The sequence below is a fragment of the Ambystoma mexicanum genome, chromosome 2p (genome assembly GCF_040938575.1).
Source record: "Ambystoma mexicanum isolate Mex_15411 chromosome 2p, UKY_AmexF1_1, whole genome shotgun sequence".
In the NCBI taxonomy this organism is placed as follows: Eukaryota; Metazoa; Chordata; class Amphibia; order Caudata; family Ambystomatidae; genus Ambystoma; species Ambystoma mexicanum.
The window spans coordinates 583878379-583950467 of NC_090923.1; positions in this window are offsets into that span (position 1 = coordinate 583878379).

A 72089-nucleotide genomic window follows, 5' to 3' on the forward strand; every position below is an offset into this window, starting at 1 on the left:
TAAGTGCTTTGTTAAGCGGACCAAATAAGAAGAGATGAAGAGCAGGCTGCAGCCGTAGTCTAGTTATCTTAAGAGCAAGGTGGAGACTACAGTGGTGGTGTTGTGCATGTGAATCATCATGATGTAAAATGTTGATCCTGACCACCAGGAAAGTGGCAGGGATGAAGTTCAAAGTCGCTGCACAAGAGTAATCCAGGTTTGCATGCGTTGGGTAATGGATTGAGCAGGTCTGTGGGAAAGTTAATAGGGCCTGGGTGAGTGGTGCTGGCATCTGAGACAGGGAAGAAGATCCTTTCTTTCTTGGAGGAGTTTAACATCAGTAAGTGTATAGCCATCCTGTAATGGATGGCAGAAACGCAGCTGGTGGTGTGACCTGTAATATGCAGGAAGAATGTAAAGGCGGAGAAGATCTTACTATCGTCATGGAAGAAAATATATTGGAAGCCAAAGGATGAGATGAGCTTACCTTGCAAGGAGGTGCCTTGGTTGAAGAGTCACATTGTTATGTGTTGTGTCCATGAAGCCAAGAAAATTAAGAGTTTGGAGGAGAAAGAGGTGATCCACAGCGTCAAAGTGACAGAGAGATTGAGTAAACTGAGGATGGGGGAGAGGTGGGCGTGATGAGCAGCAGTAAAGGAGTTGGAGACATGGATGGGAGCTGTTTTGGTGAAGTTATTCCTGTTTCATGTGAAATCCAGATAATAAGAGTCAGAAAGTTTCTATTTATGATAGTGGCTGATGATGTGATTAAATACCACTCTATCACTAAGATTTTGATTGGTGGGGCAGAAGATAGACAGGTTTTAGAAAGGATTGTTGGAGTCATCAGTAGGTTTCTCTTAAAATGGGTATACATGCATCCACGTTTAGCTGATTGTGAAGTTGCATATAGGTAGGGGGAGATTGAAGAGAGAGAAGAGATGAGAGCAGATGACAGATGAAAACTTTTTGATAATTTCAGATGCAAAGGGATCAACACCATCACAGGATGGGTTAGCAGAGTGTAGTGTGGGTATCTCGACAGGGGAAGTTGGAGTGAAGTGAGCTAGCCAATCGAAGGTAAGGGTTGAGGGCAGAGGTGGAAGGAAGGGACAGGGAGAGTAGATTGGACAAGCGGTTGCATATTTTGGTGATGTTGGATAAGTAGGAGGCAAAGTCATCAACAGAGAGAGAGTTGAAGTTTGGGTGAGGCAAGCATGACCTGAAGCATCATAGATAGTTTGTGATTGTGCAAGTGGAGATAGACAAATCGCTCAATGTAAAAGGAGGATTTGGAAGAGTCAAGAGTTGGAGAATAGGTGAGGAAGCTATATGCTACCCCATACGTGGAAACGCATGGTCTTCCTCAGCTGTTGGATGACTGGGGTGATCAATGGATGAGGGTGGAGCCGAGAGTGTGTGAAGGAGTGGAAAGGATAGTGGTTTTCAGAAAGGGTTTCTAGCACAGTGTTCAGCTCAGTAAAGGTGAGTTCTATAGAGCAAACAAAGAGGAGAGAGAGAGCTTTGATTGTGGCCCAGACATTTGTAAGGTAGAGAACGATGGAGTCAGAGAAACATTTTATGATGAGTACGTTTGGGGGTTACCATGATTGGAGAGGGTGGAGACAATGAAGTGGATGAGTAAGTGGCCAGAAGGTGGGGCCTCAACAGAGAGCACACAGTAATGAAAAGAGAGGCATAGGGAGATTAGGTCAAGCCTGTTGCTATGGGTGTTTATGGGGGGTGTTTATAAGTTGACCAAAGAGCAGTCAGAGGGATAGTGCAGTCTAGATGCTCTTGATGGGACTCAGACATGTTGTCTAGATTGAGGACATGACATAATATTGTCAGGGATGTCAACTGTGCCAGTATATGCCAGCATTGCTACTGTAAAAACACACCCAACTTAGCTTGGCCCAATAATGTTTTTAAAATGACTGTCAGAAGACATGCTGGCACTTCAAATATATATCAGTATTTCCACTGTAAGAACACATATATATTGGCTGTGCCCAACAATGGCAGTACTGCCAGTGTAAGAAGTCATAACCATGCTGGCTGTGGAAATATATACAAGTATTGCCATTCTATAGATGCACTCATGATGACTGTGCCCTATAATGCCACTATGGCCATTGTAAGAAGACACACTTATTCTGACATTGCCAATCGATGGCAGTATAACTGTAAAAACAGCCACACTAGTGTTGGCTCTGCCCAATGTTATTATTACTACTTATTAAACAACGTCCATGCTGGCTGTATATACTACTACCAGCACTGCTACTGTAAGAAATGACACTGGACCTCATTCCGCATTTTTAATTGTCAGTACTGTAATTACCACCCCTTTTACCACATCACTGTATTCCAAGTTTAGAGGGAAATTCAAGGAAAATCCACTCGGCTGGATGTCTTTCATTCATTTTATATTCAAAAGGGGCAGGATGTTCCACAAGTAGAATTACCACAATTGGTACATTCTCCAAATCTCCAATAGTGTTCTATAGGACTACATGAACGCATATTAACACTGCCACTCATAATCTGACAGATTTACAGCGAATATGGGTGGCCATAGTACAATTGTAACCATTTATTCCAGATCATCCATTTTGATTGGTTATCATTCTGTGAAATTGTTGGAGGTATTGGAGAGTGGTACCTGGAGGGTAATTTTAGTAAGTGGCATCAGTATGGTGCATGGCCACGGATTGCTCTGCTAAGAGGCCATCTTCAATTCTGCATCTTTTGAAAGAGTGGCATTGCTAAGAAAATGGGAGAATTGCAAGGTCTTCCTTTTTATAGTCCTCCTCCCTCCTTTTCTGTGCTCTGATTTTAGACAATGGCAAAAGAAAAAATGGAAAAGCTGGAGACTAGGAGCATATGATGTTGCAGAAGAGAGGAAATCCACTGACTGGGTGTGTCGTGTTGCTCTTTTCCAGTGGTGGTGCTAAGTAGGTGGCAGAGTGGGAGGCTGCACCCTGGGCCTCATCTATGTCTAGGGAATCATCCTGCTGCCCGCTGGGGCTGGGTTTGGGCGTACACATTAAAATGCTTTGTATGCATTGCAAGCCCTCTGCCTTGCATTGCAATTTGTAATAGGCATTGTACAAAGACTGTGGAAAGCGGTTTTGGGTCCCATTGTTTTTGCATGCTACATGGCATTCCAGGGTCTGCGCATTGTGCTACTAAGCCATGTTCTGCCACCTATCACCTGCTTGGACAAACACAGGCTGATATATTTCAGGCTATCTTCCTGAAGTGGAGGATATGAACAGAACTGAAGTGATGGCACATGGGCACTGTTTACAGAACAGTTTGCTAGAGTTGCTACCTCAGCATGTCACCCATTCAATGTTTTCCCTCCCTACACACACTCCGATGGCCTTACATATGTTGCCTCTTCAGCTTAAGCAAGAAAGCAGCAGCTAGAGGCTGCCTGTTTTCTAGTTGTTTTCATGATGAGCTCTACACTGTTGACTGGAAGGAGGGAGGAGAGAACACCAACACTGTGTAGAAACGAAAATTACAAAAAAAGAAAATCAAGTCTTGCCTGTGTGTGTTGTGAATGTAATGCACATGTGTGAATGAGTGTGCAAGAAACATTTAACGTGAGTGTGATGGAAAGACGTGCATGTGTGTTTCTAGGAGAGTTTGAAGCAATGCGTTTAATAGTGAGTCTGTGTGCATGCCTGTAAGTACATATGTGCATCTGTGTCTATGTGTGTGTTATTTAAATGTGCTGGTTAGTTTGACAGGGGAGGCATGCACCAACAGCATGACATGGGTGTTGCATTGGTATACTGGCGTATGTAGTGGCAATCATCATTTAAGTATTTATTATTGGCAATACCATCATATATTTTTGCACAGGAAGCATGAACAACTGTTTTACAGTGCAAGGGCAGAATGTATTGTTGACTCTGGCATTATGATGCTTTACAGTGGCATTGCTGGAAATCATTGTAGGCACCATCATGAAAGTCTTTTACAGAGGCAGCATTTTAGCTCATGCATTATGGACATGTGGTTTACAGTGGTAGTTCTGGAATACTTTCTGTGCAAGCTGGTAGTGATGGCATATGCAGTGGGCATCATCATAATAAAATGTTGCGCAATGTTCCTGTGCACAATTGATTATTTGGCATCCAGGTATTCTCTGAGGGCCAAGGCAAAGGGACCACATTATTGTTATGCTTCCTCTACTGCCCATTTAAGGGCTCAGACACCACATAGTGTATTGGCATCTACCGCCCTGGAAAGCCAAAACTGGTAGTATTTGGCCCACTGTGATATCCATGTAGAACTTACCAAGGCAGGATAAAGGGAAGACATGGTTACTGCTCTCATTGTGAAGGAACAGAGGACCGCAGAGTAGATGCTTCTCCTGCCGACTCCACTCACAGAACATAGTGAGTGCATTTGAGCACACCGTTGCTCTTTTGACATGTAAGACTTGGCAGACCAGTCATTTAGAGGCCTTGACTGCATTGAGAGAGAGAGTGGAAAAAAGCAAACGTTAATCACCCCCACCTGCAGATCCTTGCGACTAGGGTTAGTGAGGGCTCCACTATAAACATCCACGCAGGAAAAAATATGGTGCTGGTGTTTGAAGTAACAGAGCAGGAAGTGAAGGGGTGGAGCAGTTGGAAGTGCAATAGGAGCTGGAATTGTAGGATAAACCGAAGGAGCAGGGGCAGGTGCTTGTTCAGGAGAAGTTGGAGGAGCAGGACTAAACTAGAGAGGGAGAAGGAGTTGAAGAGCTTTGAGAAGGAAAAGAGACAGAGGAGACATGAGAAGCTGGAGGAGGGGGGAAGTAAAGAACTCACAGGAGAGAGAGAGAAGTTAAACGGAGGAGGAGGCAAGTGGAGATGAGGAGGAGACACAAATCATTAGAGAGAGGAACAGTGGGACATTCTATTAAACATAGGGTAAGTGCTAGACAGAGACTGAGGCAACATACGCCTGTTTGTTGTTGAGGAGAAGCGGAAAGAGGAATGAGCACCTGGCAGAATTTCGAGACAATTCAATCACAGCCAGCTTGAGGCCCGGATAAAAGGTCCAAAGTCAGGCCCATAGACTCGAGTGAGAAACGACTTAATGAGAGGAGCACGATGGAACTAGGAGGAAATAGGTTCAGGGCCCACACACAGGGAGGCGAGTCAATACCCCAGCACACACCTAAACACCCTCCTCACCTACCACACCACTTTTAGAAGCTGTGGAGTCAGCACCTAATGAACTTAGAACTGCTGCAAAAGTGCCTGCGACAACCTGGACATGCTATGTACCCGGGGAACAACTGGGACGGCTACGCAGCCACCAAAACAGCAATAATGAGACAACTTTGTACCGAAGATTGTGAGTAATTCTGGGAAGAAACGAGGGCAGAGACTATTTGAACCAGAGACATTTCCTTGTGGAAAGGGGCCATGAAAGATTCTAGGGAAAGACCCAGACATAGGGTATTTAAACTGGAGACTTTACAATACTTTCTGTAGCGAGAAGGACCTTGTTATATTGGGGTTTATGTTTTATATAGTTATTTATGATCATACGTCCTTATGTGCCTACAGGTGTGGAAGCAGATGTCATTAATGGCTGCCGACATGTAATCGTCCGACAGAATGTTTAGGGTCAAGGATGGGGTGCTAAGCAGAGAGGCAGTTATAGAGAGCAAGACGCAGAGTTGGGTGTTGGGGGTTGCTGGGGGCCCATTTACCTGTGTACTTCATGTGATTCTTACCTGCAATAAGGAGTTAATTGCTACTGCCTTGATGGAGTGTCCATGGAGGACCATGCCATGAAGGATGTGCCTGATGCATGGTGCCATTGCGGGATGACTAACGGGAGCTGTTGGCACTGGAAGCCTCCTGGGGTGCGCTGAATGCTGCACGCCAGAGGAGCAGTGTTGTTTGCACCAGAAGCTCTGCTGGGGAGCGCTGTCTGCTGCACAATCGTATGAGGGCTTGGTGAGCTGACATTGCCTGAATGGTAAGGAGGCCTTGGTGTACCGGAGAAGAATGGAACATAGGCATGCTGCAGGACATTGCTTTACTGGCCTCTTTGGGTCAGGCATGCTTGTGACATGCCTGCCCCATCATAATGCATAGCCATTATCAGATCAGGCACCACTGAGGAGCTGGTGAAGACTGCAGGACGTGCGACGGTCACCATCTTTGGGTCAGGCATGCTTGTGAGGTACCTTCCCCATCCTGCAGCAAGGCCATTGCTGGTTCAGGCATGAGTCTGGACTGACTGGATAATATTGTTTAACACTGTACAGTTGGCATGGTCGAGGCCAGGACAGAAAGCAGTGGCAACAAATATGCCAGTGAATAGTCTAATTAACTGTATATATTATGCATACCCACAAGCTGTACAAGTTATTAAGGTAATATAGCACACGTACCTCCACAGTTCCTCCCCAGTCCTGTAGGAAAGAGGATTTTCAGTACTACAGTACTAAGTATTGTGGCGTGATGGAGTAAGGAAGCTGACAAGGTATTCTCATTTTGGCTGCAGACTCTTATTAATAATTCCAAGAAACTAAAACTGTCTTTCCCTATCTTTAGAGGTGTTGGCCATGCCCCAAAAAATAAATATTTGGGCGCTCATCAGAATGTCTGTCAAAACCAAAAAGGTACAGTCCTCTGTCCAAGCCAACCACTCTATCCCTGCTACTAAGAACTAAACCTCTCAATGTTCCAGGTTTGTCTTAACAACAGCATTAGGAGAATGAATCCTTCTCCTGGTGAAACCATCCAATCTTGGTTGATTCAGTAGGAGTCTCTTCAAAAGGGTCTAGGAGCAGGAGAATGTCTGCCTGCTCCTGGTCTACTTAGGGAGATTTTCAAGACTGATCCTTGATGTTCTTTTGAAAAGGTTTTTCTAAAGTCCTTTTACTTCCTCCCAAGGATTAAGGAAAAACCTGGTTAATCAGGGGCAATTTCTCCGGAATAGCTCTTGGTCCTTTTTATCTCTTTCCAGCAATTTGGATTTCCTATCTTGACAAAGGAATTCACTCCCGAGGCACTCTTGACATTTAGGAATCTTGTCACCACTGTGATGAGGAAATGTACTCTTGATGTATTCTTTACTTTGAAGGTAGGCTTGCAATTTAGGGAGAACATCCATGTGAGTTCCCTTGCCTTCCTTTGCTATCAGCACCAGTGTGCCAATTTCAATTTTCAAGAAATGTGAGATTATTTGCCTTTTGGGTATCACTGTGATGAGGGAGATCACTCCCGAGTAATACTTGACTCTTGGCTCTCTGGGTATCACTGTGACAAGGGAGAATACGCCTGACACTTTTTTTAGAGTTAGTAGCTTTGGTGTGGCTAATGTGATGAGGGAGATTACTCCTGATGCACCAAGTTCCCCCCAAGCCCTAACAGGTCTACCACGGCCCTGTTACCTATTTTATGGAGAAACCATATTGCTGGTTCTTCCTTGGGTTTTGGACTTGGTCGTTCTTCCCAACAGCTACTTGTTCTCTGCTCTCCGCTCCCTGTCGTTACACACTGACTCTGCAGGGCCTTTGGTCCTTCGGTTCCGGTGTTCTTGGATGACCCAATGGCCAAACTCGCTGAGGTCACACCACTGAAGACCTTCTTCCAACTACTAGGCACGTCAGCTCTCCTGCCTTCTCTGGAGCACTCTGCTTCCAGCGTTCATGCCAGCTTCTTTCTTTATCTAATCCTTCTTCTCGCTTTATTCCTTGTAGCTGATTCCTACCCAGTGGACTGTCAAAGTCTTTCTTTAATTTCCATTGAGTAATCTTCATGTTTCCTCTGGGCCTCTTCTTCTCAGTACTGTCTTGCTTTATCAAAGGAGTAGTCTGCATAACTCCTCCGATCTTCTTCTACTCAGTACCTTTGAGAAATGCTTGCAAATGACCCTGCATTTTTCTTCTCTTGAAACTGTCAATCTTTAGGGGAGTACAGGAGGGAGTATTGTAATTTAAAACATTAGTACTCTCAGATTGCTCAACTATGTATTGTGGAGACTTTGAGGTCTCAAGGTCACCCGGATTAGGAAGTTCTGCCACAGAACTGGAGTCCTTACCCCCATGAGTGGAGTCCCTCCCTGTGAGGTCCCACTTTACACCACCTCTAAGAGGAATATCAGGTAGCGGCCTCGCCTTCCTAGCCTCAAAGGGAAGGGCTCGCACTAGGGGAGAAGTGACGAGATCCCATGAATCATCACAGTATTCATCATCCATGGCCCGCCATTCAGTGTGGATAGAAAACAGGTGCTTCTGATGCACAGCTTAGGTTTTGAGGGATGCAGGATTTTGAAAAGTCTTCCAGACCAGGTAGTGTTCCTGGTAGTGGGGAGGGTGAGGGACTAGCAATGTTTGAGATTTTGAGATGCTAAACACTGACAAAGTGATCCTACTCAAAATCGATCTGCACTTTGAAAAAAGTCCAATATTATCCTAAAGAGGTATTACTTTGGAATTCGAGAGCAGGACCTCAGTGAGTCCATTAAAGATTTCATTACAGGTTTATGAGAACTAGCCAATAAATGCAGTTTTGGCATGACTTACAATGAACGTATGAGAGACCAGTTCATGCATAAAGTATGTGAGAATAGGATAAGAGAGTACAATTGGACTTAGGGGGATTTCACACTGGATGAGGTGCTGGACTTGACCAAGAAAATGGAACAAATGAAGCCGTGTGTTAAGGAGTTGGACAATAAGTCGTACAGTGGTGTATCGCAAAGACCCAAAGAAAGTTGTGGGTAAGAAGACCAGTGATGGACAAAAACCTGAGTCATTGAAAAAAGGAGGATCCATGGAGGATCCATGAAGGGGCAAGACTTGTCTCTCAAGAGATGCTTTACAGCTGACAGAATGTGGGAAGAAAGGACATGTTGCCCAATGTTGTGAACATTTCTTGCTGGAAGCAGTCTGGGAGATTGTGGGACTCCCAAAGGAAGATGAACAAGAAGATGTTTTGGAGGCAGTATGTTGGTTGGTCAGCCAAGTGGGGTCCAAGCCAAGGAAAGGAATACAATCTCATGTGAATGTTGTGGTGAATGGCGTTGAAATGTACATGCTACTAGATGCTGGATCTGGCTATAATATCATTGAGAGCTGCGTGTGGGAGAAGAAATGTTTGCAGGTGCACCTGGATCCACCAGATGTTAAAGGAAATGCCTATGGGGAGCTCACATTGTGATTATAAGAGGGTTTGAGGTGCATCTGGAATATAAGGGGAAGAAGGCTATAGAAACAGTCTGTCTCACAGAAAGGGGGGAACCTTTTAGGTTGGCATGAACAGACTGAGATGGGCATTAGAGTTGATCTGAGTAATCCAGGACATGATGTTGGTGTAGGAGATAGGTTGAATCCTGAAAAGGAGATAAAAGGTGTGCTCGGAGAAGACCTGGGGTGTCTGAAGGATTATCACCATAAAATTCAGATAAGAAAAGGGGCGATGCCAGTTGTGGCACATGTCAGAATATTCCTATTTGTTTAAGAGAGGAGGTGAAACAGGAGATCTGGAAGTTGTTGGAGGATGGGGTGATTGAAGAAGTGGAAGCCTCAGAGTGGGTGTCTCTGGTGATGGTGGTGAGAAAAAGTAATGGACAGGTGAGGTTGTGCATTGATCTCAGGGGGCTCAACAAAACGGGGGTGGTAGATAGGTTTCCTCTTCCAAATATTGGAGACTTGGTGATGCTAGCAGCAGGGGCCAAGGTAATTAGTACATTGGACGTGGTCTTGGCTTACCACCAAGTTAGGTTTCCTCCGTACTCGAAGGACTACACCAGTTTTGTCACCCATGATGGCATCTTTAGATTTAGAAGAATGCTGTTTGGGCTGGTGTATGCAACTTCTTTCTTCGAGAGGCTGATGCAAAATCTCTTGAAAGACATTAAAGGTGTGGTGTATTTTCAGGATGATGTTTTGGTTATGGAAGAATGAAACAGAACATGATTACAGGTTACAGAGAGTATTAGAGTTACTGTTGCAAGTGGGTGTGACCCTTAGGAAGGAGAAGAATTGCTTCAAGGTAGGGCCTATTCATTATCTAGGTCATAACTGAGTGAACCTGGGTTGGAGCCGAGAGAGGAGTTAATCTCTGCCATAGTGGAGTCAGAGCCTTCTAAGGATGAGCAAGGGGTTCTGTCCTTCCTTGGGGTTGTGGGTTACTATTTGAGGTTTTGTGACATTTTGCAGACAGATGTCAGGCTATAAGAGACCTATGCATGAAGGGTAGTGAGTACACATGGTATTATGGATGCCAACAGGAATTTGAAGACATCAAGAAGGCGATTGCGAGGGTGCCAGAACTAGGCCAATGTGATGACAGATGTGAGTGATTATGGTTTAGGAGCTGTGCTTTCGCAGAGGCAAAGATGTGTTGAGAGGGTGATTGCTTTTGCTTCAGGAGTGATGCGAGGTGCAGAGACCAGGTGTTCTGTGATTGGAAAGGAAGCACTTAGTGTGGTGTGGGCAGTGAAAACGTTTAGGGTATTTCTATGGGGCAGGTCTTTCACAGTATATACAGATAACAAGCCCTGTGTAGAGTTTTTTTTTATGCGCAAAGTACTAGAAGGAGTTTTGAGGAGAATAATGAGATGGTTGAAATCTATGCAAGGATTTGACTTTGAACTTAAACATGTGCCAGGGAAGCAGAATGTTATTCGTGATTATTTGTCAAGAGGGAGCTGCTTGATTTATCAGAAGAAGGTGTGAGTGAACCAGATTGGGTTGAGGATCAAGTTTCTGTAGTTCGTGAATGTACAATTACAGAGCAAAAGTGGGTGGAGCCACAGAACATGATGTAGTGCTGTGTAAGGTTATTGTCTATGTTAGGACCGCACAGAGTAATTGGGGGTCACAGCAGGGTTTCGCAGCCTATCATAAGTTCAAAGATGAACTGAGTTTGGAAGATGAGTACTTATACAAAGCAGGGCATTTGTTGCTGCTGTGTGGCATGAGTGGAAAGTTTCTTGAGATGGGGCATAGTGGCTATTTGTGTATGACAAAAACTAAGTGGATGCTAAGGGGAGAATACTGGCGGCTGGGACACGGATGCTGAGATAGAGGAGTTGGTCAGGGGCTGTAGCATGTGTCATAGGTGCACAAAACTCGTAGGGATTTAGTCCAACCCTTGAGTCTGATTAAAGTACCCAGCATGCCATGGGAATTTATTGACATGGATATTCTGGGTCCAATTAGTGGTGAGAGGAATATATTATTGTGTTTATGGACCTGTTTTCCAAGTGGGTAGAGACTCAAGTTGTTGAGGAGGCAGATACTAGAGCAGTGTTTGAATTTTGGACAGCATGTTTCAAATCAAGGGATTTCCAAGGATACTACTCACTGACAATGGAGTAGTTTTAACATCGAGGGTAGGGGTGTTGCTAGGTCTGGAAAAGATCAGGGGCTAAGCTAATGTCGGGACTGGTGGGATTTGGGGCTAGCTATGGCTTTTTGGTTGTAGTCCCTGAGCTTTTATTCGGGGCTACAACCAAAAGACCCGGGGCTATAGCCCCCTCGATCCCCTCCTAGCAACGCCTCTGATCGAGGGTGATGGAAACGTTCTTGGAGGGCATTGGGGTGGTGCACCATAATACCTCATTGTACGACCCTGAGACAAAAGGTGCAGTGGAACTATTCAATCACACCCTGATTCATGCTATTAGAATGCCATCTGAAGTTGGAACGGGATGGGAAGAGTTGGTTAGCCAGAAAGGTAGTGCCTACTTCCTGGGGCTGCATGCTGCTACCCATCTTGTCAGATTTGAGGTGTTGAGGAAAAGGAAGCCTCACACAATTATCAACCCACCGTGCTTGGGCAGGTCAGGATTTGTGGGCAGGAATGATCAGCAGTTGAGGACAATAGTTGCCTGTAAGAATTTAGGTATGAAGGAAAGACATGATGTCCAGAAGCATGTGAGGAGGGGAGAACGGTCAGCGGGCGACAGAATGTTTGTAAGGAAGCCAGGACAGGTGCCGAAATGTGAGAGCAGATTCTGGCGACCACAGATTGTTAGGAGAGTTTTAGAGATGCTTTGGAATTGGAGGATGGTGAGTGTGGAACAAATTAAGGTTGGTTGAGGCTGGAAAGGGAAGTGAGTTATGGATGAACCGTTTGGGGGGCCCTTCCCTGCTTCACTGGTGGGGGAAGAATCCGGGCTGAATCAATTAAGGGAAACTTCCCGACTGTCCACCCCTGTAATTTGATTTTCCTCAAGTGTTGGTGAGGCTGGTGCACCTCTGTGGATCAGTGCATAATTGGAAGTGGAGACTTGGGTGTTTTTTGCGTGTGGTATCGGTGGGGAGGGGAGGTTTGATATATTGGGGTATATGTGTTATATAGTTAACTAGGAAATGTACCCATTTTCTGAACAGGTTCTGTAGAGAGACACAGTAACATTCTCATCAATTGTTGAAAATGAATGATCATGTAGGTTGCTGTTCCGCCTTACCCCGGAGTGGTGCCGTTCATTGCAGTGCATTGCATTGCAAATATCTGAGAAATCGAGCATCCTAGGGCTCATTTTCACTTTTGCTGAAATTCGGGAAAGGGGTGGTGTGTCCAAATGTCATGTAGACATTAATATACGGAGGGTCCTATTATGTATCTATGCAAAATTTGGTGCAGATTGGTGAAACAGTGTGGAATTGCACAAGGAACAATGCTTCGCTAAACCAGAAACCCGCAAATCCACACACAACTTCTGAATTTTACATATATAGAGATAATTATTACCATATGTCCTTATGTGCCTACAGCTGCGAAACCAGTAGTCATCAAGGGCTGCTGTGTTCCAACATGGAATCTGCCAGCAGAATGTTTTAGGGTCAAGTCAAGGAAGGGGTTCTAAGCAGAGAGTCAGTTACATAGGGCAAGGGGCAGAGTTGGGTGATGGAGCTGGCTGGGGGCCCCTTTACTTGTTTACTTTGTGTGATTCTTACCTGCAATAAAGGAGTTCATTTGGTCCTTGTCTGGACCCAATTTATATTAGATCTGATTTTGAGTTGATCTATTCTTCTATGGGTAGATTTTGGGATCCTGCTGAAATCTGATGACACTTTAATTCAGTCAACTCCTGTGTGCTCAGAGTGAAGCCTGATGGAAAATACCAATGCCCTTGACTTTCAAATACAGACTTGTTGTGCCCTAACTGGGCTCAAAGAGGCAGAGGCTTCATTAATAAACTGCTTATAGTGACAATAATGGGAGACAGAAATGGTAATCTTAATAAGGGGCTCTGCTGTTGAGTTAATGTTATGCTCTCAGCAAAGGATACTGTTCAGTTAATCCACATCACAAAATACTTGAAAAAACGCTTCAATAAGGATACTATCTTTCAATCATATATTTGTGTCCGTAGTGGTGTTTCCCAGTGACAGTGTGACACCAGTTATTCTTCTGTGAAAGTCACCATTTCAACCCAATATTTTAAAATATTTATTTGGGGAACACCACCTCTGAACCCTCCTACTTTGGTGGACGTTCCCGCTCTGCCCTATGTATCGGTAGTTAGAAACAGATGGATGATAAGGGCAGTGGAGGAAGCAGGCTCTTGTGTCAGGAGGAGGTATGGGAAGTGAATCCTGAGGGAGAACCTCGTTAATAAAGTATTCAAGGTCATTGGTGGTTGGTACATTTTTTACATAAGAGGTGCGTAAATATTTCCACTAAATAAGTGTGAGCATGCAAGGGTATTTGTATTTTTGCATTTGTTTTTATTTATAGAGCGCTTAACACCTTAGCACTTTACAGAGGTAAAAACAGTACAACAATAGGATCTGATAGTAAAATCAATTAAAAGAGCACCAGTATGCTAACTGATTTTACTGTCAGATCCTATTGTTTACAGTTTGACCTCTGTAAAGCGCTGTTTTAGTTGATACAGCAGTAATATTTTGCTTGTCAGTTTTGTTTTCCACTGCACTTTCAACTCTCAACCTCTGGTTTTTGGGCAGTGTGCTGACAGTTACCAGTGAAACAGTTATGCTCTTTGTAAAGGGAGGGATACAATGCTTCTCTTACCTTGTCAATGTGGCTATGCTATTGGTGTGAGTAAAGCAAAACCAAAGGTTTATGGCTTGAAGAGTTTTGAATAAATCTTAAACACGGGCACAGCTGTGGGCAACCCTCCAGACCATCGTTGTTCAGCCTGCCAAGCCATTGTAGAAGGGGAAAGACCATATGCAAATCAGGCCTGGTCTCACCCCATCACCTCTTTGTTTTGTTTTGCCACCAGAGTGGGACAGGTTTGTCCAGACGTGGGTCCTGTGCTTGCGAGGCCTAGCAACCCAAGCCTCGCCTCACTGAACCATCACCTCTTTGTTTTGTTATGCTATTGGTGTGCCATTTATTAGAATTGGTGTTTAGTGGTGGTTGAAACCTGCAAACAATGTATGCATTGCACTTAAGCCTCTCTCCCATTTGCTTCTAATGGTTAATCCCACCAGCAAAGAGACAGTGCTATCATAGTGGACTTTCATTGCTTCCTTGTGAGCCAAATATTTGAACACATTACAAAACATGCTTACAAGTTGAAGGGGCAACTTGTCCATGATCAGTGACAGGGCATCAACCCACCCATATTTGATGAGCCACCAAACCAGCCCAGTGAAAACGCAAAGCCCTCCCTCAGTTGCAAAAAGCAGCTAAGGGAGCGCCTGGGCTCAAGGAGCCATGCAAGGCCAGGGCATTTTGATTCCTCAGCCTTGCATGGCCCATTGGGGATGCAGGTGAAACCAGAGTCAAATGCCAAAAAACCCTCTAACTGGTATTTGTCAAAAAAGAGATAACACGGAGTGATTGTGGTATGCCAAATGCAAGGTAACCAGTTTATTGCAATAGACTGGGGAAAAAGCAAGATAAAAGCCAAGCTCTCACTCCAACATTCTCCAATGTTTGAACAGAAAACAGGAGTTTATATAGTACAAATGAGTCATTGTGATGTCACAGTTATGAAAACCTATCACTCCTGGAAATTGACTCCCTCTGCTAAGCTACATATGGAATCCTATATGTGTACACCAAAGGATTGGACAATCGTTATTTAAAATCCCACCCATGCACCTTCCACTAAAAAGTGCTACCTCATCATATCTGGAAATTAATTGATGGGCCCTAAATAGCTTTTGCAGTGAAAAACGAAACATGTGTTTATCGGTCAGAATGTGGTCACACTATCCATGAACTGGCTGCCTGATGACACATTTATGTAGATGAGAGAGCGAGAGAGACAAGTACATCACCTATTTTAAATAAATCGCATAGCCCATGTTACCTCCCATGCCATGAGTCGCTGAGGCTCAAGGCCTTCTTCGCAATCGGTGATCTCCATCCTGCTCTTGAGATATTTATGAATAATTATTTTGTGAGTCATCCTGCTTTCGCTTTTACCCTGCTAAGATTTTATCGCTGTACTTAGTTGTTTTTCCTTTAGTCGCTTCTTGCCCCGCTTCTTGTAATCCAGTTGTAAAGCTGCTAGACCGAGTGACAGTTACGGTAACTGAGTTTGATAGTATTTCTGCAGAAATTCCACACTAATACTGACAAACTTGGAAGGAGGCCATGTAGTGATGTACAATTCAGTACTATATCATACATAAAGATATGCTTCTAGGTGTGGAGGGTTACACAACACATGCTTACCAAGTGTTTTACATAGAAAGATGCCCATTAAAAATCAGTAAATAAGGACACTTGCTGGCCCTTTCTGGAGCCATTACAAAGTCCCTTAATATCATTAATGTTAGGTTTATTTTAAGTGTTTTATGTTGAGTCACCATGTAGTAGTGGCACAGCTCTTCAGTCGACAGGTATAGGTCCAGTTCACAAGGCCAAGGCATTGAGGAGTTATCAAGATGGGGTGGCCAAATCTTCAGCACCTTGAAATGGTTTATGCCACCAGCATGACATAAGTGGAGTGGACTAGGGATGGTTTAACCCTTTGCAGTTTCTCAGGAAGTCTTCAAGCTATAGGTGAAGGGACAGAATTCCATACTTCTGAGGAGAAATCCCTTGAGTCAGTTGCACTTGTTGAAAGGATGTATTAGTGATCCAAATTTAGGGAAATGTCACTATGCCATCCATTTTCTCATGTACAGGGGCCTCATTATGAGTTTGGTTGTATCTCAGCAGTACATCTGCTGATATAACACCAAACAGATTTACCGTTAATGCCACTTGGTACGGCAGAATTATGGCTGGATTACAAATGGCAGTATGGCGGTGTTTGTCCCCATTTACGGAGTCCATAGGACTCCTTGGGGATTTTGGTAATTCTGCCAAAGTTATGTTTTTTGGCAGCAAGTTGGTGGAATTACCTTCAGCATTTTTCTGAAGGTTTGTCCTCCACCGTACTTCCAAACCCATAGTTCGGTGGTCCCGTAATGCAGCAGTAATGCAGTCGTAACCATGATTCCACTGCAAACCCAACATTTTTGGCCACACCGCCAAATGCATAATGAGGCCCATGTGCAGTGTTTTCTGTTTGGTAGCCAGATCAAAGCCTTAGGCTGCGAGAGGGCACGGTGGCTGCGGCCAAAGGATGAAGACCCACAATGATGTGGGTGTTGCAAAAAAGCATATGCAAGTGAAGGCATTCCAAAAACAATTACTGGCTAAGCTAATAGTATTCGACTTTCTAAACTCAACACATTCTGTCTCACAGATCTCCTACGAGCCGAAAGGAAGAGCGACCGGGAAAGAGGCATGCATCCCACCAACCAACACAAGAGAGTAATTCAGCATTTCTGTCACCTCCCCAGTGACTTTCTACATGCATGGTGTGTTCCATGGCACATCACATCCACCTTTATTTATTAAATGTTCTTTTTTAAACTTTTTTTATTACTTCAAAATAAACAGAAGAATAACAGTCTAGCGTTATCACGTCCAATCATCATTTCAGCATGGGCTGAACAATGTTGCCCCACAATCAGGGTGTTTCAACACATCAATGAGAGGTTCAATGAAGGAACACAGAGGGACACATACCACCCAGTCACCCTCATAACATACCCCTTCATCCTCAACCATTTGAATTTAGTCACTGGATTCCAGCAGATGAGACAGTTGAAGGTTCCTGGCCAGTGGTCGTACTCAGGATTCTGTTTATTAAATAGTTCTAGTAGGGTGACCATGTATCCCTGGGTCGGGAAGAAACTGGCCCCAAGTTCCTGTATTCCTCCTCCATGTCATGACAATAGACAATATCCCCCATTAATGCTTGTACGAAAGGGGGAGCGCCTCTGCCCCACACCCCTGTGAAGGCACGGCCTGCACCAGCACGGGAGCTGGGAGCTTTTTACTTAAATAGAGTGTCAACAGCCCCTGGCTTTGGAGGGCTTACGTCTCCCACTTTGAAGACGATTAAGGAAGACGACAGAACTCTGCCTTAATATCTGAGTGCTAAGCCATAGCTGCGATGGGAAAGGGGTGCTACCAAGATCCTGCCAGATTTCTCACATGGGAGAGCAGGCTATTTACATTTAAGCATTCATTAAGATGGCAGCAGCAGGAGAAAACATGCAGTGGCAGAGGACAAAAGCCCACCAAGACTATATCAATAAACTGTCATCAAGCCACCCCTATCCGCCCACAAAATGTGGGCTGGCTCCACCACTGTGCCAGCTCAGGGAAGCTCGTGAAGGCTTCCCGTGCTGGCTGGCACCCTTGACCCTCTGGAAAGAAGCTGGCAGGCGAAGCCAGCCCTCCACAAAGGCCTACAACTAAGGCCTGTGTCTCCTTTCTGGCCACAACACCACGCTACCTCTGTATAAAATCAGTGCCATCCTGCAACTTGTAACATTCCCCAAGATGCAGTTTAAAAGGTAAGCCCTGTCGGGCCCTTTTCACTTACAACTGAGCGTTTACTTTACTCTAAAATGGCTGCCGCTAAAGAGAAGGCCTTGCCGACACAGAAATGCCTTCCACTGGTCCCTCCTCCGCTGACTGCAGATTGGCTGGCCTGCATGCCATGTGAGCACATTGATCTTGAAGGCTTCCCCTACTGACTGGTGCCCTTGTTCTTCTGGAAGGGAACCGGCAGGTGAAGCCGGCCCCCCACAAAGGCCTCCAACTAAGGCATGTGTCCCCTGTCTGGCCTTGTCCGGCAATGGCCAGTGTGCCGAGCTGCATCTGCAGCCCCAAACCATGCTCAATATCCCTGACCTCAATCTGTATTTGCTTTGTTGTCCAGAAACCAAAGAATCCAGGCTACCTCTGCTCCTCCAAATTAACAAGGGGGGTTCCTGGGAGTCCCTCTGCCAGACATTAGTCCTGGTTACGAGTGACTTACCCAGAGTCTTTAGCTCACTATCTTTCACAGAGAAGAAATATCCCAAACATATCAGTCTTTGTCCTGCCCTGGGGCAGTCCAGCACCGAAATGCTAGACAATTCTCTTCTGAACAAGAGTACCAACAGCATCCCCAGACACGTGTTTCGGTCTGGTTGGACCTCATCAGTAGGGAGGAGCTGTGCCTCTCTAAGAGTAGTGAGCAAGGGGTCCACATCTGGAATCCCCTAGTAACTTAGGGTGAGACCCAAAGTTACTTAAATATGCAAATTAACAAGGGGGGTCCTGGGAGTCCCTCTGCCAGTCATTAGTCCTGGTTACGAGAGACTTACCCAGAGTCTTTAGCTCACTATCTTTCAGAGAAGAAATATCCCCAACATATCAGTCTTTGTCCTGCCCTGGGGCAATCCAGCACCGAAAATCCTCCACGACCAACATAGGTAAGCGAATGCCTGACACTCAGGGTTGTTTACTCATAAAGCAGCCAGCTCCTGTTCTGTCTTCATGCTTCAGCACATGCTGCTTCCACCATGCACTTACCTGAGAGCCGGGGGACTGGCCCAAGAACAGCAATCCAGCCGTCTGTCCCTGCCCATGGCACCCTACCCTAAAGGCTACCACAACCCCCACACAGTCCAAGCATAGCACAGACTTATGTTGCATCAGCCCGCACAAGCCATCCAATCACCCATTCAATGCCAGCACTTTGCACACCTATCATTGCCATAGAACCCCTAACCCGCTCATAACACCTGCCCGTCACTATCAATCAAATGATATTTTCCTGTGATGGACGCATGCAGTCTTGGCATTCTGCATAGCCCCCTCACCTATGGGATCTCTCCCAACCAGCCACACTATCCACTCCCATAGCCTACCGAATCCCACCCCCTTTCTACCCAAGCTTAGTGGCACAACCTCATTGTGTACACCTGGCACAGCTGCAAGCTAAGAGACGATCAGTCCACATACTTGGTCTATCAGCATCTATACACCCCTAACGAATGCGGCACCCCACTTAATCATACTTTGAATTCACAGAGAGAAAGGACCTGAAAGCTCTCAATTCCTGGTGCCCCCACAAGACCAGCCCTTAGGTAAGGCCCTCCTCTCCACTACAGGCATGTGTGCACACCCTTTCAACAATTCAAGGTGGATTTTTATCTGCCTCCTGCCCTTTCCACCATCAGTTCCGGAACTGGCCTCGAAAAAGCAGGCTTGCCCTGCTTTTTCATGTTGCTCAGCAGACGCCACAGCCAATGACCTCCTAACTATTCTAGCATCTAGTGTATCGACATCCCTGCCTGCCATCCTCTCAGGACTGCCAATACACAGCCAACTCACATGGAACACAGCTCTGGAATATGTTTGGCCTCTCTTACCCATGCAAGGGAACTGACAGACTTCACAAGCTCCGAGCTAGAACAGCTCACCTGCTCACACTGTCGTCAATTTCTCTCTCCCCATCTTTGGTGAGTCCACATGTACTAGACTTAGGTCCTGCACTGCCCCCCGCCCACACCTCACACCTTACTGGATCCCACCAGTGAGGTCTTCCACACTCGTGCTCTCACTGTCCATAAGTCACCAGCTAACCAGGCATTAGCACTTAACTGTGCATTAATAAATGTACACTCTCTAGGAGCACACGCCATTGAGGTCCACGGTGTGATGCTGGAAATGCATCGGAGGGACAGGGCCTCTGTATCCTTGTCTTTTACTGCTTTTTATCGTGTGTTCTGTTGTGTTTTCCGCGCAGGACTTCATGTGGGACTCCTGGCTGTACAGCTCTCTCTCTTTTGGTTTGGTGAACAGACCCGTTGGAAACCCTTATGGCACACATGGGTAGGGGTACAACCCTGTGCCCCTAGTGTATGTTTTTGGGGACCTGTGTGTGACCCACAGAGCAGGGTATGGCTGGTGGCAGCCCCGTGCTGAAATGACTGGTGCCCTGAGCGTCCTCCATTTTGGGATGCCCAGGCCCTATCGTTGGAATCGATAGATTCCGGATGGAGACAAAATGTCCCCCATGGCCTCTTGCCTTCCATCACGTGTTACCTTGATCTTCCCGAAGTCCCGGGAAGCCCTGCCTCTGTCCCTTCCCCCTGACAGGCTGTTGGGTGGAAGTTCCATATATGGTAGTGTGGGGAAGTGTCGAACAGACTGGCTGGAGCCTTCCCAACGACCGTATGTTGTGGGTACGCCTGTGGGTGGAACCTGGGTGAATGGAGTGTGTGACGAATATACATTCTATGTTGTGGCTGTCTAGTATCTGGTGGTTGACACAATGGTTGAGACAGCCCTGCCCGAAACCGGTATGAATGCAGTATGGAGTGTTGAATGGCTCGGTATTTGTCCCAATAAGCATAACTTGTTGTGAGTGTCTGGAGAGAAGTGAATGGCCTAAATGCACCGTGTGCCTGATTGGCTGCCTGCCTGCATGAATGCCCTTAGTCATGATTGGATGATTGAGTGTGACCCAGCAGAATGAATGGGAGATCAACAGTATATCTGGGGACCTCTCACTGCTAGGAATCATGTTCAGAAGCTGAAGTCCACTACGACGAGTAACTGGAGTAACTGAAGCTTGATCCTGAAGCCCTGCTGGACGAGGAGAATTGCTGTTGCTCTCATTCACAATCTGAAAGCTGCTGTGCTTCAAGAACTGACCCAGAGAGGACCTAGTAAGGTGCCCTCTTCCCGAGCTACGAGGGACCATCGTGCACAGCTGATCTTTTCCTAAGCTCCCTGGTAGACAGACCTTCGACATGCGGCCAACCCGATATGGGGACTGCTGCGAGACTCCAAAGAGAAGCACCCGGACTGTGGTCCGCCACTGTCGACGAGCGCCATCGCCGACTGTAGCCACCATGCTCCCGTTGCCTAAGAACTTTATTGATCCAAGGACGCTCTTGTCCGCATCGTTGCTGCTGTATCCTGCTAGAGAAGGCCTGACCTTCGACGCGCTGAGGAGCATCCACCGGTGGGTTTCTCGCCACCCAAAGACCACAGAGACGGTGACGACTCAACGCCCTTGCTGGGCCACAGTTCTTCAACTCTTTGTGGTCCAGAACTATCGACACCGAGGTGCCCCACACGCCTCTTCCTGGCAGGACGCCCATCAACGAGCACCGCTAGGAACGACGCGGCCACTTCACCGTCGTAGCTCGACCTGTTCTCCGTCGGATGTTCGACGACCCGTGACTCCTCCCTGTAAGGGGAGACACTCAAGAAGGGCCGTCGATTCCCCGACGTGGAACTCTACAACGCCAAGGTACTTTGGGGTTGCAGAACTATTGGAAAGTCTAGTGTGAACAATATATGGACTGGGCTTGTATCTTTCTTCTACAGGTTGCCCAAGTGGGGGGATCTCCACACAGAACTGTGTCTAGGTAACGGTGCCAGTATTCTGCCTATTGCTCAACCATCTTGCTTTCCTTCCTCTCTCTACTGCTGGTTTCCTCTTTATTTTGATCTGTGTGTCATTCTGACCGTATGCACTTTAATGAGATCTAATAATGTTAGTGGTACCACTTTAGAATTTTACATATTTGCCATTGTTGATTTTCGGACTACAAAGTGAGTTATCGTGATTGTGTATATTACCTTGAATATTAATTATATAAAAACTGTGTTGTAACCGATACAGTGTGTGGACATTCCTTTGTGGGTGCTTGGAGACTACACTGTACTTAAGAACCAGCTCGCATCACCTCCTGAGAAGCTAGGCCTTGATTGCTTGTCCATTGCTACCATAATAGAGAATCTTGGCAGGGGTCTCTGTGCCTCCCCTCGACCATATAGTGGAAGTGTAGATCCCCCCTCCGGTGTTTACAGCTGGTGGCAGTGGTAGGATGCTTATGGTTTTAAGACTCAGTGTATAACCTTGCCACTTACGAAGGATATCTGCACTTTATTAAATTAAGGCTTAGTTGTGTACAAGAGTAGCAATGGATTCTATTGCGAATGATAAATTGACTTGGATGAGCTTAGAGGCTCTCCAGCGTGCTTGTGAGGCCAGAGAGTTAGACTTTGTGGATAAGTCTAGAGCTGAGCTGATAGCTGCCCCGGTGGACTACCAGATCGATTGTGAAACTCTTGAAGGGGGGATGCAACCAATGAGGACTCTACCCCAGGGGTTGTCTCCGAGTCTGATTCTGGAAATGATGCCACCATTCCTGCTGCCCCTGTTCCAAACCAGAACAGTTCCTTAGAGAGTTATTAAGGATGATGAATATCGCAAGTTGGAGATAGATGCTGAGCTTAAGAAAGAGGAGTTGGCACAGCAAGTGGAGCTCAAGAATAGGGATCTTGAACTCAAAGACAGAATGTCAGCGAATCCAGCTAGAGAAAGCTCGAGTGGAGACTTCAGCAAAACCAGTTGAGAGTGTCAAGTCCCCAGCAACCAAGTTCATGAAAGATTTGGTTTGTGTGTATGCGGAGGGTTCTGACATCCTCCAATGGATTGAAGCGTTTGAAATGGCTTGTGCAATTCACGATGTTGATAAGAGAGATTGGGCTAAGTGTTTGTTAAGCAGAGTGCCTGAAACTGGATATGACTGTATTCTGAAACTGAGTGTGGAAGAAAGGGGTCAGTATGAGTGCTTGAAGTCTGCCTTAATTGCCAAGTTTGGCAAAACGCCTACCCAATATCTTAAACGGTTCAGGGATTTTAAGAAATGAGAGAATGGGCCTCATTACGGCCCAGGCGGTCCGGAAATAACGGTGGCGGTAAACCCGCCGCCACCGTTGTTTCCGGACCACCTGAGTCCGACCCCTGCAGGCGGGAGGTGATGTTCCCGCCAGGTCCGACCTGGCGGGTTTAACACCTCCCGCATGCAGGCGGACAAGGAAACACCGGCAGCATTATGAGATGCTGCCGGTGTTTCCATGATCCCCATTTCCATTGAGTCCCATAGGACTCAATAGGAATGGGTATTTACACCATTCCGCCTCCGTGATTCCCAGAAAACCGGGGTTGTAATGCCCCGGTAATTCCGGGAATCACGGAGGCGGAATGGTAATACGAGTCCGGCGGTAACCAGGCGGTTTTACAGCCTCGGTTACCGCCGGACTCGTAATGAGGCCCATTGTCTCTTGAGTTGACTGGGTGAGTGCTGCGCACAAGAACATGATGGGGTGGATAGATGGTTACAAAGTGAAAACGTTTGTTGAATTGTCTCACCTCTTGTTTTTTTAGCATTTTTAAGAAGCCTGTTCACCAGAGCTGCGTCAGTATGTTGCTGACCAGAACATTTTGGACCCCTTTAAGCTGGCTAGGTTGGCTGACAAGTGTGTGTCACGCCGGCTGTCCCCTAAGGACTCCATTGGGAAGGACAAGGACAAAGAAAAGGGGGCCTCTCAGAAAGCTGAGGAGTCCCAAAAGCAGTCACAGTCGGGTAAACCAACACCTTCCTCTCCGAAGACCCAAAAACCTAGTGGGTATAAGTCTGTTGTGGTTGGGAGTAAGAGTAGTGGTCCGCCTGCTGCATAGCAGGGTCCCAGTGGCTCCAGTACCGTACCCCGCACTCCTGGCACTTGTGGGATTTTGGGGCTCTGGACCACTGAAGGGGTGACCCCAAGTGTAAGTGTAAGGGTAAGGCACTTGGAGTCCAGGCTGCCAGCCTGACCTACCCCTACTCCGTACCACTGTCCTCCCCTCCTCTACTGGGATCACCTTCGGTGTTCCCGTAGAGATTTCCTTAGTGTCCCTTGGGGCCTGGGACCAGTACGCAGAAGTACTGGGGACTATCCCACAAAACACTTGTAGGTTTTTGAGAAGTGTCCTCTTGAATGGCCAGCCTTCTACTGGTTTGAGAGACACTGGGGCAAGCATGACAGTGGTGGACAGGACCCTGCTCAAGCCAGAGGACTATGTAGGTGTTCCTCTGAGAACCACCAGGTTAGCTGGTGGGCCTCCCAAATTATCGCCTGTAGCCTTAGTCAACATTACGATTGGAGACAAGACAGCAACGCTTCCGGTCCTGGTTCAGGACAACGAGCTTGCGAACATTTTGATGGGAAACGATTTGGTCAAGTTGGGGATGATCACGGATGGTCTACTCATGGCTGCTGTGGCAGTCACCCGATCGCAGGTCACACAGGGTCCGGCTGCGAGCCCGGCACCCTCGCTGATGGGGAAACCCAAGGCACGAAGGAAACTGAAAAGTAAGAAGGCCGCCTCTGTGGAGGGAGCCCCTGCTCTTCCCGCTGTTCCGGCAGCACCCATTGGGATTCATGCTCCGGACGGGCTGGGTCCAGTGGTAAATCCTGTCTCTACTCCTGTGGGAGACGAGCCAGAAGACGTTCCTGTGGGAGAGGCTCTGAATCCCACTCTCTCGAGGGTCTGAGGACACAGGCCCTGTCCCAGGCACAAGGAGAAGTGCCTAGGACATTTCAGATTTATTGGGAGGGTGAACTCCTTGTTAGTGAGCCCACTAAGCCTGAACCTGGTACCCGCAAGAGGTTGGTGGTATTCCAGGTTTACAGGCCCTTTGTGCTGCAGTTGGTACATGAGGTGCCCTTGGTTGGTCATCTTGGTACCAAAAAGACAAAGCAGAGGCTCTCGGCCCATTTTTACTGGCCCCGGATGGGAGTAGAAGTGGAGTCCCACTGCAGGACCTGCCCAACTTGTCAGTTGTCTGACAAGACTGGAGGCAGAGTCATCGCCCCACTGCAACCATTGCCAGTGGTGGGCATGCCGTTTGAGAGGGCTGGCATCAACATCGTCAGTCCCCTTGACCCTCCCATGTCGGGTGGACATCGGTTCATCCTAGTCTTGGTAGATCATGCCACCAGGTACCCTAAGTCTATACCCCTTTGGACAGTTATGGCCAAGGTGGTTGCCAGGGGTCTCCTGGGCATTTTCACCCGTGTTGGATTCCCTAAGGAGGTTGTCTCTGATAAAGGATCCAACTTCATGTCGAGTTACATGATAACCATGTGAAAAGAATGCAGAGTAACTTACAAGTTCTCCACCTCTTACCACCCAGACCAACGGTTTGGTTGAGAGATTTAACAAAACTCTCAAGGGCATGTTAGGCGCTTTGGAAGAGCCCCTCAGGAAGAAGTGGGATCTCCTCCTGCCATGCCTGGTGTTTGCCTACAGAGAGGTACCTCAAGAGGATGTTGGTTTCAGCCCCTTTGAGTTACTCTTTGGACATCCCATCAGGGGGCCCCTCGCCTTGATCCGAGAAGGTTGGGAGGCCACCCCTCCAGGTCCCGCCAAACAAGTGGCGGACTATGTGTTAGGCCTCAGACGGAGGATAACACAGATAATGGGGCAGGCAACAGCGAATCTTAAGGCCAGCCAGGAATTGAATAAGTACTGGTATGACCTTAAACCATCGCAAGTGGATTGGACTCCGGGACAGGAGGTTCTGATGATGGAGCCAAGCAGCGGGCTTTGGCAGATAAATGGACTGGACCCTTCAGGATAATCTCCAAGATGGGCAAGGTCAATTATCTGGCTGACATGGGAGCCTCGGGGGTAGCCCCTAAGGTATTCCATGTTAACAGGCTCAAGCCTTTCCACCGGCGAGCTGAAGTCTCATGTCTCTTGCTAGCTTCAGGGAAAGAAGAGGATGAGAGTGAGCCCCTTCCTGATTAGCTACATAGCAACCCACAGGATGGCTCTGTGGAGGCAGTCCATTTCTCTCCCGATCTGAAACAGAGCAGCAGAGGGCCTGCAGGGCTTTGCTCCGGCAGTACGCCTCTCTGTTTTCACGGACACCAGGCCTTACACCGTGGTGTAGGCACGAGATTGACACTGGTGACAGTGTGCCTGTCAAAAGCAGGTGCTACCGTATGTCAGATACCGTCAAGAACGACATCCAGGCTGAGGTCACCAAGATGTTGGATCTGGTTGTTATTGAACCCTCAACCAGTCCCTGGTCCAGTCCCGTGGTCCTTGTCCCTAAGGCAAGTTCCCAGGCAGGTACCAAGGATTGGAGGTTCTGTGTGGACTACGGAGGAGTCAATGCCGTCACCAAAACTGACACGCACCCATTTCCCCGGGCTGATGAGCTCGTGGACACGATAGGTGCTGCCAAATTTGGGAGCACCTTTGACCTTACCTCAGGCTATTGGCAAATAGCTCTGACGGACCATGCCAAGGAAAAGACGGCGTTCTCAACACCAGAGGGACTCTACCAGTTTATAGTCATGCCTTTCGGGCTGAAGAACGCCCCTGTCACTTTCCAGAGATTAGTCAACCATGCGCTCAGTGGGCTGGAAGCCTTTTGTGTGGCTTAATTAGACGACATTGCCGTCTACAGTTCCACTTGGGAAGAGCATTTGACGCATCTGGATAAAGTGTTGCAGGCATTAAAAAGGGCCAACCTCACTATCAAGGCCACCAAGTGCCAGATAGCTCAGGGGAAGGTCACGTATCTTGGTCATGAGGTAGGAGGGGGTCAAATCCAACCTCTCCCCAGTAAAGTACAAGACGTACATGACTGGGAGACTCCCACTTCTCAAACCCAGGTGAAAGCCTTTTTGGGTCTCACAGGGTATTATCGCAATTTCATTGCACACTATGGAACCATAGCTGCACCCCTGACAGCTCTGACTTCACCCTAACAACCGAGTAAGGTTAATTGGACGGAAGACTGTCAGAGGGCCTTCCATGGCTTGAAAGGAAGTCTGTGTCGGGCACCCGTGTTGTGCGCGCCTGATTACAGCAAGCCCTTTATTGTTCAAACTGACGCCTGCGACACCGGAATTGGAGCTGTCTTGTCCCAGTTAGATGGCAAAGGAAGTGAACATCGGATCATATTCATCAGTAGACAACTTAAGGGTAGGGAACGTGGGTGGGCTACTGTTGAAAACAAGTGTTTTAGTATAGTTTGGAGCCTTAGGCATTTTAGACCCTACCTTACCGGGTCTACCTTCAAGGTCCAAATCGATCATAAGCCCCTTAAGTGGCTTATGCAGATGAAGAGTGAGAACCCGAAACTGCTGAGGTGGTCCATTAGTCTGCAAGGGCTAGACTTTACCATTGAGCACAGACCAGGGAAGAGTCACGATAACGCAGATGGCCTTTCCAGAAGGTATGTTGACCGCCTGAATGAGGGTACCTATCCCGTGGGATATTAGGCAACCCAACCTCAGTCTGGGGGGGGGCGACTGTGATGCTGGAAATGCATCAGAGGGACAGGGCCTCCGTATCCTTGTCCTTTACTGCTTTTTATCGTGTGTTTTCCGCGCAGGACTTCATGTGGGACTCCTGGCGGTGCAGATCTCTCTCTTTTGGTTTGGTGAAAAGACCCGTGGGATACCCTTATGGCACCCATGGGTAGGGGTACAACCCTGTGCCCCTAGTGTATGTTTTTGGGCACCTGTGTGTGACCCACAGAGCAGGGTATGGACTGGTGGCAGCCCCGTGCTGAAATGACTGGTGCCCTCAGCGTCCTCCATTTTGGGATGCCCAGGCCCTGTCGTTGGAATTGGTAGATTCTGGATGGAGACAAAATGGCCCCCATGGCCTCTTGCCTTCCATCACCTGTTACCTTATCTTCCCGAAGTCCCGGGAAGCCCTGCCTCTGTATCTTCCCCCTGACTGGCTGTTGGGTGGAAGTTCCATATATGGTATTGTGGGGAAGTGTCAACCAGACTGGCTGGAGCCTTCCCAACGACCGTATGTTGTGGGTACGCCTGTGGGTGGGACCTGGGTGAATAGAGTGTGTGACGAATATACATTCTATGTTGTGGCTGTCTAGTATCTGGTGGTTGACACAATGGTTGAGACAGCCCTGCCCGAAACCGGTATGAATGCAGTATGGAGTGTTGAATGGCTCGGTACTTGTCCCAATACGCATAACTTGTTGTGAGTGTCTGGAGAGAAGTGAATGGCCTAAATGCACCGTGTGCCTGATTGGCTGCCTGCCTGCATGAATGCCCTTAGTCGTGATTGGATGCTTGAGTGTGACCCAGCGGAATGAATGGGAGATCAACAGTATATCTGGGGACCTCTCACTGCTATTAATCGTGTTCAGAAGATGAAGTCCACTACGACCAGTAACTGGAGTTACTGAAGCTTGATCCTGAAGCCCTGCTGGACGAGAAGAATTGCTGTTGCTCTCCTTCACAATCTGAAAGCTGCTGTGCTTCAAGAACTGACCCAGAGAGGACCTGGTAAGGCGCCCACTTCCCGAGCTACGATGGACCATCGTGCACAGCTGATCTTTGCCTAAGTTTCCAGATAGACAGACCTTCGACAGGCTGCCGACCCGATACGGGGACTGCTGCGGAACTCCAAAGAGAAGCGCCCGGACTGTTGTCTGGCACTGTCGACAACCGCCATCGCCGACTGGAGCCGCTATGCTCCCGTTGCCTAAGAACTTCATTGATCCAAGGACGCTCTCGTCTGCATCGTCGCTGCTGTATCCTGCTAGAGAAGGCCTGACCGTCGACGCACCAAAGAGCATCCGCCGGTGGTTTTCCCGCCATCCAAAGACCACAGAGACACCGATGACTCGACGCCCTTGCTGGGCCACATTTCTTCAACTCTTTGCGGTCCAGAACTATCGACACCGAGGTGCCCCGCACGCCTCTTCCTGGCAAGACGTTTACGCTTCCCCGTCAACGAGCATCGCTAGGAGCTTCGTAGCTTGACCTGTTCTCCGTCGGACATTCGATGACCCGTGACTCCTGCCTGTAAGGGAGGACACTCAAGAAGGGCCGTCGATTCCCCAACGTGGAACGCTACAACGCTAAGGTACTTTGGGGTTGCAGAACTATTGGAAAGTCTAGTGTGAACAATATATGGACTGGGCTTATATCTTTCTTCTAAAGGTTGTCCAGGTGCGGGGATCTCCACACAGAACTCTGTGTAGGTAATGGGACCAGTATTCTGCCTATTGCTCAACCATCTTGCTTTCCTTCCTCTCTCTACTGCTGGTTTCCTCTTTATTTTGATCTGTGTGTCATTCTGACCGTATTTACTTTAATGAGATCTAATAGCGTTATTGGTACCACTTTAGAATTGTATATATTTGCCATTGTTGATTTTCGGAGTACAAAGTGAGTTATCGTGACCTTGAATATTAATTATATAAAAACTGTGTTGTAACCGATACAGTGTGTGGACATTCCTTTGTGGGTGCTTGGAGACTACACTGTACTTAAAAACCAGCTTGCATCACCTCCTGAAAAGCTAGGTCTTGATTGCTCGTCCATTGCTACCATAATAGAGAATCTCGGCAGGGGTCTCTGTGCCTCCCCTCTACCATATAGAGAGCGGAAGTTGAGACCCCCCTTCCAGTCTTTACACACGGCACTTTACTCGACTACCACCTTGACATGTTGGCTATTACAGAATCTTGGCTCCACAGTGCTTCAGGCCCTATGTTCTCCCTAGCCACCCCCCCCCCAACTACACTATCTTCAGAGCATTAATAAATCATCCTTTCAAATCAGACCCATTCTCATTTCAACCATCCCGGGTTCTGAAATATTGCTACTTAAACTCATCACTGACCCCCAAGTCCACCTTCAACTTGCTTCTCCTGTACCGGCAGCCTAACTCCCTTAGCCAACCAGACCTAGATATTCCTCTCCTGATTACCCCACTCATCAAACCTATGACCAAATTCATCTTTATGGGGGAATTTAATCTTGGATTCAATGACCTGGTCGACCTGAAAGCTGCTACTCTTATGCAATCACTAATGGACATAAACTTCTCCCAATTAATCTTCTCCCCTACTCATGCAAAAGGGTGCACATTTGACCGGATCATTTCTGCTAATGCCACCATCAACATCTCGTCAGTCATTACAGTACCGTGGTCTGATCATTCCCTCATAGAGTTTGGACTCTCTCTCGCCAAACCCGCCACCACAGCCACATCTCCCTTAAGGCTAGTTCTAGTCCGCAACACACGTAAGATGACATGAAATACTAAAGTCAACCCTCATCACTATGCTCACCACACACACTGTGCCGGGTACCATGAGCTCCCAATACCTAGCTAACTGCTACCATCAGAGCCTTCTCCTAATTATGTACTGGCCTGTCCTTTTTAAAGCTTAAATACCTAAACTACACCATCCTGCTAATATCTGGTTCTCAGAGGAACTGGTTATATTACGCAGGAACAAAAGAGCCCTTGACCATCTCTGTAGGAGACATGCCACACCACATAACCATGAAACCCTTTCCAAGCAAGCAGTTGTTACACAGAAAGCTAACTTGTATGATGCCAGAATCTCTGAAGCTGGATCTAACACCAAAGAACTCTTCGCCCTCTTAAAAGAGTTGGAAAACCCTACCCCCACAACAGTCCCGACACTGGCCGATAAGGCATGGTGTTCCACCATTCAAGCCGCCCTCTCTATTAAAACCAAATGTGTGAAATTCTCGACAAAAAAAGCTCTACTCACTGCCAACCCCCCTGCCTTCATAGAACTGGAGTGTCTACTTGCGGCACACTCGACACCCCCACGTTTTCCCTTTGCTACAGTCACTCAAGAGAAGGTTCTAGAAACCTTACTAGCCTTAAACCCTACAACTGCAAGGGCGACACTTGTCCAGCACTTATTGTCAGGCTCTGTGCACCCACACTGACTCCCATAAGCACTGAATTTGTAAACTCCTTCTTCACATTCAGCGAAGTCGCTACCAGCATAAAATCAGCCTTGGTTACCCTGCTTCTCAGGAAACCATCACTCTATCCATTGATCTGCACTATCGATCCATCACCGCGGTCCCCTTCATACTCAAAATTCTGGACCAGCTAGCCTATTAAGTACAAATGTACCTAGAAAAACACCACCTACCTGGAGCTAGACAATCTGGCTTCCACCCAAAACATAGCACTGCAACAGCACTACTTGACCTAAAAGTCCAAATGGACAACATCTGCGATTCAGGGAATCTCGCCATTCTTCTCCTTTTGGATCTCTCTGCAGCATTTGACCTTGTGGACCACAACACCCTTTGCCAGCACCTCACCTCTCACTTCCACTTCTCATCGGAGGTCACACCTGGATTAAATCCTTTCTCAGTGACCGCACCTCAAGGGTATTCATTGGTGAGGCAACTGCTGATCCCATCCTGGTACCCTTCAGCGTGCCCAAGGCTCCTGTCTCTTTCCCCCTCTCTACAACACCTCCAGTCCCTTTATACTATGTTGTACTTTTTAAACCGCACACTATATGTGCACTCTACAAACTACTTTTAGTCCTTGCTTCTGTCGCACAACCCAACTAAATCTTTATGGCAGATTGCATGTATTTTCACCTTGGTTAAGCATATAATTTCATTGCGGTTAGTTCAGCTCATTTTGTCAACAACCCTTAGATTTATGGGGTAGTATGGCTGTCTCATTTTGTAACATTTGTCACCCATACGGTAATGGGGCGGGACCGAGGCAGAAGGTAGTAATGATGTACACATCTTCGTTATCACACTAGTGTGTTTGCCACCACCTCGCCTAGCACCAATTAAGAGCATCCTTTACATGGCATCACACCTCATAGGGGTACTGTGAATATTTGGTCACATTATCCCATCCGCAATTGTATTATCCTGGCTCCCAAACCAAGCCTGTATTGCTTTGAACGCCCATATTTTAACAACAAGTCGGTGATGCTGCTGCTCTCACCAGTCCTAGCAGTAAGGCATATTCAGCAGACATTACACCACCACAAGCCAATCCATGGGCAGACTCAAATACAGGAAATGCAAAATAAAAAGTGGATCAGGAGGTGGTGGGCATTCCTGAACTAAACTCTCAGAAGTAGATCCCTCAACAACAGATTCTCTTCCCACCGTCCTATGCTTCAGAAAGGTGCTCAAGTCAAGACCCATCCCATACCTTGGATCGATCTTGTTGTTATGTTATCCATTTTTATAAAGTGCACGTATGCCGCAGGCCTCTTGGCGCTGGAGAGTACAACAAGGGAAAAGAAGGGAGCCTAAAAGAGGTTTTTAGGGCACAATGAAAAGCAGATGGTCTTTCTTGGCTTGAAGGGTGAATGGAATAGAATTCCATAGTTTAGCTGCCGCAATTGAAAAAGAGCGGCCGCCCATCCTCTCCAAGCGATAACGAGACACAGAAAGAAGGCAGGCATTTTGAAAGTGGAGAGGTCATGTCGACAGGTAGGGAGGACATTTTTCTTGCAACTTCTCCCCTTGGCGATAGAAAGCCTGATGAACAATACAGAGAGAATTAAACCAGACACATTGTTGGACCGGCAGCCAATGCAGTGAATGGAGGACTGGCGAGATGTGGGACCCATAGGCAGTATCCGTGGAAACACAAGCTGCTAAATTCTGAAGCAGCTGCAAATGGTGGAAGAGATAGAGAGGTTGAGCAAGAAATAAAGAGTTACAATAGTCCAGACAGCTCAGAAGGAGAGAAACCACCACGAGAGGACGCAGCTGGAAAGGACCAAAAAACAGAACTTTACAGAGGACCCTGAGTTGGAAGAAACCAATCTTGCAAATAGAACTGACCTCTGCTGAGGTAGATAGAGATGACAAGGACTTTGGCCAATTACTGCCCATCCAACTACCCACCGCCACCAGGCAACCGCTAAGCTGAGATGCTGTGTGCGGCTGAGCTGAATCAAGCCAGGCAGTGATTTGTGTGTCGTCAGCATAGGAGTATCACAGGAAGCCATGGGAGTGGATGAGCAGAACAAGAGGCTGAATATAGGCGTTGAAGAGAGAGGAAGACAAGGCGGAGCCCTGGAGGACCCCACAAGAAAGAGAGGTGGGAGCAGAAGAAAAAGAAGAGAGAGTTAGTGTCTGGCTACTGTCTGTCAATAAGGATGCAAACCAGGAGAGGACGGTTCAGCAGCACCAAGTGGTCCACTGTATCAAATGCAGGTGAGAGATCTAAAAGAATCAGCGCCCCTAACCCTCCCCCTCCCCATGATCTGCCAATTGGGACAGATCATCGAAAAACGAGACAAATACACTCTCCATGCCTAATTTAGAGTGCTCCAGGAAGGAAGTCAGTAGAGGAGAAATCCGTGATTCTAGTAATTTCATAAAGAAGGGGAGGAGTGAGATGGGGTGAAGCACAGAAAGATCTAGAGAATGCTTTTTCAAAAGAGGGAGGATAATGGACAGCTTCAACTGCACTGGGATGACACTTGAGGAGCAGGAGAGATTACCTGCATAATCCATACGGCAATGTGTGGCATGATTTCCTTGAGAGTCCCGAAGGGAATAGCATCTAGGGGAGACACAGATTTGAGATTCTTGGTGGCTACAAGGATGTCATCAGTGGAGAAGGATGGAAAAGCAGACCATCACTCAGCAGAGGCTGCAGTGGAAGCCGACTGGCCGGCCAGGTCAGCACACTTACCCAACAATCTGATCTTGTCACGTATGCTGCTGACCTTTTTAATCAAAAAGACAAAGTCAAACATCGCAAAACGCAAAACGGCTCGGTGTGAATAACGCTCACTGATGCATCAGTTCTAGATGACAGTGCCCGTACCAGAGAGGCACTTTCCACCTTCTGTCTATAGAAGGAGGATTAAGCTAAGCAAATCGCCTGATGGTAGATTGCAGTCCACACTCCGGTTCGGCGCCTCCCCTCACTATGAGCTGCCCTCTGTCTGCCACGTCCCCTATTCATCCTCCTTCCTCCTACCGACCTTATCAATGTACCCCTGATCCTGCCTGTCTGTTAACAGCTCTTATATTTCACTCATGAGGTTCTTTAAATGCACTGCCTTTCATGCATTCAGTTGAATTTGGAAGCTAGGTTGCCACTCAATAAACAACCACAACCAAGGCTTTCTGGGGCCTGGGTCCAAAATGCCTTCAGCTATACCTCGGCAAATACCGCCCCTCTCGAGCTTTTGACTCCTCTACCTCTAACTCCCTCAGGGTCAGTCGTTTTTTCAAAGAAACAAGCTGGGGGTAGATCTCTGTCTTCGGCTGGGATGTAACAAGCACATTGCAATCCATATCGATGTAACTAAATGGGAAATGAAGTAGATAATCAGACTTTGGTCGGGCGGTAGAGGATAAAATGCACTTTAGCAGTGTGTATTACGAGCCCCTTCCCTGATGCCTTCCATAGATCCAAACAGGATGCCGCCAATGCTTTCTTGCCCATGGCCTAGGTTTCTGCAACCTTTGGCTATCCATTTGTTTTGGATTATGGCTCGCCTGATCTTTCACCAGTGACTATGTGGCTAGGGTGTATGGGAGTTGTAGTCCAAAACATCTGTAGAGTCAAATGTTGCAACATCTGCCATTGCCCACTGAGAGGAAAGCATCATCCCTGTGAGGTGGAGCGATTGTGTTGCAATGCAGCTTTGTGATCATGGGCAAACACTATGGCCCTTATCCGCTAAAATCAGACATCTCTGAAAAGCACAAAGGTTGAGCTTTATAGAAAACCTGTGCATTAGAGTGCAAATGGGTCTATCTATCCTATTCACAAAGATAGCCTATGCCTTTACCGAGGGCAGGGTGTGACAAATTGACTTCTGCCCTGCAGGAGTACAAGGATGAGTAGAGGCTAAAACCCCCACTCAGCCCTCACACTTCTACAAACCAAGAGCCATGAAAACCATAAAGTTGAAACAAGCACAGTTAAGATAAATACCTCCTTTCCCTTTTGTGGTAACGTGGGACGAGGGAAGGATATATTATTTTATTAAGAGGGGTGTGAATGTGCTTCAGTAGCAACTCAAACAGCAAAGTATTACAGTCCAAAATATAGGAATGTCCAATAAAGTTTCTATAAAAATATATAAACTTTAATTAAACACACCTTGTACATAATAACTAACTAGAAAACACACTACACAAAACCCACACCTAAGGAAAGGACACAGAATAAGCAAAGATACAAGATGCAGCACTCTGGGTAATGAATCAGGGGAGAAAGGCAAGCAAAAGCAACAATTCTCTTGAAAAAGGAAATGTACTTGCGAGCAAAGTGCCCTAACCAGTAGCTAGGGCCCAGAAATGGACCAGAGGGCAGTTATCAGTCAATAGTACCTTGTGTGTAGTTCTTGATTGTTCAGCAGTGCTGGACCAGACTTCTTGGAGTTGTGTGAAGATCAGGAGAGAGCAAAAGGCAGCAACAGAGGGTCCTGTTCACTCAAATGTCCAGACAATTACTTGAAACACTCTCCAAGCAGTTCTATGCCATAAAACACTAGGATCTCGGCTGTCTTGGCTCTCAGGGTGCTCTGAGTTCCAGTCCATGGGCTCAGGAACAAGGTAAGCCTTTTCACATGCTCCCAAACATGAGGGAGGCTGTCCCACAACTGCAAGATCTTCCAACATGGTGAGGTCCTAGGTAAAGTACCACTGTGGCTTGCAGAGAGGCGGTCCTGATCCAGAATTAAGTCACTTCTTAGGTTCCACTCCAGGGACTCAGGGTAAAGATGATTCCTTGTTTTCAGGCTCCCAAACTGGGGGGAGGCTGGCACACAACTGCAGGGGTCCTCCAATACGGTGAGGTTCCGGGAACCGCTGTGGCTTGCAGAGAGGCAGATCATGTTCCAGCAGCAGATAACCCCACATGTCCCTGGGCTTCATTAGGGGACAGAGCTCGTCTCAGCCTTAGAGCTCTGACTTCACTTCACAACTGGAGGACTTTAGAATGGACTGCTCTCTCGGCAGTCTCCAGTGAAATCATCTCAAGTGATGATCCAAAGATGCTTCGGGGTGATTCCCAAGATGATTCAAAGACGTGGTGGGAGAGCCCTTCTTTTATAGGCAAAAGTCCCCAGGTGATTGGACTAAAGGTAGCCTGCTTTAGGGGTTATCCCTGCCCTTGAAATATGTGTACTTTGCCCCTTTGATGTCACACCCAAAGTGCTTTACTCCAGAGGAAGTGCAGGGAACACAAAAGAGAAAGAATGGCAGAGAGAATCAAGATTGGAAACCCTCACAAAACTATACAGATTCCTCTATGGCTATCCTAGCACTGCCCCATCCCCTTCTCAAAAGGATCAAAGGCCCTTTGAAATTCAGCACCCTGGTGTGAGGCAAGGTTTCAGTGAATGGGTGTGCCGCTGGGTTTCTGCTCTCAGGCCAGCGCCCGGTGGAGTTTCTGTCCCAGGTAGAAGGGTGCTACCTGCTCTTGCAAAACGAGAGGCCCCACAACGCCTACATTCCTGCCAGTAGGTCAGGGTGCAGCCTGTCTTGGGGAATGCACATAACTCTTCCATAGCTGAACTGGGCCCACAGGGCTGCCACATGTGCAATATCAATTTAATGTTGCTGTGATGATTCTGATAGATGCTGGCCACCATACCCTAACTCAGATATGGCTTATATTTATAATTTTATGTGCCACTAGGACAGGATCTCCAGAGTTGTGACCTCTGACCTATCACCTCTAAACCTGCCATGGGACACTGGTAGAGCAGGTGCTGCAAATCAGGTACTGATGCAGCCAGACACAAGTACGCACTTTGAACTGGCCAGGGAGTTTATGAAAGGGTAATCTGATCAGCAGATTTGTCATTCAGCGATGAAATTACACACATCATTCTATTATTTAAAGGAATGGTTTGGTCAAAATGTGTTATTGTCCCTATGAGTCGGCCATGTGTTTTTAAGCCTAAGTCGCTTGTTTTTTGAAAAATTTCCTATGGGCCTTACCCGAGTTTTCATCCATTAAACGCACGCGAAAACAGGCATCAGGGAGCTGCCATTTTGTGATAATCCTATCACTTGCCCATCGCCCTGGCTGACCTGCTTTTGCAGCACTAAATCATATCCCCCGCCCCTGAGCCTGACATTACCAAAACATTCATATTCCCCGCCTCTCTCCGTGACATTACTGTGCTGCGTAGGCAAACTCACCCAGTCGTCTTCTACAAGACTTCACACAGAACCCGGAAACCAACACAGATCAACTCACAACACAGCGCGCCACAATTCGGAATATGAAACTGTACTTTAAAATCAAACAGCAATATGGTACATTTTGTAGAGTTCATTTATTTAACATTAAATGTTTAGAGAATATTCAGCAATTGGCATATTAAATTGGAATGGATTTTTTTTTCTTTTATCTCGATCCGCAAATCCTCTAAGGTTTATCGTGAGTCACGCGCTGTTCCTTTATGGTACACAGGGTGTTGGTTTTCGTTAGAAGAAGCACTTTGGACGCACGGTGAACCGCAAGGCTGTTCCATCAACTAGGCACTAGGCCACCGTAAAGGTTGATATGTTGCTTCTAGCCGCTAATACTGCATAAGGGCATATGGGCACTTGGCGATCGTCCCATAAAATGGTCAACGTTGTGCAGTTGTTTACAAGAAGCTGCAGCTGGCGATTAAACAATCTGTCGGCCGGGGTCTGGAATACGTGGCAGTAGCAGTATGGTAGGATGTACCTGTTTAGAAAACATAAAAATTGAAATTAGTCTCACCAGCCGATCTTTATTACTAGAATTCATTTTATTTATTACGGCCGAGCTGAAACTATTTGCTTGCGAGGATAGTGCAATGGAGTATGTTCGGCTCTAAAAGCAATGCGAAAACTAACAAAATAAATCGAGGTAAGCACACAATGCAATGATTTTTTAGCGTCGAACCACTGAGAAACAACTGTTTGTCTACATGCGTGTTGAATGGGCTCATGCATGCCCATGTGCCCGGTAGAAAGACGATCCCACAAACGGTTTACTTGCTCTTCATTCATTCATTCATTCATTCATTCATTCATTCATTCTTCATTCCGGTATAAAAGCGGCTAAAGAGTTACTTACATTATATTTGCCATTTCCATTGTGTCTCTGACTAATGCAGTCCGTAAAACCCACTCTGTTCGTGCCAACGATTTTTCATATACTGAACTAACATGAAACTCGGTCTAGTTTCAGAATTTTCAGCCTTATCGTCTCTTACGTTATTGCACCCCTCCTTCAAATGAAGTCCTTTCGGCATGGTCCCTGTCTCTCAAGGTCAAAAAACAATAGGACCTTATACTGCCAGTGCGAGTCGCGGGCCTCTTCAGCCCGCGAGCAAAAAATCAAAGCCACTGACCTTCAATCTGCAGGGGCATACATTCTTACTTTACAACATCCCGTGTAAAGCCATCTATGAGAACTTGAAGTTTCTAATCCATCTATGTAGTGCGCCTCCATGTGCAAATGCAAACTGGCTTCTCTCCCATCTGCAACGCCTCGCTTGGCGCGTTCTAAGGCCCCCAATTTTGTCCTTGTTGTCCGCGAGCTTTGCAGCCCTAGAGAACCATAACTATGGAGACATTGATTTTTTGGGGGAAGGTCAGGGAAAGTATAAAGTACCCGAGGAGTTGAGTTGAAAGTGAGATTTATTGTTTGTTTGTTTTATTATTTGCAATACACAAGCCTCCCCTCGGTTAAATGTGCGCAGCATATACATGAGATTGTGAAACTTAGATACAGCAACAAAAATATATACATACACATATTCACAAGGTCAGCGATATGAGGTGAATAGAGAGAGAAGTCAAAGATGACACCCATGTTGTTCGCCACCCAGGATGGTGAAGGGAGGGGTTAGGGTTAGCATACTTCGTATGCACACTGTACAATAACATTATTTTCAAAAAGACAATCAGATTACAATCATTTAAACAGGGATTTGTACTTCTCAACGAGCTCTGCTTTAGGTGGACATGGCACAGTGGCAATGCTCGGTGGCAATGCATCAGTGCTGTGCACAGAAACACTCAAAATTCCATATCTGTGCTTCTCTAGTACAGTAACAATAAGGCCTTTAACAAAGTCGAACTCCATTTCCTCATATACTGGTTTCACCACCCATTTCTTACTTCTTTTTGCAAAGGCCGTAGTGTAGCGAGGCATCCCTATATTTTGCGTAATCCTAGATTGTTCACGGCACACATTCTCATTATGGGCCAAGACCGCTAGTAGAGTCCTATGTTTCATGCCCTATATGCCGAAATGCAATCGCTTTGGCCTGTACTTTAGGCACATATTGTGGAACACCTCCAAACCTCCTCTGTGACAGAATTCTGACAGTCCCCTCAAATCTCTTGATAGAGTTTTATCAAACAATCTTCTCAATGGCTTTGTGTGTAGGTGAAGATGGAATCAACCACTTTTTCTTCGGTGCCTCCTCTGTGGACAAAGGGCCATGTTCACATTGGTGGAAATGTTGGTTTTCTGTCCAGCGGTGAACGTTGCTACAGTGGTGCATCAGTGACCGCCATTTTTCAAGTAAGATTTCCACTGACCCTTCACAAGTTTTGGAGCTCCACCAAATATGGTTGCTGATAGGCTGGGACCACTGTGAAATACTTTCCAAACCTTTTTTTCCCCTGCAGCCGAGATTTTCTTATTGATTGATTTAGCAAGATGCCATATGTCAAATTGATGTTTAATATGTGGGAACTGCTCTCTCATTGTCTTGGCTATTGAAACGTGTCTGTCCATGGCTATGAGGTCGATGTGCATTCCCCTCGATTGTAGATATTCCAATGATTTTATAAATCCTAGTTTCTCCATGGCCACTGAGGATTTACATTTGGACACCTGCACGACCACCGAACTCACAATTTTCTTACTATCCATGTCCTGAAAGTGGTAGGTGCAGTACTTGGCAAAAAAGCCAGGGCTGTCGCACTGTCCATCGGCGGCTAGCCTGAATCGTTTGCCTTCGAATGTACTTAATAGAGACAATTGTTCAATTTTCCAAGCATCACTAATGGGCGGAAATAGATAATCATGTTGGAATTTGTAGTACTGCGTTTTAGAAATTAAATGGAGTCCCACAAACCGAAAGAAAGACTCTAATTTTAAAAAACTGGACCCACTAAAAAGTGAGGCAGCTGCACACAGGAGATTGCCTGCTGGCAGTTTCCCCAGCATCGGTTGTGCAGACCATGAGAACGTATGATTTAATCTACAGGCGGCATGTATTTTGATGTTACTGCCTTGTTTTTGACGAGTCACATGAATCAATGGCTTCCCACATACTTCCCTTCTAACTGAATGCCCACATTTCAGCATACTTATAATATCCATCAAACAACTGTCGAATACTATGTATTTGCCCTCTTTCATTAGACTGGCATCCGGCGTCAAAGTTGTTTCGGACTGTATCATGAGGACATATCACCACAATTGAAAGAAATATCGCTGATATCAAGTTCTGATGCGTCGGTGAATGCTGCTGCTGGTTCATTCTCTGTCATTTCAACATCTGTTACTTCAACATTGATGGGAGAACACAACAATGTCGACAGCTTTTTGGGTGGCATTTTTTTGGCGGGTGTAGATTGTGTGAATTGATCTGCGACTACTTCAGAGCTATCTTCAATACATTCAGTATCATCTTCTTGTGGCGGTGCGGTCGCACTGTAGCAATGGTCCAATAAAACTTTACTGGATTCTCGGGACACATTCAATTCATGTTCTGGCCATTGGACATAAGCATCTCGAGTCTCAATACGCCGCGTCTGAATGATTAGTTCCTCCATAATGTACATGGTCTGGCAAGCAACATCTCTCATTTGCTTCACTGTCTGTGTATGTATAGTTCGTACACTCACGGGTAACTAGAGGACAGATTACAAAAGGGATGTTCAGTTTAAACACAAGATAAAGTATAGTACAATTGACAGGAAAAAAACATAATATAGTCCCCAGCACAAAACAATTTCTAAAATTATGAACTGTTTGTAGCTAACCTTATTTTTGTTTCTTTTCTTTGCAACTTTCTTGACTCGAACTTCAACATCTGCACGCTGTTGCTCCGATTCGTTTCCGCATGTCTTCCCTTCCTCTTGCGCTACAACGACTATATTTTCATGGACTCCCTGAAACATAGTACTTTCACTACCATGTATCACAATATTGAAAACATAAAACACACGTGAGGATGAACATACAGGTACATCTCAATAGCTAAACACGAATTAAACATTGTGTGGAACAATCAAATGACAAGTATTTGAGCACTGATGATCTAGTTCGATGCAACTGTCAGTATCCATACCTCTGGCTCCGCATGGACTGCCATGAATGATTGTATTGGAGAGGAGGCATCAGCAACTCCCTGAAACACAGTTCTTGCATTAGTATGGTTTTCAATATTGTAAACTTAACACACACTTGGGGTCGACGGCACAGGTACATATAAAGAGATAACCACAAATGATGCATTGTCTAAAAGAATCAAGGAATATCTAAATATGATCAGATTTAATCAACTTATTTCTCCGATTTATTTAGATCTGCATCATCTAAATGGGATGTTGTGATTGTAGTGGAAGCTCTGCAGTCTCCCTGAAACACAGTACTTGCGTTAATAGGGAACAAAGTATAGCAAATGGATTAACGTTATATGATCACGCTCGATGGAGCTGTCAGTATCCATACCTCGTGCTGCCGAAGAATATCTAGGGATGTTGTAAATGTAGTGCGCACTTCCGAAAGCTGTTGCGCTGATTCGTATACACAAGATCCCGCTTCCACTTCCCCTGAAATTACTTGAATGTCAGGCTCTGCATCAAGTGCAGGGGTTGACGCTCCATCAACTGCCTGAAACATAGTACTTGCATTAGTAGGGATTACAATATTGAAAACATAACACACACTTGGGGTCGACATCACAGGTACATATCAATGGCTAACCACGAATGAAACATTGTGTAGAACAATCAAACGACAAGTATTCCAGCTCTGATGATCTAGTTCGATGGAGCTGTCAGTATCCATACCTCGTGCTGCTGAAGAACATCTAGGGATGTTGTCAATGTGGTGGACGCTTCTGCATCTCCCTGAAAGACAGTACTTGCATTAGTATGGATTACACTAATTATAACTGAAAACAAACTCCAGTGGACGATAACTAAGGTGTATATCAATTGGAAAGCACTAACCAAACATTCGGTAAAATAATTACACGATGCATAAAAACTATTACTTGACATGCATAAAAGAAGTCTGTAGCGGAATAGCCAAGTAAGATTACCTGATACGCGCTAGAAGTGGTTGATAACTGCGAGCACGTCACGGATGTAGAATGTTCTTGCTTCAGATTCAAGGGATAGTCAAGCAGTTGTAAAGGTAAATTATTGTTTGATAATGAAATGCCAATATTAAAAATTGCCATTATTCAAAAAGCTATACACTCATATCAATGTCGAAAGTATTACAAGGGACACAACACCTAAAATATCAATTAATCCATTCGGCTACCTACACACTACCGCAAGGCCTAAAGCTAAATCCGGACACTTGACTCACCAGTGGCGGAATGTGGACGAATAGAGTGGGAATAACGTTTGCAAACAATTTTCGTGTCGTTCTCCGTTTATTCTTCTTTGTTACCCAAGATGTGGCGTACACGTTCGAGGGAAAGTGCCAGCTGCAGATGCGGTAGCGATCACCCCTCTTGTCCTCAAAGACTTTATTTTCAAGCTTATGCAGTGGATATCCGCAATGTCTGACCAATTCTCTTATTCGATCAACAGTTTTCGGGAATACATGCATTGTAGTGCCTTCAGATTTAGCATGGGTCTTCGAAGGGCAACGGCTAATCGAACAGGCAGGCATTGTTGAAAATTCTGAAAAGTAAATTTCAACATTATTATACAATCTTGATGAATAAAAATGTGATACAAAAGTAAATGAACCATACAATGTTCAATGCAAGGTTTGTTTTGGTCGCCGGAATTATACCAGTTCATCATGTGTGGCTTAGTATTTGCATAAATTGCAGAAATGTATAAATGATGTGACTAAACTCTGAACATGTGACTCGTCCCTTGGATGTTCTGTCTTGCACGAGAAGGAAACATGCTTACCTTATAGACTGGACCCCCGAAGGATGCAATTCGATGACAATTGACACAGATGAAAATAAATAGATCTATTGATAGCATAACAATTGAAACACAAGTCAATAGCAATGAGACCAATGAACACAGCACTATTGAGTACTCTACACGCAAATAGATAGAAATTTAAAAATCAACGAAATATGACTAGGATACATGGCCTTAACTTCACCAACAAACAGTTGGATTCAGCAAGCCGAGCAGTATATTGCAGGAGAACAGGGAGATGGCCACAGGTAGCACACTGACGAGTTTGCTCGAAGCGGTCACAGAAGTTCACGGATAGCACGACGAGCAGATTAGCATAGATCTTAGTGGTTCTCAGGTAGCACGTTCAGGAGTTGACTTGCAAAGCACAAAGATGTTTTCATGAGACATATCAAGTGGTTTATAAAGTATTAAAAACAGGGGTGTGTTATGAATGAATGATGTGTGTATGTCGTGGTATTATGTGGTTTGCCGGGGGCTGGCCAGCGTGAGGGGGGGTCCTCGCCGGACACACGGGGTCTGAGGAGGCCATGTGAGCGATGGTCCCTCTGCGTGGGATACCTTTTGAAATGTTCATGGTGTTTGGCACCTTGGCCGTTATCGCCCCTGACAGCACACCATGGCAGCGCTCATCCCCGGGTGCGAACTGCCTTTGATAGGGGAGGGGGGTGGATGGATGGTCCGGTGGCCATGCAGAAAAGGCACAGGAAGACTGCTGAATGAAGACACACTTATGTGGATTGCAGAGGGGCGGCCAGCGTCAAGCGAGGCCTGCCTGGAGACACGGGGTCTGAGGAGGCCATGTGAGCGATGACCCCTGGGCGTGGGATACCTTTTGAAGTATACATGGTGTTTGGCACCTTGGCCGTTATCGCCCCTGACAGCACACCATGGCAGCGCTCATCCCTGGGTGCAAACTGCCTTTGATAGGGGAGGGGGGGTGGATGGATGGTCCGGTGTCCGTGCAGACAAGGCACAGGAAGACTGCTGAATGGAGACACACTTATGTGGATAGCAGGGGGGCAGCCAGCATCAGGCGAGGCCTGCCTGGAGACACGGGGTCTGAGGAGGCCATGTGAGCGATGACCCCTGGGCGTGGGATACCTTATGAAGTGTACATGGTGTTTGGCACCTTGGCCGTTATTGCCCCTGACAGCACACCATGGCAGCGCTCATCCCCGGGTGCAAACTGCATTTGATAGGGGAGGCGGGTGGATGGATGGTCCGGTGGCCGTGCAGACAAGGCACAGGAAGACTCTTGAATGGAGACACACTTGATTCATTTAAAAAATCGAAACAACCGTTGTTAAAATATATGTGGTGTTTTATTTTGTATCTTATTTTGATGGCACACAAATACAAAACTTTACACATTGTACAGGTCAGGTTGCAGCACAGCGAGGGAAAATCCCCTGTACTGACCGCTGTGACTGGGGAAAGTTTGTCTTATGGCACGAACGGCACAGGCGGGTATTCCTCTTCAAATGCTGTGTCCAAGCCTCCCGTGAAGCCACCATGTAAAGGAACGATAGGCCACCAGCCTGTACCACTTGTGAAAAAGAATGATACAAACTGTTTTTAAATGTCCAAGATAAGTTTATTAAACAATTCTTGTAACTAATGGCATTCTGCTCGGACAAATGCTATCTAGACACTGCACTCTATTGAACGACTTTCATGCGTTACAATGATATGCAGATGTAATTTTGGATATAGGAGACGACCATGAAATAGTAGTGGCATCACAAGCAGAGTATACCTAATCGTTACTCGGATTATGAGGACGAACAGTTGCGCAAAGTTCGTGCATAAGCACCATCATTATCCTCAACACGGACCGTGTGAGGCAGGCTGCCCTGAAGTCTAGCAGCTCGGTGATGCATAGCGGTCGTGGCTCGCCTTCCGAAATGTAGGCCACGCATCCTGAGTTTTCACAGCAGCAGCAGTTCTCCTCCTCGGTTGCCATTAGCTTGCACCGATTGCATGTGCACCAGGTGGAAACACCGTCCATGCGACTAGGTCCAGTGTCTTCATCCGTTTATTTGTCCTGCCAACTGCCGTCCGAAGCCCCATAGTTTTCACATGTTTCCCTTTCCAGTAGTTCCTCCTCGGTATTCTCGGGCTCGTACATGTAGGACATTATTGTAGCCATTGTGTGGTAAACAAACAAAAATAATTTATAGCGATGGTACAGGTGTTCACACGGGCTACAAGCGGCAAAGGTAGCTGACCAGAGCACAGAAACGAGTCACAGAATACTCAAAGAAATACAGTGAGAGGAATGGAATCGAAAATCTGCTGCTGTGTGTTGTGAAACGGTCTGTTTATACTTATTGAGGAAAGAGGCGTCTTCCCATTTCCATGGCGACACGTCATTAGCTGAAGCGCAGCAATTGTTGACACGAGACATGCTTTGGCGTTGTGAAATGGGCGGTACGCGTCAGGGGTGGGGGGATATGATTTAGTGCCGCAAAAGCAGGTCAGCCAGGGCTTTTGGTCAAGTGATAGGATTATCACAAAATGGCAGCTCCCTGATGCCTGTTTTTGCGTGCGTTTAATGGACGAAAACTCGGGTAAGGTCCATAGGAAACTTTTCAAAAATCAAGCGATTTAGGCTTAAAAACACATGGCCGACCCATAGGGACAATGCCATTTTTTGACCGAACCATTCCTTTAATAAAAAATCAATAAAGCCAGGGCTTTCACACTCTTGCCAGATGGGAATTCATTAAACAGAAACAAGGCAATTATGCATGACCCGGTCCCTACAAATATGTCATTGTCAGTTGAAGCAAATTTGGTGCTAAATTAGTTTGCTCCACTTTCTTGCACATGTGCACATTTTTATAATCTGGCCCTCGACTGGTGTCTGTAATGGGGCTCAAGATGCACTCTAGAGTAAAGTGGAATGTTTTTTTTATTTTTTATTTCATCTTCATACAGGGTCCCACCTCAATTTGCACCCTAAGCAGCTTCGATTCCAAACATTAACAGGCTGATTCATGGAATTAATGTGTGCTGAAAATTTCCGCGCAAGCGTGCGAAAGCGTGTGAATCGCAGCTTAAGTGCGAAAATCGCAGCGAAACCCGCGCACAGCGATGCATGGAAGTCCGTGCGCTAAAATCCTGCGTGGCACACGCGTGCGCACATGTCATCAAACAGCGTGTGCTACGCGCACAGCGAAAGCGCACTTAGCGCAGTGCACACAACAAAAGTAGGTGGAACACGGGGTTTAACACGCGGAATGGGGAACAACGCGTGAAAATGTGGGCGTTACGGGGGAAGTACAGGAGGCAAATGCGTGGAACGCCCACACGCGCGCCTAAAACACGTATTCATGTAATCGAACGGGGCTAACGCGTGCGCCAAAAAAGACGTGCTAATCCGGAAACACGTACGCCAGCAGGAAGCAGGCGTATGTGGACCCACGCAGCATAAAAGTGCGCGCAAACAACAAACAAGCTCAGATGCTACGATGAATATACCGTTCCTCGCAGCAGTGGTCGTGGGATACCGCAGGAAGAGGAGGAGGATAGTCAGGGCCAGAATTTTTCACACCCAGAACCAGCCTTTTTGGGATGCCTGATGACCAGGTGTATGGGAGGTACAGGTTTCCACCTCACATAATACTCGACCTGGTGAGTGAGTGGGAGGATGACCTCACATCACCCACCCTGTGCTCCCAAGCACTGAGCCACTTGGAAAAGGTGCTCAATGTACTGCAATTCTTGGCTACTGGGTCATTTCAGTGGACAAGTGCCATAGTGGGGGGGTGTCACAGACCACGCAGTCACGCTGCCTACACCAGGCCTTGGCCATCATGACTGCACGCCCCTCAGTCTGCAGGCACATATACCTGCCCAGAACACCTGCAGAAAGGCAGGCCGTTGTCCAGGATTTTTACGGGGTGGCATACTTCCCCAAAGTGCTAGGTGCTATTGATTGCACCCATGTGGCTCTATGTCCTCCCAGGGCATCAGAGCACATCTATAGAAACCGCAAGCACTGGCATTGCATCAACGTGCAGGTAGTATGTGATGCCAAGGGAATCATCACCTCAGTATATGCCAACTATCCAGGGTCCACCCATGACAGTTTCATATACAGAATGTCAACCCTAAACCGGGACCTAGAAGCTGGGTGGCATGGCTGGGCGGCATGGCGATACATGGCTGCTTGGTGAGTATAAATGCCACTGCACATGCATGCATGTCAGATACTGAGTAATGTCACAACCCCACTAATGATACCCATCATCACCTCCCCAGGGGACAGTGCCTACCCTCTGAGCACCCACATGATGACACCAATTCGGAACCCCACCTCACCACCTGAGGTAAGATACAACACAGCCCATATTGCAAACCGGGGCATAGTGGAGCGCACATTCGGAGTGCTCAAGTCACGCTTTCGCTCCCTTGACCGTTCTGGTGGACAGCTGCTATATGCTCCCCCAGTAGTGTGCAGGATCATAGTGGCAGCATGTGTCCTGCACAACGTTGTAACACGCCAGGGCCTGCCAGTGGACATGGTGGTGCCCCCACATCCCCAACCACATGCACGGCCACTGCGCATGGGAGGGGAAAGGTCACGTGGTGAGGCAGCCCGTACGCAGCTGGTGGCTAATTACTTCACCTAAAATCACACCCCTGTGGAGTGCACACAGCCCTGGCACATACCAGCTGACAATCAATGATGATGACATAAGGGACAGTCAACTGTCACAACCATACCAGCCTGAGATTGGTCACCTGGAAGTGTTACATTGTGTGCATCCCTACCTACCCAAAGACAACAAATGCTGTGTCATTAAAAGCCATACATTCATGCTGAATGAATGACTACCCCCTAGCAAAATACAACATGAAAATAGCGCCATGTCACCCAACCCCTACCCATCTCCACCACCCAACACACCATGGCATGTTATGCAATGTGAAAGCAAACAAAGCAATGCACAAGACCTGACACAAGTGTCACAAAGTGCACTGTCCCAAATGGAAACAGCCCACAGACAATATGCTCCCAGTAATCAATAACAAACAGCACACATGACCAAATACTTACCACCAACATAATACATCAACACAGCATGAAACATTGCAAAAACATGACAGTACAAAGTCAAAGTAGTGGCAGTCTTACAACCTGAATAAGCCAGCACATCGACCCCTTCCAACTGCAGAGTGTTGCTGCCACGCAGATGTGTCAGTGTACTGCATACAACACGAACTCCATCTGCAAAGGAGACGGCCTTGTGAAGACACGAAGAAGGTACCTGAAAATTTTGAGGAAGACATGGATGCACAAGCACATATCAATACACCATGCAGTGTTCAATACAACAGCAATACCCACTAGGGATGTCCACACAGTATTGACTACAGACTGCCCAATGTCACCGTGTAAGTCACTGTCACTTGGTCACACCCTTTGCAAGCCCATAGAAACGGGAAGCAGGAGGGGTGTGTGTGTCACGAACCCAAGCATCTAACCCAAACTCAGGACAAGCCTGAATGTACCCAGCCGGAATACACAGTGGATGCCCACGGGAGCCACACAAGGCAACACACTGTAAAAAAAAAAAGAAAAATTTAAAAAAATTAAAAATGGCCATGTGGGGGCCAGGAGGGGGAAGCCACCCAGGAGGTTCGAGGACAGGGTGCACACCAACACCCACCTGTGTGGATGTTGGGAAAAAAAAATACCTCGAGGAGCTCATGGCCTGCATGGCTATGCCATTGTGGGAGAACTGCTGTCGGTCTCTTCACCCTCTGCTGCTGCATCAGGAGGTGGTGGTGCAATGGGAGGCAGCCCACGCAAAGCCCTGGTATGGTCCTGCATGGCAGCAAGCATGCAAGTCTGGAAGGTCTGATTCTGGAGGATGATAGCGCGGAGATCCCCATGCAGCACCTCATGGGTTGCCTGCATTTCTGAACGCATGGCCTTGCGTGATTCCCGGATCACCTCACGGGTTGCCTGCTGCTCAGCTGAGAGCGAATGTGTTAGCTGCTCCAGCTGCTGTTCTGCCCTAACATTTCGGGAAGCCTCAAGTTCAAGCAGAGTCTCCCTGATGTTATGGAGTTCTACCCTCAGGGCTTCCCTGTGGCCCTGTGACTCTATTGATATGGCTTCGCACAGAGTCTCCAGTGCCGTCCGTCGGTCCCTGTTGGACGCCAACATGTCTTCCCTGTGTGATTGGCAAATGGAGTCTGTTGCCTGCTGTTGTTGCTCCATCTGCCTTTCAAGGGGATAATGGAAGTGGCCACCATCTCCATTGCCTGAGCCATCATTTCAACTGATGCTGCCTGTTGGGTTGCCATACCGTACATGGAGTTTTCCCATACAGTATTGCCTGGTGGCGCACGGCCACTGCGTCGGCAGGCACCACACCTGTTTGGGGCAAGGCGATCTGCACCTTGCTGCGCTGGCACTGCCTGAGGCTGCAGGGTTGCATTCCCCCTCTGATCTGCTGGCCCAGGAACAGGATCAGATGTTGTGGAGTGTGACCCTGCATCCGTAACTGCCAAAGGCGGACCTACCAACACTGACATCCCCATGGAGGGTTCTACCCCTGGTGCAAGTGGGTTGGACAGAACAGAATCCCTGACAGAAGCACTCACCTGCAACAGCACATAAGTCTCATCATCCAATTCAGCACCTGAATAGAGGTCTGGGGAGGTGCACCCAGAGGCACCCCTGGACAGTATGGTCTGCAGTAACAAAGGGTTTTCACCCACCACCACACCACGTCCTCCACTGGTGCTCGGTTGTGGCTGAGATCCCTCCTGGATCTGCACCATCTCCTCAACCTCACCAGCATCAAGTGCGTCATCACCTGCAAAAACATGAAATACAACAAATGCAAACAGTCATGAGCACCATAGCACACACATAGGCCTGACAAGAAAAAGATCCTGTACATGATTTACATATGTCCCACATGACTATAACCCTGGCATGCATGCACTGTCAATGAGTTGGAAGGGGAGGCAAAAAGCAGACAGTGAGGACACCAAGATGGAAAAGCAACACACTTGCTGCATGGTGGGTAGAACTGGCATCACACATTAACCTGTGAGTGGCATGTCCTGTTAAAGACTCCAATCAAGCATTCCCACTAGGTCAGTGCCTTGTCTGGGATTGCTCAAGGGAAGCCCTTATTTATATATTTTTATGACAAGTTATAATCTGGATGATGAACCATTGTATCACGCCCCTCTCTGAGAATCCCCCTGTCTCCACTGAGCTAAGAAGTAGGTTTGTTTTGCAAATTGAAAAGGTTTATTTGAAAAATTAAACAATAGATATATATCACACTTTTATAATAAATTAGTATTTGATATCACACTTAGACATATGACAGTGATCAACAATGGATGATGTTATACTAGCACACTGGTTTAATTACTTAGGAGTAGTATAGAGGATAAGGTAGCTGAGAATGCTTTATATGGTACAAGAAAATGCAAGGTGGAAAAGAAGCAACACAGGAATAAACTTAATATGATTTCAGCAAAAGGTAATAGAATCACTTTTCCCCTTTTGGGCAATTCACCCCCCCTCTATGCAATGTAAGGAGGTGGAAGTAACACACAGGGCCTCATTACGACCCTGGAGGAAATCGGAAAACGATGGCGGAAATGCAATACCGCCATCGAATAGCGCTCGGTGCGACTATGACCCGTCACCGCAAAGTACGAATCCATTAGCGACACCGTAGTGAACGCCAACGCTAACTGCACCAAGTACGCGCGCGCGCGCCATTCCAAACCGTAAATACCACCATGGCGCAAGGGTACGCGAATTCCGACCCTAGCGGACATGTACCTAACGCCATCAAGCATGGCGGAAAGTACCATTCCGCCATGGTGAGAAGTACGGCATCGCGAATCAACCGTAAACGGCCCCACTGAGTGCCTGTACACCGCTCCCTGCCCACAAAGTACAACTCCCCGTAGGTGCAATGACAATGCAACCAGTGAAATGTACAAGTCACCCATGCATGCCAACGAACAAAAGAATCACAAGAGGGGCCAATGGGAGCTGCAGGGCACAGATGGCACGAATACAGAAGCCATTCCAATGGACATGACCACAGTCCCCCCCCCCCGAAACGCACGCAAACACAGGCACCTGTGACCAGCAATATTCCGAAAAGCACAACATTCCACCAGTCCACCTGGCTGACCGGCATCTGTTACACAAAACCCAATCCCCCGCCCCTGAGCATGACAACATTCAAACAGTCATATTGGCAGCCTCCATCCCTGACCTCACTGGGCTCGTAGGCAAACGCGCCCAGCACAGTACCACGCAACTAAACTCCGAAGCTGGAACCCAATGCAGATCTCCTCACAATACATCGCTCCCCAAATAGGAATATGCCACATCACTCGCAAAGAAGAACGCTACACGGCCCATATCAGAATAGAAATTTAATGCACAACAAAATCACCAAGCCCATACAGCCATCAGGCCATGAACTCCAAAACACATATCACCATTGTGGGCTGCATCCGCAAGGAATGACCAGCTACTACTTGTGAGACGCCCTGTTCCATCATGGTACACAGAGCCACATTCACGTTCGAAAAGGCAACATGGAAGTGCACAGAACCGCAGGGCCGTCCCAATGGGGAGGCACTAGTCCAGCTGAAAGGCCGAAATGTTGCTCCGAGCCACTAGTACTGCGTAAGGGCATGTGGCCCATTGGCGATCGTCCCATAAGATCGTAATGCTGCTCCACTGATTAACACGAAGCAGCAGGTGTCGGGAGTAAAAGCCATCTGCAGGAGTGGCATACAGATGGCAGTGGCAAAAGGGGAGGAGATACCTGTCAACCAAAAGAAAAGAAAAAGAACAGAATGGCCATCAGAACTACATTCGAACAACTCACTTCAATGATCACACTAAATCCACAGCCATATGCATGCTAGCCCACTCCAAAGGATCATCACCACCCCAAAACCACTTGCGACTCATAACCATCTATATCGAGGTGTAAACACCATCACAAACGAGTGTACCTGTGCATGCGTCAGTCAAAACAGATTCCATCAGATGGGAATGTTAACGTGCATGGACACAAGTGTCTGAAGGCGCGTCGAGACAGGGAGGGCTCAACAAGGCCAGATAGACGATGGTCCCACTATGGCAGCCCTGCATCACATAGCGCAGGGGAGGCGGATAGATTCCAACAAGCCCTGTACATGGCAAACCCTGTATCAAATCACCTGCCCATGCATCCATTCATCATTCCCTCATCCCGGTATAAAAACGCCTGAATATTTACTCACATAACATTAGAAATTTCCATTGAGTCTGTGCGTCATGCAGCCTGCAAAATCCACAGTGCCCCAGCCCGTAATTCAAGTGTTGTGAAGTAACATGTATTTGGGAACGTCCGGCCTCATCGCCCACGTCGCTATTGCGCATCCCAAACTATTCATATCAATCATTGCTTCCTCGCCATGGCCCCTGTCTCAAGGACATTGAACAATAGAACGTTATATTTGCAGTCAGACCTGTGGGCATCTCCTCGCCGCTAGCTGAAAACCGAAAGCGCCGCCCTTCGAATTCCTCATTTGCAACATCACGTCGAAAAGGCATCTGTGGCCGTTTGAAATCACAAATTAATCCATCTAGTGCGGCTGTGTGTGAAAATGGCAACTGCCTTCACCCACTAATGGGACGCCCCGCCCGTCGTTGCAACTCGGTACAGTGATGCATGAGGGCCCACCGTTACTCGAGTACTACGTTCCACTGACCCATCACAAGTCTGTTCGCGACTGCAAAGATTGTATGTGAAACAATGGGACCATAGCCGATTGTACATATCAACAAATGTTACACGGCCATTGGGTACAAATACATGATTGCATTTGCAAGATGCCATTCCTCGATTTGCAGCGTTGTGTGCGGGACGTGCTCGCCCAAAGGGGAGAGCTGCTTGCACAGGTGGAATGAATCACCACAGGTGGAGGCCATACAGCCTGAAAACACATGAATTGCACACCCGGTCTCCTCCCACAACCACACCGAAATGCTACCGGCAGGACTCGCGATGTTGGCCCTGGGGGACCTGATAGCACTGCAAGTACTCCAACTCCAAGAAGAAGATGAACACCAACTACAACCGGCCGCACGGAGGAGACGCAGGAGGAGGAGGAGGCCAAGGCAGGGCCAGCAAGGGCCGCCAGCACAGCCACTACCACCACGCAGGCAGCTCGCAATCCCACGCCTCCGAGCACATCCGTTCAACCTCACTGATGAGCAGATCCACACCCTCTACCGTTTGGACCGGGACACCATAGCCGCCATTGTGGACATGACACAGGCTGACCTTGTCAGCATGATAGATAGCCCAACCGCCATCCCACCCCTACTGAAGGTGGTGTCTGTACTACACTTCCTGGCCACAGGCACCTACCAGCACACAGTCGGACAGTTGCATGGCATTTCTCATCCACTGTTCTCACGGACACTATTGCAAGTGCTCGATGCCCTCCTGCAGCACGCAGACGACTACATCTCTCTACCACGCTCGGAGCAGGAAATTACCAACACAAAAGTGGGATTCCATGCAGTTGCCGGCATACCGGGTTGCATTGGTGCCATCGACTGCACCCATGTGGAATTGGTCGTCCCACATGCCATGGAGGCCCAGTACCGCAACCGAAAACAATTCCATTCCCTGAATGTACAAATGGTGTGTGACTCCAACAGGATCATTACACATTGTTGTGCCAGATTCCCTGGATCAACCCATGATTCTATGGTCTTGAGGAACTCCACTATACCACGCTACATGGAGCGACACGCAGGGAACAGATCCTGGCTACTCGGTGAGTCTCATTTCATGCATGATGATGTGGGGTATGTGATGCGGCAATGACCTGGCAGGAAGGGGGGGGGGGTGTGCGTACGTAGCAATGGCATTCCACATCATACGTTTATCGTCCACATACAGGTGATGCTGGGTATCCACTGAAGAGATGGCTCCTCACACCAGTCCGGAACCCACGGGACCAGCATGAGGAGGACTACAACCATGCCCACTCACGTACCCGTGTAGTCATTGAACAGGCATTCGGCCTACTGAAGACTCGTTTCCGCTGCCTCAGCAGGTCTGGCGGGGCACTCCTGTACCGCCATGAGAAGGTTGCAAAGATGGTCATGGCATGTGTCATGCTCCACAACATGTGTGTACGTAGAAATGTGCCCATGCCCCCTGACGCAGAACTGCTAGCACCTGATGATGGTCATGATGAGGGTGGGGATGTGGCAGCACCTCATGGAGTCTGCGAGGCACCGGAGGGCCGTGACATTCGTCAGCATCTCATTGATGCATGCTTCTAGCACTCACGCCTGGTGGCTGATACATGGACACGGGACTCGTGGCACTGTGTGTGTCTGGTACATGCACAATATGGACTGTACGCCTATGATGGCCTAGTACACAAAGATCATTGTCCATACATCTCATTGGTTGATCGTGCACTGTTTATGGCATATGTGATATCATGTTGAACACCCTATCGACCCGCCACCCAAGTGAGCCCAACACACCCCCTCCACCCTCCTACCTCCCCCCCGAACACCAGTGTCCAAAGATGCTCATTGTCAGTGGGCTGTCGCTATTGCAAGCCCCCTCTGCGGGTATCAGGGGCACCCCTGCCTGTGGAGCGCAGGTTCCTCCCAGATCTACGTTGGGGGCTGCCCTGGACGGAACTTGCAACAGATGATGTCTCTGCCTGCTCACGTCCATGCATGTCCCTAAGGGTTTGTGAGAGCTCAGTGAGCACACGGCGCACTGCGGCAAGTTCGGCACATACGTCTTTGGACGTCGCATGCATTTCCCCCCTCAGGCTCTCGGTGCTTCTCTCCATTTGGACTCTCAGGCTCTCGGTGCTACTCTCCATTTGTGCCCTTAGTGTCTCTGTACTTCTCTCCATTTCTGCCCTAAGTGTCTCAGTTGATGTTTCTATGTCTGCCTTAGTGCCCCCACATTCATCGGCATGGTCCTTGAGGAGCGTGGCCAGTTGCTGCTGTTGCACGATTAACTGGTCGAGGGACTGTTGCCTCTGCTGGGCCATGGCCATTTGCGGGGGTGTCACAGAGGGGCTGTTGTCCTCATGTTGCCTTGCCACAGGGCTTGTGGGGGATGGCCAGTCGTCGTCTTGTGGGTGCCCCTGCGTGGTATCCTCATGTTGTACGGGATGGGACAGACAGGGGGATTGGGACAGGTCATGGATGGATCTGACTTCGACATCCCCGTCTTCTGTGTCGGAGCATGCTGCCATCAATGGGGTGTCACCTATGGTGCTGCTGCCACCAGAGGCAGTGCGTTCTGTGGCATCCGTTGGGGGGACCTGTGGTGGTGGTGTTGTGGGCATGCTGGCTGCTGGGGTGCCTGTTGATGTACCCTCCTCTGTGCTGCCACCTGATTTGTGCTGCTGCCGTGTCTTGATGCGTGCAGCTGAGGTGGAGGGTCTTTGGCCGTTGGTCTTGGCCCTCTTTGCAGGTGTGCTGGTAGGGGTGTCCTGATGCTCGTCGTTTGGATCGGACCCTGTGGTGGAGTAAAGGAGGGCGAGGGTTATTAATGGGTCTGAGGGTATTGGAATGGCATTGTATCACATGCATTGGGGTGGTACCTGAGTGTGATTTGGGTCGGGGCCTTGGAGGTGCTTTTATTTGTGTGTGGAGTGAGGGTGCAGTTGTTTGGCAGCCTGCAGTTAGGGTGTGCCTGCTGCACGTGTAGTGGTTGTTTTAGGTGTTTTTAATTATTTATGTATTTATTGTGAGTTTTAAAGTGCGCTATCAGGGCGATGTGTGTGGACGTTCTCCTGGACATGTGTTTCTGTTGCACTATGTGGACACATGGTACTTCACATGATTGGACATTGTGGATTTAGCATTGTTTTATCTGGCCCACCTACCTGAATCTTCGGATGTCTGCACTCCTTTCTCCATCCCTCTGACTCCCTCTATGCTCTCCATTCCGATGGTGGAGGCACAGATTTCTTCCCAGGGGGTCAACTTGATGGGTGATTCAGGACCTCCCCCGGTGGCTGTGGCAATGTTGCGGTTGGCAGAGAGTATGCTGCGGACGCGTATCCGCAGGTCGTCCCATCGCTTTCTGCATTGCTGTGGGTTGCGGGGTGCGGTCCCCACCGCACTTACCCGCTGTGCCACCAGAGCCCATATGGCCTTCTTGTTCGCAAGTGCCGTCCTGGTCATTTGCGTGGAGAAGACGATGGCAGCATTCTCCTGGAGGGTCTCTGTTAGCACGGTGAGTTCCTCACGGGAGAAGTGGACCTGCCGCTTGCGGTCGCATGCTTTCTTCGCTACTTTTCCCATTTTTCTTGGTTTCGCTAGGGTGGATGACGGGTTGGGGTGTGTCTCGGGGTAGTGTTTTTAGTGGTTGTGTGGTTTTTGTGGTTTTATAGGTGTACGGCGGGATGTTTCCCGTTCCGGGTCCATGTTTTTGCTTCCGTTTCCGTACATTTACGGTCACCGTACTTTCCGGTAGGCGCACACTGCGGTGTCCGCTGTGATGGGTGGCGGTATTGCACCTAGGGCGCCGTACGGCGGCGGTGTGGGCCGTTTTGGGGTCATTTCCGCCATCGCGGACTTTGCACTTCCGCCATGCCGTGGTGCTCGTGCCCGATGGGTCGGAATGGGCCGCACTTTGCTCCTTCGTGCAATGGCGGAAACGCTATTTACGCTGTGGCGGTCCGGTCAGTCACTTTCCGCCAGGGTCGTAATGAGGCCCACAGTCTTCAGTAATACAACCACAGTACAATACAAATTCAGTTCCCCCCAGCGAGCTTAGAGGAAAATAGGTATGATTTTAAACACAGGCAAAATCCTTTTAAATGTGGTGGCAATGAAGTGAAAAATATACTCAAATTGCTTTTAATTCCCTATAGGAGGTTCAGGGTGAGTGGGAGATACTTTAAATCAGTTCTGGCCAGCCCTATGAATGATTCAGGGATGGTTACCAGGTTGAAAACGGAATTCCGTAATGAAAGCAAAAGACAAATATTTTTACACGTGGCTGGAATGAAGCAAAATGTCAAATCGCGGCAATTTAGTCGCTTGCGTCGAGTAGCAAGTCGGTTTAGAGCTTGTTCCCATGAATCTAATCACAATGGGAGTCAACCATTGGATGTTTCTAACTATGAGGATATTGATAACAACTCGCTGTTGAATCTCTGTCTGTCCATACAAAAATCTATGACCCCTCTCCCAGGAGGTGGAAATCCTGCCACCAATGGTGGCCAGACAGTTGAAGTGCAGGTTTTGTGTGCGACAGATGCATTGGCAGCATCATTCGCTGAGCCTCAAGACCTGATACCAACTGGTGGCACTATCCCTAGCAGAGTTGAAGACCTACAATCGCCTCTCCCCGATATCCCATCATCTACCTCGGATAGGGACCGCCTTTCGGCCTCACCTAATCTGTATATCGACCTGGAAGGGTCAGCCGGGGCCGATGAGATCAGGGGAAACGATAACTCCCATTCCCAAGCAACATCAATTGCTGAACTCCAAACTTCGATGGGCACCATGCAATTTGCCCTAAAAATTCTACTCAAACTTTGTGGTAGAATTCATGTTAATACAGTCCTCCATCTGTGTCTACCCGACCCTCGAATCCTGCAAGACACCCCCCATCTGGAACTTGCGAGTCTCAAAGAAATCTCTACAACTGAGGCTCCTTCTATTAATGAAGAAAGGGCATCTGCTTTAATGGAAGGGGAGGTGGCTCCTATATCCAAGACGCAACGGAGACTGACCAGACGGTTAAAGAACCAAAAGGTTCCTCTGATTATAGCCTCGCCACTCCCAGCAACAGCACCCGTGCCAATAAAATCTAGGAAAGTACGGAAAAGAGCCCGCAGATCTAAGAAGTGCCTGAGTTTACAAGCAGGCAAACTAACTAGCTGGTTACTGCCTGATAAACCTAATGAGATCTCGTATGTCAGTAGCAATGATCAGGAGCCAGGATCACCAATCTATTCAGAGGAAGAATCCAATGTATATTCTACTCCACACAGGAAAGATAAATATCCACAGAAATCTTCATCAGCCGTGAAACAAAACGATAAACCTAACAATACTCTATTGAAAATATGCTACATTAAAAATTTGAATCAAAGGAATGCAAATAAATGGCTGAACAGATCTCAAGTGCTGGCCAAACTTCATCTATCCCACAACTGCGGGTTATACGGTCTGAAGATTTCTCCTTTGTGCAACCTTTGAAAGTACCCAACCCCAATGTAACTGCGCTTCACTATGAGCTACATGAAACGATTGAGCTAATTCGTGCTCATAAATCTAGTCTAGCACAGGTGGGATTGGGGGTTGATGTAAACAAAGAAGAAGAGGACCCATTAAAACCAAGCGTAGATAGTACCAGGAAGACCAGTCAGGCCATAATGCCTAACCTCCCTACTAACAAGAAGGTACAACTAAGTGATATTCAAAACACCTTGAAATGGCTGGCTGACTCACTCCCTATGCTCCTCCAAAAGCAATGAACTTGTTCTCTTTTGTCTTGGAATACACAAGGCTTCACTCATCTTCTTACCTCTCAGGGTTCTCTTCCGCTTATTGGTACTCAAGATTTTTTCCTACTCCAGGAGACTTGGCTCATGTCACCACTTCTCATGGGCGGTTATGCTATACACTACTGTCCAGCTAAAAAAAGGACCCAGGGGTCGCCCATTTGGTGGATTATTGATTGGAGTGAAGAATACCATCCCTAGTATCAGGCTATCCACAACCTATGAGGACTATATCTGTGCAATTGAAGCAGTACTAGGGATGGATGTCACAGCGATAGAAGTGCTCATAATCAATGTCTACAACCCCCCGGGTGCTAAGCATCGAGAACTAATACAAGAAGCAATCCACAATTTAATTGGCAAATGGAGAATGAACACCGGGTCTAACCACATTATTTTTGCCAGCGACTTGAATTGTCATATTATTGGGGCCCGGGGATCTGTTCACACTAATGGCCTACACCAAGACAGCAGGATGGAGACTGCATTAGAGGATACTGAGGGTGAATGCTGGCGTCTATTCTTCAAATGTTGGGACTTGGAGATAATGAATGGTCGAACCCAGAGTGATAGACCAGGAAAGAGTACTTGGCATCAGGGATTGTACCAGAGTACAATCGACTATATTTACACCAGTACCGAAGTGGCAACTAAGGTCCTCGATATGTCAGTAACCCAGAGCCCTTGGAGTGATCATAATCTGCTTATTTTGACCATAGATACTATTCTTTCCATTCCTCAGAATAACCATAGTGGTGAATTAATTGTAAACTATCCAGCAAACCGAATTATCTGGTCTGACAATAATATTATTAAGGCCTCTAGGGTTACTGACCAGTGGAACTTAGACTATGCAACAAAACTAGGTGCCATGTCGCCCGATGAAATTGAAAACTGGATAACCAGTTTCTCGGGGGAACATGCGATAAGCAGACGCCCATTGGCACTGAAGGAAATGTCCTCGAATCCCCCATTTGATAAGATAATTCGCAATGCAAAACGTAAACTTAGGGGAGATATAAGGAAACTCAGAACCACTAACCATTCTTTAAATCTAATTGCCCTCAATACTCGAAAATTAAAAAATAAATACCATACGTTGTTAAAACACTATAAAAAAAAATCGGAAATTGGGGAACTGGTGTAAAACAGTAAGTGTGCTTTGCTCCAGAAATTCCCATAATTTTTGGGCAATCCTAGGGGGAGCAAAGAGTAAAGGGAGAATCCCAATGCTGAACCCAATAGGTGCCCAGGAATGGGTTTCCTTTCTTGAAATGCGTAATGGAAGTGGCGCTGGGCTCAAAGAGTCATCTGGTTATATCTCCCTAATACCTTCCCCCTTTACAGTCACTATTAATGATCTAATAAGTAACATCAAGAACTTAAAAGCTTCTCGTGCCCCGGGACCCAATGGACTTTCCAACGCAGTCTTAAAGAGTAATCCCCTATTTTGGGCACACTAAATGAAGTTACTGTTCGAGAAAGTAATAGCTGACGGTAGAGTGCCGACCACATGGCAGAGGGCCATTCTGATACCAGTTTTTAAAAAGGATAACAGACTGGACCCTTCTAATTATCGACTCCTCTCAATGCTAGATAGCACTGGAAAATTATTTGCTTCGTTCCTACTAAAAAAGCTACAAGCATGGGTGGAAAAAACGGGGATCTTAGACCATTTTCAGAGCGGCTTTAGACCTGGTTACTCAACGTCACACAATTTGTTAGTCATGGATTCATTTAGGAACAAGGCATTACAGCCCAATAGTCCACCTTTATATGCTCTTTATGTCGACTTTAGGACAGCTTTCGACACAGTCAATAGAGATCTACTCTGGCACAAACTTAAAAGTTGGTCTTGTCCTCCAGCTCTCATTTACTATTTAGAGTTACTTCACACAAACACCTTGGTACAGCTACGCTTAGATAGTACAGGTAATTTAACACGCCCAGTTACACAGTTAAGGGGTGTTAAGCAGGGCTGCGTTACTGCTCCCCTGCTTTCCAACCTCTTTGTCTCAGACATACCTGAATACCTTCGGGGCATACGGAATTGTCCCCCAAAAGTGGGTAAGACCCAGTGTACTATCTTGGCCTACGCCGACGATGTTGTGATTTTTGATCACACATTCAGTGGACTTCAGAGATCAGCGGTTAGGCTGTGGCAATACGCAGAGGTGAATGAATTGACCATCAATCAGAATAAAACCGAAGTACTTCTATATACTGCAGGTAAAGTTGCACGCCCCACTATGTATGTTGGTAGGCTTGAAATTAATTACACAAACTCCTGTAAATATCTAGGAGTGGAGTTTGATAATAGAGGTAACTATACACTCTGTATCCAGGCAAGAAAGATAAAAGCAGCTCAACTTACAGCTTTAATATGTAGGTTCACCCAGGATCAGAGTGGCTATTCAATCTGGGGTGCAAGACAACTTTATGTGCAGTGTTTCATACCTATGGTCACCTATGGGATAGAATCATTGACTAACATGAATCTAGACTGGCTTCAGCTCTTGGAGGGGAAATTCTGGAGACGTATACTTGGTCTCCCCCAATGCATCCCGGTGGCAATATTACATTTAGAACTAGGGCTTCTTTCCCTTAAATCTGTTCTATTGCGTAAGAGAGCTGAGCTTTACATTAAGATTAAGAACAATCCAACTAACCCCTTATTGAAATGTGTAAAAGATCTTTTGGGAGGCTGTAAACAGTCTAAATTGGAGCAAGATATGTTGGCGCTGAGTGAGGCAAGCGGCTGGTCCCCGTGTTGGGGCCAAGATAACCAAAAGATGTTTTACTGTCTGCAGAAGTCCATCACACTTTGGGACTGGCAGGAGAATTATGTGCATTTGGCTACCCTGAAAAGTTATAGTTTTGTGACTTATGTCCTCTATACTTTCAAGAAGAGTCAATTATATCTCAATCTCTGCCCTTCCCCGGCGTTGAGACGTTTCATCTTGCTCCTGCGCATCAATTATCTACCCACATTAGTAAATAGACCTTGGGTTCATGTGTCTCGACAATCTATAAAAAATTGCAGAGTTTGTGGTATTTCATCCAACTCTGAAACAGCAAGGCATGTGTTAACACATTGCCCATCGATGAGTCACCATTATTCCAAGTATTTCAGAACTTATGTACACAAAATGGATCATCTGGGATCTCATGAGTTCTGGAATTATTGTATTAACACTCTAAACTCTAGGCTCCATATCGCACTATTTAACATCTGGTTAACTGCCGAAAAACAAATGAGTAGTTGTGATCAGTAAGAGGTATCATTCTTCGCTCTGATCTTAATGACCTGACCTAAGATCTGATTAATTTGAACACCCCCTTCAGGGAAATTTGCTTATTAAGTGTGTTACTAAGGTTTTCTTCTGTCAATATACATATTAAGTATATGTATTTATACGAGAAAGTCCAATGAATTGATTGACATTTGATGTACTGATGTATTAATTATTAAGCAAGTATTCTAAATTTCTTGTGCCTTCCTGTAAATTTGTGTTAAATGTGTAAAGTTTTAATTTCTTTAAAACTGTATCACATTACAATAAATAAATACATTAGAGCGTGTTAGTCAGCTTGGAATCTGAGCTTTAAAATAAAAGTTAAGTCACGCTTCTATCACAGAGATACGGACGATTTTGTGAAGGTAGTTTTTCAGAAATTAAATTTTAAAGTTTCAGAATGACAGATGACAGTTTTGCAGCTTTGAATCAAAAGAAGGGACACAATTTCTATGCTGCAGTTCTCAATAGGTTAAAATAGTTTGAATTAGATTATTTTAAACTAAGAGATTGGTTTTGCACAGTTCTGGCTGAGTACTCACACTATATTTTGGACAGGAATGCGACTTCGTCATGGATTGGGTCAGGATTGGCTGCGGTTCTCTCGCCACTGGGTACTGGTTCTCTGGTTCTGCTCACAGCGATCTGGGTCAGCTCTCAGCACTGCACAGCGATCTGGTCTCTCTGGATCTCTGGTCTCTGGAGATTGATGGATTTGAAGTCTGGAGTCTCCCGGCAAAGCGTCCCGCAAGAAAGTGGAAAGTGAATGTCCATGCCTGGCTTCCAGTGGCTCTTTTTATGTTTTTTGAAAATGGGTGTGGATGCTAACTTTCTTTGCCCAACCCACCCACAATTTGATAGGTCAAGGATTTCTCTTTGACCTGATTTGTGAAGGGTACAATAAGTCAGAGTGATGAGGTAGGTTTATGGTCAGAGGATCCAAATACCCATTTATCTATGTACCATTTTTCTAATATTATATGTCCAGTTAACATATTTTGTGTAGCACCAAACCATCCGATCCCAGTCTTTGGAAGATGGCGTGTCCACTTATGACAGAATTCTGCCCTTTTCATAAAGAACACAACCTCTAAACTTTTCCAGATTTTACACAAATGTGCACAAGGAATATGGGTATCAGATGATAAGGTGTCAGATTTTTAACATACATACATTTGGAGTAATAACCTATTTTCCGCTACTATCCCCAAGAACATACCACAGAGTCCTAACACCTCTTAAAATGTGCACAGAAAATTCACAAGAATAATGATATTAATTATATAATTTTGACAAGTCCGTACTATGAATTATCCATCTTTTTAAAATTATGCTCTGGCCCCGAAGGGGTGTGGTTTTCAAAAGCACATGGTGGAATTTCTGGTTTGTCCACTTCCCCCAACTCAGCTTGCTCACAGATGCAGTGCCCCACCCGTTTCCTTCCAAGAGGAAGCCATTTACGACCCCCCTAATTTAACATTTGCCTGGGCCAAGGAAGGCTCATTGTTTAGTTTCCTGCAGTCCCCAGGTGCTCCTCCCCTGATTCAATCCATGAGGTGTCATCTCCTTTTGGCAGGGGCAGCAGAATGCAGCCAGGCCTGGGAACACAGCTGCTGATCAAGTTTCAACTCCTGTCGGGGGTAGTTGTCAGGCAGAATTCACTGTCTTTAAGCCAGGCTTCAGCTAAATGTCACTTTGGTTCCCAGTTTTCTACATTCAAACCAAACTTGCAATTTTTACACATGCAGCTAGAACACTGATTCTAAGTTCAAAACTATGACATTTAACAGTTGCAAACTATGTGACACTCAAATGTAGGTCACTCATTTATTCTAAACATTTCGATTTTAGTGGCTTTAAACCCAAATTCACTTAAGCTGCTGGCATCCCCAGCTATTTTCAATACATACATTAGACAATTACTTCCTTCAAGTCATTTCAGAATATAGTTTTACATTGTATCCACCTCTTAGTAAGTCTTTCTTTGGCCTGGTTTGGTTCATTTGTTCAGTTTTACACAAGTGTCTGGTGGTTTTAAAACGCCGGCTTTCTGGTAATGGTGAGCACCAGTATTGCATCCATTTTTGACATTAATAACAACAGATTTTGAACACACCAGATTCCTTAGCACTGATGGGAGGCAGGTCAGGGGACCATTTTGCTGTGCGCAAAACTGCACGGTTCTCCAGGATTCTGGCGCAAATGTGGGCTTTTCCGCCCTCTTGGATTTCCTAAGCCCACAGCACAAATGTTGTAGCCTAATAACTTGAACGTGGGTCAAGACACCCAACAGTCCAATGCACATACATGACACATGCCAGCACACAGATGGCATGTAGCATAGCCATGGTACATTAGACAACTACACCGATATGTCAGTGAATGAGTACTGTCACCCATCCATGTGAGATGGACATGATGAGATGAAAAATGCTAAATAGTGTGGCAAAAGATGCATGTGCCACACACTGCAACACATCCAGTGTACAATATTACAGTGATTGTAGGCAGATGTACACATCAATGGTTGGTCACTTTAACTTGACAGCAAACAACTATCATGTTCCATATTCAAACAGGCCCCAAAAATTAATGTGAGCAGGCCAATACTCAACCAGCCTGAATAGTCTAATCATTCACATAACAAGGCAACAAATGTGGGCCAATGTGGGGTGTAATGAATGACAGATGCATGTCACATATGTGGCATTAGGGCTGAGAAATGCGTAGCAAAAATGGGAGAATTGAAACAATCAGCCAGAATCAACACTGAAAATATCTGAACAATGTTGTTGCAAGATGACAGGTCAAGGGCAACTGCAGTAATGTGGCGCTAATTGGCTACTGTGGGCAGAAGGGATACTGTCATACCCAAATCCAAGGCATGTGAATGTATTGGAGGAAGCACATGTGTGACCCATACCACTCTGGAGTACACACCCTCACCAGGCACTCAATCAGAACCCGTCCCCCAAACAACATACACATGGATGACACACACATGCATGGGCACTCACCGGACAATGCGTCGTAATTAGGTAGGTCTCCCACGCCTTGGATCTGTTCCTCTGTGACGAAGGTTCCAGCAACACACTCATGTTCAGTGAGTTGGTTGTCCTCTGGTGGAGACCCACCGCCAGTCACCAGAGTAGCGGCATGATTTGAGGCCAGCTTGTTCTTCGCTCTGCGTTTCAGGTCATTCCACCGCTTGTAGCAATCATCAGCTGTGTGCCTCACAAATCCAAGGGCACTAATGTAGTCCGTGATGGTCTGCCAGTGTGCCCTACGTTGACCAGGTGTGGTCTTGCACCCTGCAGTCACCACCATTTCGCGGCTATGTTCCGACACATAGGCCACAAGTGCATCAAGTTCGGCGTCATTAAAGCTAGGCTTCCTCGACGTGCCGGAGTGTGTAGCCGTGTCTGGGGTCTCAGCCTGTAGTGCCAGAGCACCCTTCTTCTTTTTCAAAGGTGGTGCAGATCCTGAGTGGCTTACGCTGGTGGACTGTGTACTAGGAGTGTGCGAAGGCACAATGACCATAGGCCTTGGTGCCTTGGTGCAGGCATTGGCTGCAGGGTGATGTTGGCAGGGGCAACGTCGGTCTAATGGACCTGGACCGACACTGTCCCAGCTGGGAGACTCAGAGCTGGGGTGGATAGAGCTGCAGCTGCCCCTGCAGCCTCCCCACCCTGCCTACTTGGGCCAGCAGATGACATTGCTGCCCCAGATCCACGTGGCCTGGTGACAACAACTTGCACCGCCACACGTGGCTTAGACTTGCTGACCTGGAAGTCAGCCTGGGAGTCTTCCTGTGCCGGTTCAGATGCCACAATGGGCCGGTCCAACAAGGGCTGAGCTGGGATGATGTCAGCTACATTTCCCACAACCATGGAGGGGTGCGGCATGGGTGTCCCTGATTGGTCCTCCACACATGGGGGCCTAGGGGTACCCTGCAAATCCTCGCCATGTCTGCTACTGCGCCCACCACGCCCACCTTTTGAAGGTCGGCCACGTTTGCCTCCCTTACTGCTTCGTCGCCTCCCAACCATGGCACTGATGTTGTTGTGCGTATGGGAGTAGCAGTAAACTATTGTCCTGGGCAATAGGGGGTGAAAGGGGTAGGGTGCTAGATGGAATTCGTACCCTAGTGGTCTAGCAAGGCTGTATGTGACCCCTGGGGGAAGATGACGGGTCACGCAACGCACAGGCACCCCGAAAACAAAAATGAACGTGCATGCAACCCCTCATAGACCACGTGCGTGGAAAAATGAACCCGCACTACGCTGTGGCACCCAGAAACACAAAAATAAGCATACGCATAATACACGCAGCCTACAATGACCTCTGAAGGGGTACGCGACACACGGGGCAAGCACAGTTGGTAAATATGTCACGTGTGTACGCGCTAAGGCCCTTTATTACAATTACACGAGCTGACACTCGGATGTGCAGTTTTTGCATGTGTACAATGAACATGCACCCGTGTTGAGGGAAACGCCCTTGCGCGTTACGTCACAGGCCTTTGGTCCAATGAATTCACGTACGTGCGGTGTATTCACATGCTGATTCACTATGCACCCGTCACAAGGGAAACACCGGCGCGCGTAATGTCACAGATGCGCGTAGGCCCTTTCCCCGGATTACACGCATTCACACGCGGATGTGCAGTTTTTTCACGCACGCTGAACCACTATGCCCACGTCACGAGGGAAACGCCCGTGTATCGTCACAGACGTGCTTACGTGCTAAGGGCCTTTCCTTGAATTACACGCAGACGTGAAAGATTTTCACGTGCCAAATCACTCTGTATCAAGCTGGCCACGCAACAACAAACGGAAGACCACGCTCCTGCCCAGAAGGCCGATTTACTGCCCCCCAGAGCCCCGAGCACGCTCCCATCTGCCGACTGGGATACCATCGCTCCACAGCCCAGCCCCAGGACCCAGTTGCCCACCCACGCCTGCCTCGGGGGTCGCCATGTCGGGGCAAACACCATCTGAGACCAGTGGCGACCCCCAGCCAGAGAGGCAGAGGGCCACCAGCTTCAGTGTGAAGGAAGTTGGTGTCCTGGTGGAGCATGTCCTGGGGCATTTTGATGCCCCCTTCAGAACATCACGTGCCAACAAGGAAGGACGGGAGTGGATCTGGGACGACGTAGTGGTTGCCATCAACGCGGAGGGGGTGGCAACCCGCAACATCAAGCACGTCAAAAAGCGCTCTGAGGACTTAAGGTCCAGGACCCTCTACAAGGCCCGGCGCCTCGTGGAGGGGGGTTGGGTCAGCATGAGTGACATCCAGATGAGGGTCCTGGAACGCGTATGCACAGCGCTCCACGCCCAGATCCTTCGGAGGAAGACCCGTCTGGAGTTGAGCGGTAAGTGGCCAAGCATTGGTGTGTGAGACAGGGCATGCTGCAGTGTGCTGGTAGTCTGATACTTGCCTGTATGTGTGACATAAGCCACGTATGAATGTGTGTGCGCATGGACATCATGGTCATGCATGTGAGACCAGTAATGTGTGAACCACATGGTTGGTGCATGTGTTACAATGCAAAATGGGGAGCTGTATGCCAAATGCACACATGAAAACATGCCAGTCTCTGTTCTTGGACACGGAGGGGGTGTGGGTGCTGCTGTCATGTACATGTATGGTGCACATGTGTGTGTGTCTGAGAAGTATGTGTGTGACTTTGGAACACCATGGATGCATGACACACATATCCGTGATGATGTGTAGATTCACCCATGTAGTGCGGTCATCGTTGTGTGCACTGTGTCTATCCACTGTGTCTGTGGTGTACAAGCCATGATGCATGACCCTCCGGCGATGTGTGTGCTTGGGATCAGTGTCAGCCATGATGCATGCGAGTTTGAAGGCAACATTTTGGTAAATAGAGGCCCTTGTACATGGATGCTGATGTTGATTGCATGCGCCGTGCCTGTTTCTGCATGTGTGTTGCGTGCATTCACCCATGTGTTGTGGAGGGACAGGATGGAAGTGACGTTTGACACTGCCACTCATGTGTTACTGCTTCCTGTCTAGGGGAATATTGTACTGTAACCTGATGCTTGTGTTCTATGTCTCCCTCTAAGCAGTGTCAAGTGAAGAAGAGGGCGGAGATGGCGCTGTGGAGCCAAGCGGCGGGGATGCCACCACTGGGCGACTACGCAAGGCCCAGCCACCCTCCCAGGACTTGCCATCAGCCGGGAGCGAGAGGGCTGGTGCCGCGTCTGCCAATACGGCTGTGGAGGAAGGGCCAGGTGAGCCCCCAAAGGGGCTTGCAATGGCGGCAGACGGTGCGGAGACATCCAGGTTGGTGGTCTCCACAGAGGAGGAGGAGCCCGCTACTGAGCCGCACATGGGGCCTGATGGGGGTAGTACCACTGGTGCAAGTGGTGCAGTCCAGGGCCAGGGTCAGGAGGCAGCACAGGTCACCACGGAGGGGCCTTTGCATGTCGCTGTCCTTGACCCTGTGACTGCACCACCATGCACCAGCAGGGATGCCCCGCCCCAGGCCCGTCCGCAGGTAGGGGAGAGTGCCATGATATCTGCCTCTCCACTACCTGCGGACGAGGGGTCCCATGACCGTATGGGCTCCGTCCTGATTGGTGTTGCGTTGCGCATGCGTGACATTCGTGATGACGTGCGTTCTTCCTGGGTGGAGAACGCACACCATCACAAACAGCAGCATCGCGACGTGGCACTGTTGGGAGGGGCCCTGGTCGGTGGGTTCCTACATGTGGTGCGCACTCTGGCGGACCTCTCCTCCTCTGTGGAGACTATGCACCAGTCGTTCTCCCTGCCGTCTTCCAGCCCAGATTCCACCAGGGCCCCCTGTGGACCTGGCCTGACCAACACAGCCAGCTTGGTGGAGATCCCATCCTGCCACAGTCGGGAGTCAGCGGTCCAGCAGGGGTGGACACCACAACTGGAGACCAGCTGATGGAGGATGTGCAGGCATCATCGGACAGGGCACATGGACAGCAGCAGCAGCAGCAGGAGAAGGCTCTAGGTGGGAGCAATGATGGCTCGGGGCCATCAACATCAGGGGGGCATGGGGGATGGGGGTGCTGGGGTACATGAGTGGGACATGAGTGGGGGCCTGCTGGCAGGTGCCCCTCACTGCTGGGGGTGGTGGGGCTGGGGGACATGAGTGGGGGCCTGCTGGCAGGTGCCCCTCACTGCTGGGGGGTGGGGGTGCTGGGGGACATGAGTGGGACATGAGTGGGGGCCTACCTGCAGGTGCCCCTCACTGCTGGGGGTGGGGGTGCTGGGGGACATGAGTGGGGCCCTGCTAGCAGGTGCCCCTCACTGCTGGGGGGTGGGGGTGCTGGGGGACATGAGTGGGGGCCTGCTGGCAGGTGCCCCTCACTGCTGGGGGGGTGGGGTTGCTGGGGGACATGAGTGGGGGCCTGCTGGCAGGTGCCCCTCACTGCTGGGGGGTGGGGGTGCTGGGGGACATGAGTGGGACATGAGTGGGGGCCTGCTGGCAGGTGCCTCTCACTACTGGGGGGTGGGGGTGCTGGGGGAGATGAGTTGGTGATCACTAGTGCAAGGTGACATGGCCTGGCTGGGGGCATGCCCATGGTGGAAGGACTGCCTGCGGGACATGACCAGGGGTGCTGGGTAGTCCCCTGTGGTGTGGGTTGCCTGCAGGGTCCATGGAGGGGGTAGAGGGCACATCTGTGAGAACCCACACTGCCAATTGACGTGTGGGACTCCCCTCGCATCCCCCTGGATACACGTACCCCGCTCTGACAGCGAAAGCATGTGTGGAACTTCCCCCGTACCGCGTTATACACGAACCCCACTGGCACAGGCCCAATCGCATGTGAAACTTCCCGCCCACCACAGTAATCCACGTACCCCGCTCGCACAGGCCCAATCGCGTGTGAAACTTCCCGCGCACCCCTGTAATCCACGTAGACCCGCACGCACAGGGCCTGCCGCGTGTGAAACTTCCCGCGCACCCCCAAATCCACATACCCTGCACACACAGGGCCAATCGCGTGTGAAACTTCCCACGCACCCCAGTAATTTACATACCCCGTTCGCACAGGCCCAGTCGCGTGTGAAACTTCCTTCGCACCCCAGTAATCCACATAGCCCGCATGCACAGGGCCTACCGCGTGTGAAACTTCCTGCGCACCACCCAAATCCACATACCCCATACGCACAGGGCCAATCCCGTGTGAAACTTCACACGCACCCCAGTAATACACGTACCCCGCTCGCACAGGCCCAATCGCATGTGAAACTTCCCACGCACCCCAGTAATCCACGTACCCCGCATGCACAGGGCCAATCACGTGTGAAACTTCCTGCGCACCCCCCAAATCCACGTACCCCACATGCACAGGGCCAATCGCGTGTGAAACTTCCCGCGCGCCCCAGTAATACACGTACCCCGCTCGCACAGGCCCAATCGCGTGTTAAACTTCACACGCACCCCAATAATCCACATGCACTGAATTGCCCACTAAGAATGTTTGCACACCTCGCGGCTTAAGCTTTCATGTGTAGGTGCTGAATTAAAACCACTTTTTTTCTGCAGAACGTGTTATCTTTTTTGAGGAGTCAGTCAATGGACATGATAGCTCCGGTGGAAACCCGCACGCGATTCATTCCCCGTCACTTTTTTTCTCTGCGATAGATAGCGCTGTGAGATAAATAGCTGTGGCAGGGAGGAATCTACATGTCTTTTAAAATCCTTTATGACCGCGTGTTGCAGTAGACAACGTCGGCAACATCACGAGAACAGACATGTCCAGTTGTCTTTCTCCACAGAGCAATATGTTTTTAAGGTTCCCTTTGTAATGCAGCCCATGCAGTTTCCATGGAGCGGCTTTGAGAACATTTAATACACATGAATTAGCGGGTTGGCTGTTTACAGAAAGACAAGTCGGCTGTCGTTTTGCAGTTTACATGAGCATGTTCTGTGAGTGCGGGGGCGTGGCCACTGTTGGCAATATGTCAATACATATCTTTATTTAGCATCTAGAGCTAGAAGGTTTTCACATCACATTAACTCGTTAGAAACCCAATCGTCCCAGTTCGTGTGGGTGACTTAGTTGAACAGCTCGGGTTTGCAGACTGTTTTGAGGCTGGAGATCGGCAAATGAGCCCAGCTACCACATCCGAAGGGTTGGTCTGATTCACCCCGTTTTTATGATTCAGTGCAGTTCGTGGCATGTGGAAGTGGAAACCCACACAGAGCCTGGGTTACAGTGACTTTCACACCGCTGCTTGTATGGGAGGGAGAGGTCCGCAAACATGGCGTCTGTCACTTCCCCCAGGATTCATACGGAGCACACTGTTCTGGCTTTTTCCTGGCGCAGGAATGGCAGACGCACGCAGTTTACTGAAATCCGGCTGCTCCACAGACATCAAAATACACATAGCAGCGAAGTGGCTTTCATGTTGCTCCAATTGTGTATGAGCCATGTGTGGACACTCTGGTTTGCACATTTCTGCACAAGGTTTTCACACTGTTCCAGCAATCAATTACAAAAGTGGGGTGACGGAGAAATGCATGGAGCACCATTCTCTGTGCATGGTTTCTGTGTCAGTCTCATTTAGAATGAAAATGTGTGTGGTTTCCACAAGAACTCGTGTGAATATTGCAAGTCATTCATTTTGGTCAGTTAATGTTGTGGAGCATGTGGGGGGAACCCTGGCAGGCACAGGGCTTCCCGGCAAGGAAAACTCACACACCGGTGTTACTCTGACATGTCCCGCTCCGCTCTAAAGAAGCCGGGCCTCTTTATTGACTTCTGCACGTCCGTCACGACGTACAGTTATGTGACACAACACTCCTTCCCATTTTTATAACAATAACGTTTTTGGACTTACTGCACAAAAATACCCAGACTTGTGTTTAAGTGGAAAAGGTTGCTTTAATGTTACAGGCCACAGCTCACACAGTAATGCTTTCTCCCAACTTCTCCCATAGGCCATGCCCCTCCTTCTTCAATACCTGTTCCCCCTCTTTGCACCCTCGGGGTAGCCCGTCCATGCAAACAGCACCACCCCCTTCCTTTACTGCGCTAGTACCCCATTGAGCTTCACCCACCCCTTCTCCAAAGGGCTATGTCCCCGGCACCAGAAAAACCCTCCAATGAGGTGTTCTTTCTGCCAAACCCCCCCTAACCTAGGTTTTCATCTATTT